The 72,089-nt window shown below is 46.3% G+C and overlaps 1 long non-coding RNA gene across 1 annotated transcript; it reads right to left on the reverse strand.

Annotated features, from left to right (window-relative positions):
* Positions 1 to 28,839: 28,839 nt before the first annotated feature.
* LOC144579180 (uncharacterized) lies at positions 28,840 to 30,951 on the reverse strand. The gene is made up of 4 exons (XR_013526148.1): positions 30,777 to 30,951; positions 29,903 to 29,944; positions 29,385 to 29,461; positions 28,840 to 29,074 (listed from the first exon to the last, which is right to left on the reverse strand). It is a non-coding gene; the product is annotated as an uncharacterized LOC144579180 (long non-coding RNA).
* Positions 30,952 to 72,089: the final 41,138 nt, after the last annotated feature.

Raw genomic sequence — 72,089 nt, forward strand, 5'->3', positions numbered from 1 at the left:
TGTCAAATACCTTTTTAGATTTTTATTGGCCATTTGGATTTCTTTTTCATAAAGTGTTCATCTAAGTCGTTTTTCATTTTTAGGCTCTTTTAAAAATTGATTTATGGGAATTAAAATATATAATTTGGATTCTAGTTCTTAGCTGGATATATGTATTGTAAATATTTTCTGGTGACTTATTTTTTCATCTGTTATGTGCCTTTTAGTGAGCAGAAGTCCAGCTTATCAATTGTTTCTTTTTGAGATGGGGTCTCAATTCTGTTGTCCAGGCTGGAGTGCAGAGGCATGTTCAGTGCAGCAGTACATTGCAGCCTCTACCTCCCCAGGCTCAGGTGATCCTCCCACCTCAGCCTCCTTCACCATAAACTCCAATTTCCCAGGCTGTAGTTTATCAGTTTTTCTCTGTGGTGACTGCTTTTTCTGCTCTGTGTAAGAAATCTTTGCCTACCCTCTAGTCCTAAGTATATTCTCCTATATTTTCTTTTTTTCTTGAGAGTTTTAGCTTTTCATTTAGGTTTATAAAAAAAAAATCTTGAGTTAATTTGTGTGCATGTTATGAGGTGTGGGCCAAAATTCAGTTTCTGATGGACGAATCCTATAGACGAGCATTTGCTGAGTACCTGTTCTGCTGCAAGAAGCAGGCTGATCACTTGCATTTTCATGAGGGCAGTCTGAAGCACAGGTGTCCTTGACAACCTCCGTGTAAATTGAAAAACAATTTATCTGCCTTGTGCGAGTGCTTACCTGGGAAATAATTAAATAAGTAGTTGTTATAATGAGGTCATATATGGCCCAAAAGGTAACTTTTAGTTATTTAAAGGGGAGTGATCATCTCTTTGAGATCAAGGAAGTCTCCTTGGAGAAGGAGGTTCTTGAGATGGGCTTTGAGGAATGGGGAGGGCTTTGGTGCACTAAATGTAGGACATGAACTCAAATAAATCGATGGCTCCATGTCTATGTCCCTCATGAAAGGAAAGGTACTTAGTGGGAGATCACGCACACACACACACACACACACACACACGCAGGTACGTATGTATCTATATATGTAGATCTATACACATATACCTATATCTCCAATCTATGTCTATATCTCATCTGCATCTAACTCTGTCTCTAAGTCTAAATCTAGTTTATGTCTCCAGAAATCTCTAGGCTTAGGAGTAACTGACAGACACAAACTTTCTTTCTTTCTTTTTTTTTTTGAGATGGAGATAGACACAGACTTTCATGGAACTTGACGTCATGAGGTAGACAGGGCTGGGCACAGGACAGTTCTTCCAATGTGCTAGAGACTTGTTGACACTGTTCTGGTCTAAGCTGCAGACTCATAGATTGGCACTGAGCAGGCCCTCGGTAATTATCCAAGTCAAGCTGATCATGACACAGATGTAGAAACCGGGCTCATAGAGGGGAAGGGACTTGTCCCCTTGTTCTGTAGTAGGTCACTGGCAGAGCTGGGGGCACAACTCATGTTCCCTGGTTGTGAGACCTGAGCTCTCACCGTTTACAACCTCTCACTCTCTTAGAGCCAGAGAGCCTTTCATCCCTGTGCATTTCTGAGCTCCCTTGATGCTCTTTGGTGCTGTTACCATTTGTGAGTCCTCTGTGGATTAGAGAGGTTAACAGGCTATCAGCCTTGCTACTAGATTTGAACTTGTTAAGCCATCTGAGCTTCCTTCTCTCCTTCTAATAACTTATGAGCCATTTAAGGACAGGGGCTTTGTTTTAGTGACCATGGCATCCCCACATTTAATGAACTGATGCTTGAACTGTACTCCACATGCTGTTGAAGTTCTGCCTGAATAGGGAAACTCTGAGGCCAATACGTCATTCCCAGGCCAGCCAGTAGCTCTGCCAAACACAGTTCTTAGGTTCAGAAACTCCTGCTTTTCTAGTGGCTTTGATGGGTTCTGTGTTTTTCTTGTTTTCTTTTGAAGAACCCATCCAGCATCCAAAACATCCCGAAGTCTGTGCTTTGTCACTGATATGGATGCTGTACAACCTTGTTGCAGAATAGCCCCTTTGAGGCTCAGTTTGCTTCTGTGCTGATGGGACACTGGGGATTCTTGCCTATAGTGTGGACTCCACCAAAAAAATAGTAAAGGGAAGCCTGCTGTCCATGTGTAGCACAGGCATTTAACAAGCAGGGCAGTTGGTATTCAGGTACCTGTTGACTCTGATGAGATCTATAGAGGGGGTGTCCCAGGTCCAGGAGAGACAAGGGACAGTGTTTGTTGGCTGGAGCCCTTGGGTCATGGCAAGGCTGGAGTCCTCTGGCTTCTCTTTTTGGTTTCCAGTGACACACTCCTTCACTCCTCGTGCTGGAGTGTCCCTAGGGAACCCCAAGCATGATGCTATTGCTCTATCATTGGCAGCAACTGCTCCTAATTCTGCTGGAACCATAGCTGTGAGATTCCCAACAACTAGCATGCCCTGGAGGGGAAGGACCCGTCTGATCGTGCTGTTCTTCTTTTTGGAGCCTGAATGTCCCTTGAAATCGGATTCCCTTTGTTTATTTTCTCATAGCCTTAGTGATGGGTTCCTGCTGACTTAGAGGGAAGCTATGTATCCTGTGGAGGAGGCTGTAAGGAGCTGTTTTTTTAATCCAAATTTGGGGAAGCCTCCACAGCCCCTGAGCTCCCCACAAGGCATGGGCAGAGCTCAGCTCCAGTCTATCACTGAAGGCTGCTTGCCACTGGGGAGGGCTCAGGACAGGAGGGCAAACCCTGAGCTTCACCAGGTAAACTGAGCCTGAAATCTGAGAACAGACCTGGGCCTACACTGTGTTTCCATGACTGGCCCTCTGGAAGCGAGTTTGCACCGTCCACATGTCAACGTCCAATTTCATCTTTCTTTGTGTGCCCTGTCTTCTCAGTTCTTGTTGTTCAAACCTCATGGAGGCCTAGTCCACATCACTTCTGGAAAGTTTTTCCTACGTTTTCAGCAATAATCCTGTGGCCTTACTCGGGGTCAGTCTTTTGATCTCTCCTTGCTTTGGCCTCCAGCAGTATCTTCCATTGGTTTTCCCCAGCTGACCTCTTAATTTTCTGGGATGAGTTAGCATTGTCTCTCTGGTGAGAGTGGAGCCTGGGCACAAGGACCATGCCTTATTCAGCCCTGACTCCCATGAGCATTTAGCATCCAAGGGAGCTTAAAGACAATTTAAGGCCAGGTGCAGTGGCTCACGCCTGTAATCCCAGCACTTTGGGAGGCTGAGGCAGGTGGATCATGAGGTCAGGAGTTCGAGAACAGCCTGACCAACATGGTGAAACCCCATCCCTACTAAAAATACAAAAATTAGCCAGGTGTGGTGGTGTGCACCTGTAATCCCAGCTACTCAGGAGGCTGAGGCAAGAGAATTGCATGAACCTGGGAGATGGAGGTTGCAATGAGCCAAGATTGCTCCATTGCACTCCAGCCTGGGCAACAGAGCAAGACAGTGTGGCGCTTCCTCAAGGACCTAGAAATAGAAATTCCATTTGACCCAGCAATCCCATTACTGAGTATATAGCCAAAGGATTATAAATCATTCTATTATAAAGATACATGTACATGTATGTTCATAGTGGCACTGTTTACAATAGCAAAGATCTGGAACCATCCCAAATGCCCATCAACAATAGACTGGACAGGGAAAATGTGGCAATATACACCATGGAATACTATGCAGCCATAAAAATGATGAATTTGTGTCCTTTGTAGGGACATGGATGAATCTGAAAACCATCATTCTCAGCAAACTGACACAAGAACAGAAAAACAAACACCACATGTTCTCACTCATAGGTGGGTGTTGAACAATGAGAACACATGGACACAGGGAGGGGCGCATCACACACTGGGGTCTGTTGGGGGGCCATGGTAGGGACAGTGGCGGGAGCCTGGGTGGGGAGGTTGGGGAGGGATAACATGGGGAGAAATGTCAGATGTAGGTGACGGGGGAATGGAGTAGCAAACCATATGGCCATGTGTGTACCTGTGAACAATTCTGCATGATCTGCACATGTAACCCAGAACCTAAAATACAATTGAAAAAAAAAAAAACAACAAGTCAAGGGCAAGGGCCACCATAAAAGTTTCTGCTGTCTTCAGGAAGAACTAGTCACCCTCTCCTTTGTATCCCTCAAATTCTCTTCACAAATGTCTCTCTTAGGTGCACATTAGGATTCCTGCTTGTTTGCAGGTTTCTCTCCTAATAACTTATAAGCCATTTGAAGATAGGGGCCATGTTTTAGTCACCTTAGCATCCCCCTTTTTAATGAACCAACAGCTTAGACTGTACTCCACAGGCAAATAAACCACCTTGCTGCCGAAGATCCATTTTACTATAGAATCTTTCAGGCTAACAGATCATTCTTAGCTGAGCCATTAGTGTTACCAAACAAACTCTACTGGCTGGAATAGTAAGTCGACAGAACTTGCTCTCCTGTCTATTAGGGTCTGGCTGAGCTCTGCTCATCTTGGGAAGCATAAGGGAGTTTTGCAGCTGGAGCAGAAACAAATGTACCTAATACAAGCTGCCTCGTGAGCCTGCCAAGGCCATGTTTCACCTCACTATCTGGTTGCCTAGGCAGAACACTGAAGCAGGACATGGATGTGAAGATGCCCAGCCTGGTATGTGACACATAGTAGGTGCTTAAAGAATGCTGGTTCTCTTTGTCTCCATCTTGAGAAGAAATCAAATAAGTGTATGTGGTCATTGCCTACCCATGGGTTATGACTTAGAATTGAGGAAAGAATAAAGCATTGTTCAGTTTAATAAATTAATCCAGGCTGGGCACGGTGGCTCATGCCTGTAATCCCAGCACTTTGGGAGGCCGAGATGGGTGGATCACCTGAGGTCAGGAGCTCAAGATGCCTGGCCAACATGATAAAACCCCATCTCTACTCAACTAAAAATATAAAAATTGGCTGGGTGTAGTGGTATGTGCCTGTAATCCCAGCTACTCAGGAGGCTAAGGCATGAGAATCACTTGAACTTGGGAGGCAGAGGTTATAGTGAGATCATGCCACTGCACTCTAGCCTGGGTGACAAAGCAAAAATAAATAAATGAATAAATAATAAATCCAGTAATAGGGTTGGTAGGGTCTGGAATATGAAAATTTTCTCTCCACTTACAGCACTCCACACTTCCTCTTCTGGTTTCTATGGCTTCTTACCTGAACCCCAGACACCCATGCTTTGAGTGAGTCTTGCCTCTTTATCTAGGCTGTGAGCTCCCGAGGGCGGAGAGGTCAACTTGTTCTGGGGGCATTTCTTGCTGATGACAAATATGGGACCTTACAGAATGGAGATCACTGGAGCTGATCTAACGAGCTATGTGGAATCCCCTAAGCCTCCCTTCCTGAGTTTCCATCACAGCCAGGAGCCCCTGATGCAGCCCAGATGATAGAGTGAGGGGGCGCAGGTGAGGGAAGGCAGGGGTGTGTGGGGGTAGAGGTGGGATTTCTGGACTTCCACGAAGCAGTCAGCATCTTGGGTCAGCCTGAAGAGCATTCTGCTTGGCGTCCACCCACAGCAGAGTAATGGCCTGGAGGACCTCACCCACATGGCTAACGAGGAGTTGCTTAACTTCTAAAGGCCTGTTGACCCCTGGCCAGCTCCAGGCTGCTCCCCAGATCCCTGAGTTTGTTCTGGGCTTCCCAGAATGTGCTTCCCATCAGCCTTCCTGCAGCTCACCCGAGTGTTTGAAGTGGAGAGTGAGGTAAGTTGATACCTACTGTAGCTCCAGGCCTAGTCCAGCCTAGTAACCCAGCCCTGATTACACAGGCGGGCAGGATCCCTGCACCGCTATGTGACAAGCCACATGGCTGACATGCAGGGCGACCAGAGCCGCTTATGATTCCCAGGAGGGGAGAGCTCAGGTCTAGGCCATGGGCTCTGATGGACTATTGTTATTGCAGCGTGTGTGTAGTTGAATGACATCATGCTATTGAGTGCATGAATTTTTTTTGTCAGTCTTTTAACACAAGTTTATGTTTTTCAGACCTTAAAACTGCAGGTCATTTTTTACATTTGCTATTGAGAGCAGATGTGACTGATCCCTATCGGGTTCTACTGAAAAACGGTGGGGTTGCAGAAGGTCAAATGCAGAAAGCCTTTCAATCTCCATTATTATTTCCTCCACTCAGTGGTCTCAGCAGGAAGCCCATGCTTGGTAATGGTAGCCTTCTGGAGACTCTCCAGCCTCCTAGCCCCAGCCCCTGACCATTGGTGATACCCATACGGAAAGCCACATATAGCTTCAGCGGGCTGCTAGGGGAAGAGAGCCTAGGCTGAGAAGCAGGAGACTTGGCACTCACTGGTCTCGGCTTCCCTGTCTGTAAAATGGACATATGGATCAGGGGGTCTGTAAGAGACTCATGACACTACTCCTGGATTTGGAGATGATCAGATTGGGAATTGTATCTTTGGCATTGCTAGGTGACCCTCCAGTGATTTGGGGGAAGTTCTAGGAGATGCTTCTAGTGAATGAAAATGTCCACCTTTTCCCTGCCCTGATACTTAGCAGGTTGAGCCAGAGTGAGGAATAGGTTTGGTGTTCCCTTTACGAGCAGTGTCTTCTATGTCAGTATCCATCATTGGGGTCTTGTGGTTACTCTTGAGTGGAGTTTATTTTTACCAGTCACTTTTACAGGAACATTTCCAGCTCAGACTTGGGAAAACATGTGCTACCTCCAAGATCAGATTCCTTTATTCTTGGAAGATTGGGGGAAAGGAAGAGGTTGTAGGGGCAGGCCCGGTTAAGGACCCTGTTTGGTACTCATGGTTGTGGTGAGCACTGACCTGAGTCTGGACCTGTTCTGGGCTGTTTTTACAGAGGTAGCACTAGATGTTCCCCTCCCTAAGATGCTACCATGGCAAAGTTATGGGGTATTTGTGACATTCTGGGGATGGCCTTTTGATTCAGACAGGATATATATCTATGAATAGAATCCAGGGAAATCAACTATCTGGCCATAAAAGCCTAAGTATTATCGTGAGAATTCAGCCATACATTTATTCATCTGCCAATCAATTGCTTCATCCATGCAAACAACCATCCATCCATCCATCCATCATCCATTCATCCATCCATCCATCCATCCATCCATCCATCCATCCATCCATCTTTCCTTCCTTCCATCCTTCCATCCATCCATCCATCCATCCATCCATCCATCCTTCCTTCCTTCCATCCATCGATTTGTTTAGCAAGCCTTTATGGAACATCTTGTTATGTCTTCCTTTCATTAGGATATAAAGGTGGACAAGGCAGTCTCCGCCCTTGAGCTCAGAGCAGGTCCTATAAAGAGTTCAACTGGATATGATGCAGGTAGTAAGGGAGGTGGGATAGAGTGAAGCTCCATGCTTACCTCAAGAGGGAAAATGGAATGCTATAGGAATGCAAGAAGAGAAAGAACAGGGAAAGGAGTGCAGTTGAGAGGATGTACTCAGAAGATGCTGCCAGCAGGGGGCCATGACGTTCAAGGACACTATTGACCTTGGGTGCCCTGGGCTTTCTGCTTCACTTCCAGTGGCATCCACAGTGTAAAGGCTGGGCCATCATGTGTCCCACTGAAGGGGGTAGGGGCTGAGGTGTGTATATGTGTGCATAGCAGGTGGAAAGGCTTGGGGTCCCAAGGCAGCACTTCAGAATTTGGGTGTCTAAAAAATGAGGTTCACATTAAAGGTGCTTCTATGCTATTTAGTCCACTTACTTTTTAAAAAGTATATTTTCTTTTAAATAAAGTTACTCTTTTTGACTTGGGAACATCTGTTTGCTCACAATACGTGTTTTTTGGAATTTGGTGCATAGCATTTATTCAGAAGATTTGCTGACTGGGTGAGGCCAGTTGTATCATCCAAGGCTGTGGGACTCAGCATGGGGAGGGAGTGGAAGTCCGGGACCTCAACAGAGCTTTGCCAGCAGCAGTAGGAATGGCAGTGTTCAGCTGTACTCTGACTCTTTGGTTTCCATCTCTAAAAATGGGATGGTTAGAGCTATCTTCCAGCTGAAGCCAGAGATGTGTGGCCTCTCTCAAGCTCCTGCCAAAGGATATTACTCTTCTTGATGTTTCCATAAACATCTCCACGGCAGTGATTCTGTGACTCAGATGCTTCAGCTGTAAAATAATCTCTGTCATATCTTTTCTTCCCTCTGCCCCATGGGGATGGTGTGGGGCAGGATGAACTCATGGGCAGGAAGCTCTCTGGGAAGTTCTGAGGCCCGGCCCATTGTGCTTAGCCTGGTGAGCGGCATGGAAGTAACAAAGAGTTACATGGCTTGGCTGAAGGTAGCCTTTTCATTTTCCAAGGGGGGCCTTCTTTAGACACCTCAGGTTGGCCTTACTTGAAAGAGGAGCGAGCAATTTTTAGCACGAAGCTCTGAGAAGAGGAAGGCCGAAGTGAGTCCTTCCTCAGGCCTCACGGGAAATTGGACCAGCAGCATTAATAAAGGCATCTTTTTCTTTCTTTAATGTAAAATGCCAGGTTACGGTTGGCTGAAGTGCTGTAGCACTGGAGCCAGTTAATCTTCTGAGTCCATATTTTTTACTGGCACTGCTGGAGCTGTCTTGGGTTTTTGTTTCCAGCAGTGGGATATCAGGGTTTGTATCCTATGGTAGAGCCGAAGAATAATTCTCCTTTTCTTTGATGTTCCTCGGACATCTTGAGACACTTAGGGGTGCACTCTCAGGGAACGTCAGAGGGCCGGGTTGCACGGCCCTCATTATGCTGTTAATATAGACCCAGTGAAGGAAGACCATGCATGTCTTGAGCAGCAAGCTGCATTGCTAAGTGGAAGGCTGCTTCAGAAGTCACTCCTTGCCCTGACTTCTTGAACGAAGAACTATATATTTTATTGCAGTTTGGGCAAGAGGAAGATGCTCTGCTGCTTCTATCATTGTTTCACCATTGGAGGTTAACGTGGATTGTTTTTCCTGACATTTGGAAAACCGTAATTTAAAAAAATGTCGTTTAGATTAAAAAACAAACAAAAAGCATTGAAAACACTGTCAGTTCATAACCTTGCAAACAGTTTAAAAAAATCTGCTGTTACTTTGGGATGATGGTAACAGTCTCTTTGAAGTGGCATTTCTTCCCCTAGCCTTTGCTCATGAACCCGACAAAGCCCAGCCAAGGTGGTTTTCCTAAGGGGCTATTTCCATCACATTGTTCTTCTGGTCACAAGACTTCAGTGGCTCCATACTGCATCCAGAAGAAAGTACTGTACAATTAGCCAAGTTGGTCAGACTCTCCCGATCAGGCCCCCCTGAGCCCTTTCAACCCTATCTACTAGGTGGGAAGCCTCCTTCCACCTCAGCGGACTTCACGTGGCCGCTGTTAAATGCCCAATGTTTCTCAGTCCCTTCTCTCTGTTTCTGTCCTTCCCATGTCCTGCCACTTCTCCTCTGTCACCCCTGGTCTCCACCCATCATCCTTCGGCTCACCTCCTCCATCTAGAACAAGTCTCAGCTCCTTTAAAAAGCTTTCTCTGTTCATTGCAGCCCTGGATGTTTCTCCTTTCTCCTTCCCAGTTTCAAATGGACATTATGGAGAGGCAACGAGTTTATTAGGAAGAGTCACACAGACCTGGGTTTAAAGCTCAGCTCTTGTATGCTGTGTGACTTCAGACAACCTACTTAAATCCTCTGATTTTCAGTTTCCTCATTCAGACAAAAGGGACATGTGAATACATACTTACCTCACAAGTTTGCTGTGCAGGGTCATGAGATAAATTAGGTGAGAACTCTTAGTCCAACACCTGGCACTTGGCAAGTGCACTGAGAATGTTAGTTTCTTTCCCACCTTATGATACTTCCTACATTCAAATAGTTATACTTACTGGAGGACTTGCCACAGCTCTGTCTACAGGATTCAAGTTCTTGGAGAGTGAGGACTCATCTCATATTACTCATAGTGCCTTGCATAGGATGAAATCAAGAGACACTGAGATGAATAAGGGTGAAGGGAGGTTGTTGGGCTTCAAAAGAAGTGCCCAGGAACCTGTCACATCAGAGCCATGCCTATGAAGGCTAAGCTGGTGGCACTTAGGCAGTTCATCAATAGAGCTCATTGAATTATTGCACCTCTCTTTTCTGGATGGCAGTAAGGGACCTCAGCATCTTCATAGGACTGAGAGTAGAGAAGAGGTTTACTCCAAAGCATGCTCTATCCCTGGGGGCTTGAGAAACATGTTAATGGTGAGCTTAACTGGCAACCCCTTAGCCAGCTGATCTAACAGCTTCTCCTCTATGACCTGATAAAATCATCAATGGATACTGAGGGATTTCAAGAGGGATTGTAGTTATTCTGCAAACAAAGGACCTAGGAGAAACATTCTGAGAGATGAGGGGGGATGAAAGTGGCGAGGAGGGCAGGGGGCCATGGCAGCACCTGGGGATGTGGCTGGGCTGAGGCACTAGGGGCAGACAGTTGGGAGAAAGGCTGGTGGGTGGGGTGGCTCTGAGGACAAGCTGCAGAAGTGGCAGGCCCATGCTGGTGACATTCCCCTTGTTTGTCACACCTTGACAATCTGGGTGGCCCCTCACCAGGGTGACACAACCTGCTATAAGGTTCCATTCTAATCCTACCCACCCCCTGAAGCCTTCCCAGAACTTCCACACAGAGGAACCTGCCCTTTGTTGTCCTCTGAACCTCTGAGCAACAACTGAATTCAATGCCTTCCCTCATCTAACACCCTCACCAGAATGCAAGTTTTCAGAAGCAGATGCCCTGAAGAAGGGATTTTTCTCTTTCTAAGTATTTTACATGGATTTCCTCATTTCACCTTCATGAGAAATGCATGAGGTAGGCAGTATGCTTAGCCCTGCCTAAACCCAAGAAAGCTGAGGCTGAGGGCCTGAGTGATTTGCCTTAGGTCATACAACTTATTTTGTAAAGCAGCCAAGATCTGAGCCCAGTCCAGCTCTGGAGTCTGCATTGCTATGCATCATGCTACTTTGTCTCCCATCAGGCACAGAGGCAGTCCACAAAAGACGGTCATTTCACTGTCATTGTAATGACTTCGATATTGCTGCTGCTGCTATGCTGCGCGCTCTGACTGCAGTAACCACAACTACTGTAATTACTAGAACCACTACACAACCACTACATCATCCACTGCTACCAGGTACCACTGTAACAACTACCGGCACAGCTACAGCTACTGTACAGCACAGGTACAGCAGTGACCACAGCAGTGACTACAGCTGCTGTGATTACTACAGCAACCGCAACTGTAGCAATGGCTCCGCTACGGACACATCTACTACAACTGCTACTACCGCTGCGATCGCCGTAGATACAACAACACAGTAACTACGAATACAAAACCAACACTTCATCCACCAGGGATCAGGGAATGAATTCTCCTTCTTTCTGCCACTACAGCATCGTTGCAAGCATGGGCTCTGGAGCCAGATTGCTTCAATTTGGAGGCTGGCTCCGACAGTTATCAGCTGTGCCACACTGGGCAGGCCACTTAATCATTCTGTACCTCAGTTTACTCACTTGTAAATGATGATGACAATGGTCTGCCCACATAAGAGGATTACAGAAGCAACTATCCATAAAGCACTTAGAACAATGACGAGCACCCAGCAGGAGCTCCATGTGAGAGCCGTTTTCACTTCTCTTCCTTCTCCTGAGTCCTAGCTTCTTGTTCTCAGCTGGCTTTCCTACATTCTTATTCTGGGGAGAAGGCTCAAAGGTGGTTTGCCGATATGCTGGAGGGGCTCATATGGAGACCTGGGAACACAGAAGTGTGAGGACAGGAACTCTTTCAGAAACTACCCCCTAAGAGGCAAGTGTGTGCTTCAGGCAGGCAGCCCTGAGCTTGGCCACACTGAAGGACCGAAAGTCGTTTCTTGGAGACTCTGGGGTGAGAGTGCTAGACAGGTCTTTGGGAACTATCATGGAGGAGCCACTGTTTGAACTGGATGGGGAGGAGGGGCAGCACTGGGAGGAACTGGAAGATGAGGGTGACAGAAGACAGGGAGGGTGAGGTCTGTGTCTGGACAAGGGCTGAATCAGAGGGAAGCACTCAGAACTCTGTCCTTTCACATGTGGATGGGAGGGCAGGCCAATCTGGGCAAAAGGCCCCATATGTAGGCTGTGTGGTGAGGGTGTGCAAGGATCATATTCTTGCCGGTGCCCTGGAGAGATGGGCTCACCCTCTCTGAACTCTTACCTCACTCTTACTTCACAGTAGTTTGCTTCTCCTGTGGGCATGGCAGGATCAAGGCCTTTGCCATCAGATGATCTGGGTTTAAGATCACAGCTCCTTCACCCCAGTAGTGTGATCACGGGGTCTTAGGCAAGTACTGGCTTCGCTTTGATCCTCAGTTTCATTGTTAAAATGAGGACAACACCACTTGTGCTATAGGGTTTTCCTGAGGATGAAATCACATGATATTTGTAAAGGGTGTTGAACATAGCAGACAGTAAATAGAGGTCTTCTTATCCTCCCACACTGGTTCTCCAGGTGCCGCCCCCATGCTGGCAGGATTGACATCACGTGGGAACTTGTTAGACATGAAATACTTGGGCTCCATCTACTGAATCTACTGATTTAGATTTTACTGAATCTCAAATCTGGGGTGAGGCCCAGCAATCTGTTCCCGCCCCAGATTTCTAGGTGCTTTTGCTACAGGCCTAGGCTGAGAATCCCTGACCTAGTGCAGACCAGGATTAAATGCAAGAACACTTTGAGGCTGCTGAGCACAGAGTCTGGTACATAGTAGGTGCTGAATACCTGATGGCTCCCTTCTTCCCTCCTACCCAGACAAGGCCAGGCCGGATGGCTTACCCCAAGAGGTTAATGCTACCGCAGACCTCCCGGAGGTGAAAGGGCCTTGTTCTCCCTGAGGATAGACACATTATGACGGCTTCATTTGATTAAAAGGGGATGTTGATCATTAGTTATGACCCAAATTTCTTCTCTCCCCAGCAATCACTCAAAGTGTTCCCAGATGCGCAGGGGGCTGTTGGGTACCTGCGAATACAACATCCCTTTATAACGAGGACGCCCATGCTAATGGAGACTTTCAGAGAAGGGTAGCGGGCCTCCCCACCCCCTCAGGCCTGCCGTGGGTTTGGTGGAGTGAATGATTGAAAGGAAACATATGCATTCCAGATTGGACCCGAAAAGCTGAGCTTTGAGCGGCGTCCTGTTTCCAGTGGCTGCCAAGGGGCTGTGGGGGAGCTTGGCAAGAATTTGTTGTTCCCGTGGGGCTAATTATTGACTTTTAGAGGCAAGTAGCCGCCCCAATTTTGGTTAGCACAGTTGTTCGTTACTGCATAATTAATAGGAAGGGGGAGCCCTGAGGGGGAGCAAGGCAGAGGCAAGGCCAAATGCAAATAGCTTGAATATTTTTGTTTGAAGAACATGGGGCGACAGTGGCCGAGGTCAAGCATTCACCTCTTTAAGACAGAGTGGGCAGCCACTCAGGCCGGCAGGGGCTGGCTGGGAGGGGGAGGGCGGGCATGGAGGTGAAGGAATCAGAGTTCTGGCCTTAGGCAAATTTGAGTGGTTTAAAGGATCACTGACCCAGTGGCCCCAAGGTGGGTTTAGTTTTAGAAAGAATTAGCTTTGCTCCCAAGCTCAGGTGGCAGATGAGGAATCTTCCATCTGCAGCTGATGGAATGGGCATCCTGATGATGTGATGATGTTTTAAGGAAATTTGCTGATGCTGGGATATGGACAGAGCTCTGCTCTACTGGCCCCGGAAATGAGGCAGGGCTCGCTCAGCATTGAACGGAGACATAAAGGTGTTCAGGGCATGGGCGTGGCTAAGGATTGAGGGCTTGGGTCTGGTTAACCTTGTGAGCTGGGACACAGGAGGCAGGAGGCTGGGAACCTGAGCTGTCTCCCGTGTTGTGGTTACAGCAACTTTTTCTCGCTAGGAGCTAATGTGCCCTAAGCCTTTTGTGCTGCCTGAGGTCTAAGCTAAAACAGCTTCAGGTCCCTGAACTATAGGGTGAGGGCCTGAGTGCCTGACAAACCTCACCGGAGGGAGCCCTGGGGAAGGTTGGGCAGGTGCAGGAGGAGGGGAGGAGGCAAGGGGCAGGGCAAGGGAAACCTCCTGAGTGGCTTTAACCTGAATTTCTCTATGCTGTGGGGCTGGGAAAGTTCCAGAATGGGAATTTGAATATGAAGCCCTGACTGGAGAGCCAGGAGCTCTGGGTTCTACCCAGTTCTGTCACTCACTGGCTGTGCGCACTGAAGAAGTCCTGCCTTTCTGGACCCTACAGCTTCATCTGCAGAACCGTGACAGGAATGAGTGTGCTTAAGGACCATTTTGAAGAATCTGTCTCTTGGCCTATGACATTGAGTAGAGAAAAATAGATAGAATCGGTATGGTTTTTCTCTTTGATTGTCAGGCTTTCCTCTCCCTTGGTGTCACAGGTGGGAGATAAATGCGGAATGAAGGACACAGGAGAATGCTGTAGGTGTAAAGCAGGGCTGTGACCCCGTGGACCGTGGCTGCTGGGTTATGGCTTCCTGGGAACAAGACTCCAAGGTGAGGGGGAAAGCGTCTTAAAAATAGATGCATTCAACTTTGGGGCAAACCTCTAAACAGGCTTTACTTCATTCATGCAGAGACTTGTCCTCATCTTTCATAATCTGTCCAAATTACAGCTAAATTAAGTTCACCATGGAGGAAGGTGGGCATTGGAGACAGTGGAAGAAGGAAGGTGCTGTCGTAACAAATGACCACGGTAGTTGAAAACAACACACATTTATTATCTTACAGTTCTGGAGGTCAGAAGTCCAAAATGGGGCTCATGGAGCTAAAATAAAGGTGTCACCAGGGCTGCATTCCTTATGGAGGCTCTAGGAGAGGATCCGTTTCCTTGCCCTTTCCAGCACCTAGAGGCTGGGCAGATTCCTTGACTTGTGACCCTTTCCTGCATCTTCAAAGTCAGCCATGGCTGGACAAGTCTTTCTCATGTCACATCACTCTTGCGCTGACAGTTCTGCCTCTCTCTTCTACATTTAAAGGCCCTTGTGATTACAATTAGGCAAACCAAGACAATCCAGGATGCTTTCTTTATTTTAAGATTGGTTAGAAACTTTAATCCCATCTTCAACCTGAATTTCACTTTGCCATATAATGTCGCATAGGCACAGGTTCCACGCATGATAACATGGACGCCTTTGGGAAGCCCTTATTCTGCCTACTACAGGTGTTAGTTTACAAAGAGCAGTACCAACCCCAGGTGCCACAAGCCCCAGTGACAGTGGCCTCACTCCCAAAGACTGGCTCCTGGGCAGCCTTTTGAGATACCTGGCCTCAGAGTTGGGGGCACTCTTCTCTCCCTGTCTCGGTCCTGGTGCCTTTTCTCAGGATGTCCCTTCCCCACAGGAAGGGCCATCCCTACACTATTGAACACCTGGGGCTTTTGTGGGCATTCAGGGATACTGGCTCTGGGAAAACAAACTTCCCCAGGCTGAAGGAAATCTTTCATTCAGCCATCACTTTTTGGAGGAGTGTGGAATGAAGCCATCAAAATTGAAAGTGAATCAAGTTCATTCATTCCACAAAGAGAGACTCTTATAATAGACTAATTGAATTTGTTAACTCTTTCGTTACTGGATGAAGGTTTAACTCCCTTTAAAATCTTAACAACTGTTAGACAAGGAGCTATGAGATGCTTATCAGATGACTTTTCTCAGAAAAATTTATCGTCCGAGAGATGCCATAAAAGATTTTTCAGACTTTGGATCCCTCTTGCCTCCCAAGCCTCTTTTCTAGCTCTTTCAATAAGAATTTGGCTTTAAGGTTTTGTTTACTTTTTCTTTTGTGTGGCTTTTTTTTTTTTTTTAAGCTTCATTGTATAACAGGAACTTCACACAAATTGGATTACCAAAAGATGATACAGTGATTTGTCTTTCTCTTGCCTAATAATAGTATCTGACATTGCTAAGAGGTCGCTAGTTGCTTTCTGTGGATCAACCCAGAGGCCCTGAGCTGCCTGAGTACGGGAGGAAGGTTGCCCATCAGGTAATGTGTAGGAGGAGCTTGTTACCCAGCTTTCTTACCAAGGGCTTGGGCTCTAGCTCCCGGCCAGGGGCCAGAGGGACAAGGACGTGGATTGTGGAGTCTCTGGCAACAACAAAAGGCTGAGACCCTTTTACACTGCATTCAGATGGTGCTTTTGGGGTGTGAACAAAAGTTCTCTGAAAAAGCAATTTGGAGGAAAGGGGCTTAATTTCAATGAAGTTTGCAAACTAGGAGACGCAACCTACCATCATAATGAAGGTGTGTTCCAGAGAACAAGGCAAGGCTCAGGTTTTGTAGCAGAAGTTCTCACCAGCTTCTCAGTCAGGCTCATTTGTGCAAATGAAGAATTAACACTCAGTTCTGCTTGGTTGGTGTAGTTGAATTCTGATTGATCAATTGAGCTGAGACCTTATTGGCCAAGGCAGGTGAGCTCTGATTGGTTGGTTCAGGTGGGGTTTTTTTTTTTTTTTCTTTTTAATTTTTATTTTCAGTTGTGAAGCTTGCAAGGTGATTTTTGAAAGTCCCAAAGTGAAACAGGTATGAGTTTTCTGGGGACTTGGAGTACGTGTGTGACCCCTAGTCAGCAAATGACCACTTGGCTCTATTTTAAATTTAGGCCCTGTGGGATCCACCAGGAGGGATTGACTCTTTCAGGTTCACATTTGTTCTGGGGAAACTGTCTAGTTTCCCTATAGGCCCTCCGTTTGTGAGAGGAAGCCCATTGGTATACAGCTAGATTAATTTCAAATTGTCTTGTAACATAAATAAAAAATAGAGCATATAATATTGTAGTGTGGGAGAATATTTCTTTTTAGGAGAAAAAGAGTCATGTTTTGAGAGATGGCAGGGTTCTTGCCCTAATCCTGAGGAACTTTGAATTTTAATCTTCAGGTCAGTTCGCTGAGCTGTGTTGTGTTTATGATGTAGTTTTTGGACCAAACTTGTCTCGTTGCCCTCAGAATCCCTAGCTTTCTCCTGAGTATTCCAGAAACAAACTGATACAGAGGGAAACTTCTCTCTTACAATTCAGTTTTGCTCCCTCTAAAACTCAAATTGGGCCAGGCGCGGTGGCTCAAGCCTGTAATCCTAGCATTTTGGGAGGCTGAGACGGGTGGATCACGAGGTCAAGAGATCAAGACCATCCTGGTCAACATGGTGAAACCCCGTCTCTACTAAAAATACAAAAAATTAGCTGGGCATGGTGGCGCGTGCCTGTAATCCCAGCTACTCAGGAGGCTGAGGCAGGAGAATTGCCTGAACCTAGGAGGCGGAGGTTGTGGTGAGCCGAGATCACGCCATTGCACTCCAGCATGGGTAACAAGAGAGAAACTCCGTCTCAAAAACAAAAATAAACAAACAAAAAACTCAAATTGGGCCAATTTTTAAGTCAGAAGTTCAGTTATATTGGCCAGAAGCCCTAATAGAAATATAATGTGAGCCACATGTCATTTAAAAGTTTTCTAGTAGCCACATTAAAAAGTAAAAAGAAACAGGTTAAATTAATTTTAGTAATTTTTTAAACCCAATATGGCCAAAATATTATCATGTTGACATGCAATCCATACAAAAATATTAAAGAGATATTTTATATATTTTTTTGTATTCAGTCTTCAAAATCCGGTGTGTATTTTAGACTTTGAGCACATTTCTATTCAGATGTGAAATTTTCCTTGGCAATACTCAATCTGTATTTAGAGTTCATAAAATTGAGTGTTGAAAAAGCAGATTCACATACCCAAAGTGTTCCAACCATACTTAAAAGCTTTCCAATGACTGACTCAACTATTAGTTTTTAATTTTAAATTCATTACAATGAAATAAAATTCAAAGTTCCTCTTCTCAGTTGTGGACGCCAGGGTGTGAGGGCTCCCTGGCCACATGTGGCCGGTGACCTCTGGGTGGAACAAGGTGGATGGAGGGCATCATTCCACAGGCCCCATGAAGGAAACACGTGACATGGGTTAGGCGGTCAGGCTGTGGGTCATGGTACCCAGGCCTTCCCTGCCTTTGGGTCTTGCTGTGATTCTGAGTTCATGCTTTGCTGCCCACTACTCCATGAGTGTCTAGGATGCCAGCCCTCTGCTCTTGAGGCTTTCATTCTACTTCTTTCAATCATTAATTTACACATTCAATAAAATCAGCTGAGGGCTTATCAGATGGATATTATGGTGAGTTTAGCAGAAGAATCTAGGCCCCTGCCCTTCGAGGAACTTAGTTTATTTGAAACATTGGAGAGAGCTAGACAATAGGTAAACAAATAAGCAGGATCATTTCAGATCATGATGACTGCAATGAAAAGGACAGAGAGAATACCTAGAGACAATCCAGTGGGTGGAACTTTTACAGTAGGGCCAGAGAGGCCTCTCTCAGGATGGGCCAGTGGAGCTGAGACTGGGAGACTGTGGCCAAGTAGAGATCTGGGAGAATAAGCATGCCAGTCAGCGAGGGCTCAGTGCACAGGCCCCAGGAGCTTGGCAGATGTCTGTGCAGGAAGCGACATCTTTCGTGATTGGTGAGCCCTCCAACCATGGGAAGCAGATTGGAGTGGTGTTTGCACCCTCAGGCTCCAGATGTGGAGTGCCTTTGCTCAAACCCCAGTCACACCCACTAGCAGCGTGCCTTGGGCTATTATCCTCTCTGGGCCTCTGTTTCCACATCTGTAAAATAAGGGTAACGACCCTGTCCATAGGATTGCTGTGGAGGTTAAACATGTTCTTACATGTAAAACACCTGGCAAATTCGAGGTGCGTGGAAATGTTAGCTGCTGTTATGGTTCGCTCATCAACTATGCCCATCTCAGCTTTGGGCACTCCTAATTCTGGGCTGGAGATGGATACATGAAAGAGAATGAGTGGCGGAGTTTTTGGTTCCTGTGGTGACCACACTTGTTTGCAGCAACCTCCCCCATGACAGCTGCCCCATAGTAAGTACTGCAAGGGAGGCACTGAGGGATCGCAAGACATGCGGGCAGGACACTGCCACCTGAGTTCTCCTTAGTTCCTGACTCAGCTTGGCCCATGCACCAGGTGCCCGGGATAATGGAGAGCCCAGTTGGACAGGTAGATGAACTCTCCTCAGCCCCAGCTCATCTAGTCCCTCTTGGTCACTTGTTTGTTGACAGGTTATCGTGGCAACAGAGGAGGCAAAGAAAAAGTTAGTTATCGGCACCAAATGAAACAGAACAATTGGACTTTGCTTTAACATTGGCTATAATTCTGTTCTCTGTGTCTTGTGTCTCTCCCAGATCCTGACTCTTTTCTTCAGCCTTGGGGTATCTTTTTGTCTCTTGCCTCAGAGATTCAGATGATTTAAAAATAAACTCACCCCTAAACTTCAGAAAAACAGTGATTTATTTTTCCCACATAGAATGCATGTTGAGGGAAGACCTCTCTCCTGGGAATTGGGGAATTAGAGGGCCTTGCAAATCAACAGCTACTCCTGCAGGGCTGATGGTGGCAGGCTGTGAAGATCACATATTGTCATCATCACTTTGTTTTTAAAACCCCCATCCAGGCTCTGCAGTGTTCAACATTTCCAGTCAAGCATTCAAAATGTCTCAGAGATGAGGAAGGAAGTCTAGTGAAGAGTTTTTTCCAAGACTTTAATTACCAGTGTGTGTAACATGCAGAACTTTTATTGGGCACCCAGCCAAGCATGGGGCTGGAGAGGGGTAGGCTCACTTCCAGCCTGGAGCTCTCCTGCCCCCATGGCTCAGGTGGGTGTTGGCCTGCACAGACTTGAAAACTGAGGCTGGCAGTGGAGCAGAAGCAAAGAGACCCCACCTCGTGCCAAGATCTAACTGATTCACCTGCTCACCTATTCATTTGTTGAACACATGTTTATGGGATGCTGCCGTGGTCTGAATGACGTCTTCCCCAAATTCATATAAGGAAATCCTCACCCCAGCATGGTTATTAGGAGGTAGGGTAGAGCCTTTGGGAGGTGATTAGGCCATGGGGGTGGAACCCTCATGAATGGAATTAGTGCCCTTATAAAACTAGGCTCCAGAGAGTCCCCTCACCCCTTCCACCATGCGAGAACACAGTGCAAAGAGGGCTGTCTATGAGGAAGCCGACCCTCACAAGACCTGGAATCTGCCAATAACTTGCTCTTGGGCTTCCCAGACTTCTGAAAGGTGAGAAATAAATGCCTGTCGTTAATAAGTCACCTCCTCTGTGGTATTTGGTGATAGCAGCCTGAATGGACATGGCTAACTACTTGCTGGGCATTGGTTAAACCCTGAAGAGAGAGTAAGAGACAGAGTTTCCTATTCTCCATGGGTTCTGCATTTAAGTTGGGAAAATAAATAGTATAATAAGCAATGTGTACAGGATATTAAATATTGATATGGGGTATGGTGAAAAATAAAACCAGGTGGTAATGGGGAGTGTTGGGTTGACATGTATGAGGTTTTATTTTATTTTCTTATTTATTTTTTGAGACAGGGTCTTCCTCTGTCATTCCAGGTTGCAGTGCAGTGGCAAGATCATGGCTCACTGCATCCTTGACCTGCTGGGCTCAAGCAATCCTCCTACCTCAGCCTCCCGAGTAGCGGGGACTATAGGCATGCACCACCACATCTGGCTGGCAGTGGTAGTGGTGCAAAGGCATGATATTTTGGATGTGATTTGAAGGTTGAACTGGTACCATTTGTGCTGGATTTGATGGAGGGAATAGGAGAGAGAGGAGTCAAGGATGATTCCAGAACTTTTGGCTTGGATATTAGCCAGGGTTCTCCAGAGAAACAGAACCAATAATGTGTGCGTGTGTGTATTATTTTAAGGAGTTAGCTCACTTGATTGTTGAGGCTGCTGACAAGTCCAAAATCTACAGGGTGGGCCATCAGGCTAAAGACCCAGGGAAGAGCCAGTGTGTAGTCCAACATCTGTTGGAGAATTCCCTCTTGCTTGGGGCAAGTCAGTCTTTTGTTCTGCTCAGGCCTTCAACTGATTGGATGAGATGCACACTTATAGAGGGCAATCTGCTTTACTCGAAGTCTGCTGATTTAAATATTCATCTCATCCAATAAAAAGAAAAATGAAAAACTTCCTCATAGGAACATCCAGAATAATGTTTGATTAAATATCTAGGAACTGTAGCCCAGCCAAGTTGACACATCAAATTCACTATCATAGCTTGGCAACTAGAAGAATGGATTTGCTGTTGACTGAGAAGGGGAGGGCTTTAGTGACTCAGGTTGAGCTGGGTGGTCAGGAGCTTAGTTTGGGGCATATTGACTTTGAGACGCTGTCAGACACCTGGATGGAGATGCCACGTAGGCAGCTCTGTAATGGATCTGATCTCAGTGAAGAGGACCAGGCAGGGGATAGATGTTTGGAAGTCATCAGCTCTCAGAGATGGCATTTAAAGCTGTGAGAAGAGGGAATGAAATCACAGAGGAAGGAAGCACAGAGGGGTCCATTCTTCTGGGCTCTTTTCTTCTCAGGAAATCTGTGCCCATGGTGGCTGCCCATCTGCCTGGTTAGAGGACCACTGTGCTGCTTTGGCCTCTGGGCCTCTTGCATTGAGCTCTGCCAGACAAAACAAAACACAAATCCCCCCAAAACAAACAAAAAAACCCCAAACCAGCTGAAGGGACCAAGTTAGTTCTGGAATCACTTGTGGGGGTGGGTGGGTGGACCTCTAAGAACATGCACTTCGGTCTGATGTGTTTCAGACCTCAGCTTTGGTGTTCTGGTGGTTCTCAGTGTCATGTATTCATTCACTCAATACCCTCTTACTGAGCACCAGCTCTGCTTCATGTTTGGTATCTCCCAGAAATACACACCAGGCACTGTCTGATGGGGCAGACACAGACATGAGAGTGAAGCCATGTGGCAAGTACCTCGGGAGTGGGAAACCCGGGGGGCGGGGCATCAAGAGGAAGGACAGCTCTCTCCTGGTCTTCTGGCTCAGAACCCAGCCCCTTCTTTGCAGCTGGTATCTCTTGCAAGCTGTCGTCATCTTCCAACAACCCAGTGTCATTGCCTCTCTTCCCGAGTGTTTGTCTACCTTCTGGCCGGGCGCTTGGACCCTCCTTCACACCTCCCTCTTGGCCCTTAGCTCACCTGCTCTTATTTGGCCTGCTTGGATTGTCATGCCCCAGGCCCAGGGCCATTCTCATGGGCCCATGCCAGATTTCTTTCTGTGCATTTAGGGAGTTGCCATTTTTCCCTCCCTTTGCATAGGGACTCAACTCCTGCAATCAACTTCAGAGTCGTTAGCTTAGCTTGGACACAGCCCTGGTCTGGAATAATGTCCTTGGAGGCAATTTGGAAGTTTCCATCATGTTTCAAAAACCTCATGAGCTGTTTTATGGGCAGAGCTTTTGTGGGGATGGGGAGGCTAAGGCCTGGATGGCAGAGACTTTGAGATGTTCTGGCCCTTATCTCAGGTTCACCCCTCCTTACTTATCTGTGCCTCTGCCTGTCCAGCCCAAAGCCGCAAGCTAACTCTCCAAACCTGGCAAAGCTGGAAGCTTTGTCACCACTTCCAAATGCTCTTTCTCATGGCTGGGTGCCAGCACCACACAACCCAGGCATTTTCACCCCTGAATGCCCATGTCCTCCCTCCTGGCCCGGATTGTAATCTTGCCTACATTTCAAGGGTAATTTCATCCATCTGGCCCTGATTCGGGCATCCCAAGTGTGTCTGATGAAGACTCAGGTGCCAAGAATTCTCGAATTAGTTCCAAGCAGACCCCAAGCAGGCCACAAGCCAGGGGCTCCTCTGTATTTTCTGGGTAAGATGCTCTCTGCCCATTAGAGCATGCAGTGGTCTCTTACGGAGAAGTCAAGGGAGACCTAATTGCTGGAAACACTGCCTCTGGGAAGAGGTTCCTAGTCAGAGAGAGCCAGACTCACAGGCCAGGTATGAGAACTTGAATCACAGGAGCTTGGCTGGGAGGGGGCACATGATACAGAAGGGGTTGGGGGGAGCATGCTGGGCTGGCTGGTGCCTGCCCTCCACTTTACTGAGCCTTGTTCTTGGTGTGGTGTCCCTTCATCTGGCCTCGCTGCTCTTCAGCACATGGTCCCTTGTGCTGGTCCTTTAAGGCAGGGGATCTGCATTAAGATAGAAACTGGAGAGGAGGAACCCGGAGGGGCAAGATACGAGAGCCCTACACGGTGGAGGGCCCAACCCAGACTCCAGGAGTTGGCCTGTTGCCAGAGGAGCTACTGCAGGCCTTTGCTGTGCCCAGCTCCCAGGTACTTCTGGACAAGCCTTTCTCCCTGCCACCCTTTGCACTGGAATTCAGTGATCAGCTCCAGGGCAGGGCTCACTGGTGACCTTGAGCTCAAGTGGAGCTTTCCCTAGGTAAACCCTGGGGACTCTGGATAGAGTCCTTGTTATGCTGGGCTCACAATAACTCCCTCCTTGAGTAACCTGCGCCCCCAGGGAATCCAAGTTCTAGGTGGTTCTGAGTTTTCAGATGGCATGCTATTCTAATGATGCCAAGCCAAGTGGCAGAGACACGAGGCCCAGCTGGGCATATTTAGATGGCGTATCTAGATAGGATGGGACTCACAGGTACTGAACGAGTGCAATGCACTGGGATTGGCGGGAAGCAAAATTCTGATGGCAGAATCATTGATGAGCTAGCATTTTAAAAGCTGCAGTATGGATATAAATTTGATGTGGATCTGCGAATTGCTTCCTAAATATGGAAAAAGAGTGATGGAGAAGGAAGCATTGTTTTCATGAAGTGGAAAAATTTAAATTATTATACTTTGTACAGATCTTAAAAGTATTTGAAAATGTTAGTTTTCTCCTGTTGGTGAATATTATTTGTTGACTTGTTTGTACATTTAGAAAAAGAGCACATTAAGTAATTTCAGTGTTCACTATCCAGTTTGAATTCTGACCTAACTTTGGAGTAATAACATATCTTTTGGAAGAATCTGTCTATACACACAGACAATGTCTATGCTCATTGGCATGATTCAATATGTCCGGTACAGACCCTCCTGTTTCAATTCTGACCCCCACCACTCCACATTACCCACCCATATTGATAAAGCTTTATCCCCTCAACTTGCCCAAGTTATGGTTAGTTTTGAAATAGAAAATGGCTGTTGTTTTTAACATGGCAAATTTAGACTTAGACTAAACTTTAGACATGTTAGTAGTCTTGAAGGGTTTTCTGCCAGCTGGCCTGTTCCATTTCTTATGGACTGGGATAGAAATCCATAGGAAGAGTCAAGAACATGGGCTCCACAGGTAGGCACCACATCTGTCCCATTCTCCACTGTACCCGAACGCCCACCATGCACTGGGATTCAAATCCTGTCCAGCCAACATCTGGAGCAGAGCCACTTCCCTCCCAGGGTACAGTGTCAACTGACCCCAAGACTTGGCCTGAGAAGTGCCCCTTCCCTTTGGGGCTCTGGGGCTCAGTGTGCCGCCCAGCTTCTTGGGGGAAGGCTTTGGACTTCTTATGTTTGAGATGCCTGTTAGGTATTCACAAGGGGATGCCAAGTAAACCATTGGATCTACAGGTCTGGGAGAGGTAGATTTTAAATTGGCACATACGTGGCTTCTAAAGCCCCATGGGACTATTTGAAATCACCCAGGGATGGAATGTTGGGAAAGAAAAGAGGAGGTGTGAGTTGCCTGGCTCAGGAGACTCCTGTATAAACTATAGAGAAATGAGAGCAGCCAGCTGAGGAGTGCTTTTGAGGCAGGAGGAGAACCAGGAGTGTTGAGGATTCCAGAGAAAGCGCTGAGAATTAGCTTCTTAGGGCTGCCACAACCAGGTAAGACAACTGAGTGGTTTAAATAACAGAAATTTATTTCTTATGGTTCTGGGGCCAGAAGTCCAAGGTCAGGATATCAGCAGGGTTGCTCTTTCTGGGGACTGGGAGGGCCTCTCCCCCTGTGTCCGGGAGTTTGCAGGAGGTCTTTAGCATCCTTGGCTTCATCTTCTGCATTCCATTGCTCTCTGCCTTTATCCTCACATGGTGTTCTTCCTGGGTGCATGGCTCTGCAGCCAGATGTCTCATTTTTATAAGAACACCCACCATATTGAGTGAAGGGCCCACCCTATGCCGGCATTACTACATCCCTACTAATTATGCCTGCAGAAGAGCAGAATCAGTGGAAGAGAAAAGACCAGAAGGCATGAGCCCCACTGTAGCATAGTGGGGCAAGAGTCTAATTCTCCTCTCTGTGCTTTTCCCTGCAGACACTGCCTCTCTGAAGCAGTAATAGAAGGTTATGAGTCACTTTGAAACCAAAAACAAATTGCTAAAGAAATGCAGCACAGGGACTGGGCATGGTGGCTCACACCTGTAATACCAGCATTTTGGGAGGCCAAGGCAGGAGGATAGCTTGAACACAGGAGTTTGATACCAGCCTGGGTAACATGGTGAAACCTGTCTCTACAAAAAATACAAAAATTAGCCAGGTGTGGTGGTGCATGCCTGTAGTCCCAGCTACTCAGGAGGCTAAAGTGGGAGGATCACTTCAGCTGGGGAGATTGAGGTTGCAGTGAGCCATGATCACACCACTGTGCCCCATCCTGGGTGACAGAGCCAGACCCTGTCTCAAAAACAAAAACCCAAAACAAAAATGCGGGGACACAATATTTAACAGTGTAATGGTATCATTGGTGGTTTTTATCTTAATGCCAAGGTTCTGAGGGCTGGAAATCTGGAAATAACGTCACTGAGTGCCAACTTGGGGTAGTGTTACTTTGGGTCCAGGCTTATTACTTCTCAAAGAACTGTGCTCCCAATATTGCATTTTGTGTAGAAGTAAGGGCCAATTGAAAGGGACATTAGGGTCTCTGAAAAACCCTTAAACTTCTCCCATTCTGTCTTCTCTCAGTTAGAGCCAGCCTTTCTCGGGCTTCTGTTCATTGCCCCTGAAACACCAGAGATTGTTTCTGGGACATTGGGCTCCAGAGGCCCCCTCTGCCCTAACTCTTTCTTAGCTATCCCAGACCCCATGCCCATGCTACCTTACCCAGCTGGTCACTCTGGGCAGGCCGCCTATTGGCCAAACATGACACTTATTCTTGGCTCTCCTAATGGAGGCTCCAGATAAGTGAGCCAGGGCAGCATTCTGAGGCCAACAAAACGTTTACCCTTCCTCTGATATGTCAGGGCCCAGTGGTCCTTTTATAAGCCTGTGGGTAATCTACAAGCCATGGAAATGCCTACCTGTGGAAATGGGTGATTATTGGTTTTCAGATGAGTACTTTCTCTATGTAAGGGTGTTTGTTTTGAACATTGAGGCTGGAGAGCTTGGAGAACAATTGGATCCATTATCCCCTTAGGTCCCGGCTTTTGAGGGGAGGGGGAAATCATTACTCCATCTCCAGTAGCTGGAGAAACTGGAAAGGGATTAGGGCAGGATCAGAAGAGCAGAAGAACATTCCTTAGACCCCAGGTACAGGACAGTCTGAGAGTCCTTAGGAAAGGTCTAGTTCTTGAGGACGGGCAGCTGTGGGTAGCTTTGGGGAAGAAATGAAACCTGGGGAGCTCCTTTAACCCAGAGATGACCAAACTCTTCTTCTCCTTCAACAGAGTTCCCCTCTAATAAGGTATGCTTGCATTTCTTTGAGCCAAAGAAGCTGAGTGGAACAAGAGGCTTGCTCCGTGCTATTTTCATGGGAAGCTGAACTCTGAGACCAGATTGGAGGGTGGGTTTCCGTCAAATGAGAGGACCCGGTACCCACCCCAGATTGGCTGCTCCCAGGCTGGCTGCAATCATTAACTGCACCCCCAGTGCCTGGCTTAGGGGGGTTGCTAAGAAAGCCTTTAAGAGTGGGGTGAGAAGTTGGCAGAGTCTGGCAATAGGGAGTTTGGTCCCCTACAAGTAGTCAAGAGTTCTTGCAGACTCCTACTTGCTCTGCCATCTCAGTAGACGATTGTCCTGTGTATAGGCCCATCTGCTTTAAACTCTTACAGGAGCTGAAAGGTCAAATGCAGTTTTAAAAGGTTTTAGAAACCAGTGGAATTTCAGGGAGAAGTTCTTCCAAATGTGGTGAGAGGCTGTCTGTTTTGCTGAATGAATGTTTATATGTTGTGGTGTGAATGAGAAATGTGATCACCAATGCCCAAACCACTTCCTTGGCTAGTGGGTATCTATGTTTTCTGCCAACTAGGGCACTGGGTATAATCCTTTGACCCGATTTTGTGTTTGATCTCCCCCTTCCCCTTTGAGCTCTCCCTGAACTTTCTCACAGTTTCCTCCTGGGAAGTTCTACCCTGTCCACTGGTTTTCTGGGACCCAGATGGGACACGGGCATGGACTGGCCATGGTCTAGGAGTGAGGGTGGGGTCTGCTTCCCTTGATCCTTGGCTCCAGCCCTGGCACACAGTGGGCTCATTCAAGAGTACTCATTCAAGTTGGTGGGATGAACTGCAGAAGGCAAGGTAGGAGGTACAAAGTCTCCCCCTGACCTCAATTTGATCTCCTAAGGGGGCTCTGCGGTAAATGTGGTAATGGTCACTTGCCACAGAGATATCTCTTGGACATTTGGCAGGGCAGGAGCTAAAGGAAACAGGGGTGGAGCAATGACTACAGTCCAGGACCATTAGAAGGATTCAGTACGGGAATATCAGAACAATGTCTGGCACTCGTAAGTGCCGCAAGAGGGCTTGTTAAAGAACTGCAGTCTAGGGTAAGAACTGGGTTTAAGTTTGGGCTCCGTTTCTCACCAGCTGCGGACTTGGTACGTTGCTTAACCTTTCTGCGCCTCAGATTTGCCATCTACACAATGAGATTAATCATCACTGACCTTCCTACCTCAAAACTCAGGTGCAGTGCTTGACAGGAGCTAATGAACGTTTGCGAGAATGCTTTGTGAACCCTTAAATGCTGTGTACATGGAGGGATAATAGAAATAGTCTAGATTATTGTTGATACAAATATCTGGCTGGCCCACTAAGCTGTGGCCCCGCTCTTGAGTTTTTCTGGGTGTCAATTTCCTGTTCTCCCATCACTGCTTCCCTTCTCATTTTTTTCGTCTGTGTTTCTCCCACAGCTAAAATTAATTATTTGCGAAGGCTTCTCTAAGCTTCTCCAGAGTGTCAGTGGTGGGAAGACGTAAGGGGTCAGGACACATTGCTTTCATCATGGAGCAAGGCAGGAGGGAGAAGATGGTGGCTGGATCAAATATCGTTCCCTCACATGCTGCCGGTGGGCAGTGATGCTGGTGTTTTGACACATGTCAGGTGGTTTTGATTCTAACAATTGCTTGCCAGAGCAGTGGGACTTGTTTGGATAAATCAGAACCAGCCTGAATCTGAACTCTTTCTTTCACCCAACAATGGAGTTTGCTTTTCTTTTGTCTCTTCCTAAGTTTCAGGTTGCCTGTTCATGGGGCAGTGCACCTGAGCTCCAGGGAAGCAACCCTGATTCTCTTTCTCTCTGAATGATTAACAGGCCTTCCTCCTTCTCAGAGGACAGGTCGGGGCAGAACAGGTTTTGTATAGGTGCAAGGTAAAGATGCTGTTTCCGCCTGTGGCCTCTGTGTGCCAGCACACTGCTGCATCAGAGCAGAAGCCATTTGGGAAGTAATGAATTTTCCATATCTCCTTCCCTCCCTCCTCCTTCCAGGAACAGTTTTGTAAATGGATCCCAGAAGCTATCATTACCAGAGACTTTTAAGGAGGGCGTTGAAGATATCAGTGGGCTTAAACACTAGCAACAGAGGAGTTTGGGTCAGATATAGACCTTGTAGGGCCCATAGGTTCCAAGCAGAGTGATTGCCTGCTGACAGTGAGGCTCCAGAGATGACCTACTTCTGAATTTTGTGACTCCAAAGTTATTTCTAGAAACCAGTTCTCAGGAGATATGGCCACCAGGGTACCCACAGAGCAGCTCTAATCACATTTGCCCATTCAATGAACAATCAACAATTGAGTTTCTACTTTTTATCAAGCCCTGGGGAAACAGAGATGAATCGGTCTTCGTTCCAAGATGCAGGAAAGTTCATCCTCTAGCAAAAGAGATTAAGAGGTAAATAGGTGTTCTGGATAGAAGGTGATTTGTTGGGATGGAGGCAGGCCCAAGAATGTGGCAGGACAGAGGAAATACACTTCTGTGGTGCAGGGTAGTCTTGGAAGGCTTGCTGGAGAAGGCACACACACACACACAGAGAGAGAGAGAGAGAGAGAGAGAGAGAGAGGGCGAGCTTGTGCATGAAAGACGAAAAGGCCGCAGCAGGGGTTGCTGAGGGGTAGCCAACTGATATGGTTTGAATGTGTGTCCCCACCAAAGCTCATGAGGAATTATGATCCCTAATGTTGGAGATGGGACCTGGTGGGAAGTGTTTGGGTTGTGGGGGTGGATATCTCATGGCTTGGGGCTAAAGGACAAAGGGGCTGTCTTCTCAATAGTGAGTGAATTCTTACCATGTAATATGCAAGCACCTGCTTTACCTTTTGCCATTCAGTAAAAGCTCCTTGAGGCCTCCCCAGAAGCCAAGCAGATGCCAACACCATGCTTTCTGTACGGCCTGCAGAATGATGAGCCAATGAAACCTCTTTTTTTTGTAAATTATCCAATCTCTAGCAAAGACCTGGAACCAACCCAAATGCCCATCAATGATAGACTGGACAGGGAAAATGTGGCACATATACACCATGGAATATTATGCAGCCATCAAAAATGATGAGTTTGTGTCCTTCGTAGGGACATGGATGAACCTGGAGAACATCATTCTCAGCAAACTGACACAAGAACAGAAAATGAAATACTGTATGTTCTCACTCATAGGTGGGTGTTGAACAATGAGAACACATGGACACAGGGAGGGGAGCACTACCCACTGGGGTCTGTTGGGGGGAATAGGGGAGGGACAGTGGGGGGTGGGGAGTAGGGGAGAGATAGCATGGGGAGAAATGCCAGATATAGGTGAAGGGGAGGAAGGCATCAAATCACACTGCCACGTGTATACCTATGTAACGATCTTGCATGTTCTTCACATGTACCCCAAAACCTAAAATGCAATTAAAAAAATGAAAAAAAATTATCCAATCTCAGGTATTTCTTTATAGCAATACAATAACAGCCTAACAAACCAACTGTCCAGGTTTGCTGGGGTTTAGAGGCCTCCTAGGATATGGGACTCTCAGTGCTAAAACTGAGAGTTTTGGGCAAATTAGGATGGTAGGTCACCCTAGGTAGTAGAAGGGTCACAACTTTTAGAGTTGGAAAGACCTGAATTCACATCTCTGCTCTGCTACTTGAAAGCTGTGTGACATTCCCCCCAGCCATCCCACACCACTGCCCTAGGTAAATTGTTGAAACACTTTGGACCTTAAGTTCCTTACCTAGAGGATTTTTAGACCTCTGCCTAGGTCAATGTTATCAGTAAGAGGAAGTTATTATTTTAGATGGAAAAAGCAGTGTTTTCAAATGCTAGGCAGAATTTAGTTGGAGCAGAGCACAAAGAAGAAGTTGGCTGGAAATAGAGGCAGGGGCCAGAGCATAAGGAATTTAGAATGTTTTCCCTTAGGACAGTGGTTCATCACTGACTTAATTTTACAATATGAGTAAGGCAGTCAGATTCTTGTCTTAAAGAGATTGTCCTGGAAGTAGAAGGGAGCACAGATTTGAGTCTGGAGGGAGGAGAATGAGTAAGGATGATGCAGTAAAGTGATTACAAACAGGGAGTTATATTCTGAGTGAAAACGGGGGGCCACCAGCCAGCCCAGGATCAGATCAGGAGCCCCAGAGGTTAAAGGGACAGGAACCTCATCTTCTGAGGTCAGAGACTGCTTGTGTGTTGCAGCCATATGCTGAGCTGGGTTGGAAGGTTATGTGCTTACCAAACAGATCTGACACCTGGGAAACTGTGTGCATGAGGATGACTTCATGGGCTCCTTGAGATATGTTTTGGGTCCTCTGGCTAATGGGCCTGTCCTTCGTCTCTTCTCCATCTTATTCCTTGGCTTCGTCCTGCATGGGAGGCCTTTTGCCTGGGCTTTGCCGCTCATCATCTCCATGGCGATGGAACAATGGTAGGGTAAACACATGACCTCACTGTGTAATTATGCAAAAGATTGAGCAGGGAAAGGAAGCCTGGGGTTAGATGCATTAGTTGGGGAGGGAAACCTTCTAAATCAGATGCCTGTGAAGCCCTGGCCTTGGAAGAAGAGGATGGACTAGCCCCCCAGTTTAAATAACTTGGATCAGACTGCTCTTTGGAATCGGGAAGGACTTTCTGTAGATATGATAATCAGAGGAAGTTATAAAAGACAATTGACTGAATTGGCTAACCTAATACAAATAAGATTTTTTTTACATGTAAATAATTCAAATAAATGAAAAGACAATGAATGAGATTCTTTGCAATATATCTAATGTACAGAGAACTATCTTTAACATGTAAGAAGATTTTTACCAAAGCAAATTATAGTAATTAAAGAAAAAAACCCTAGTAGAAAATGTGACAAAGGACATAATCAGAAAATTTATAATGGAGAAAAGTTTTATTCCATCGTTCATTTTTTTCAATAATGTATTGAACCCTTCCTAGGCAGCAAGTATTATTCTATGTGCTGGAGATACATAAACACAGCAATAAACAAAATAGACAGAAGTCCCTGCCCTCATGAAATTTTGATGCTTTCTGCTATTTTTTTCTATATGTTTTCTGATTCGTTTTTTAAATAATTCTGGAAACATTCTTTATTCATCTGGAATTATGCTCACCTAAAATTGAGTTCAGAATTTATTCTCCTCCTCAAAAGTAAACCATTACTTTAGTTAATGCGTTAACCATTCATTCTTCCTCTCCTCCCTAATGTGTGATGCTACTTTCATAGAATAATAAATCTCTCTATTCGTATGTTTGGAGCTGTATAGTCTGTTGAGTGATTTACTTCACAGCTTTGATTGCAGCTCCCTACTGTTTATTATTGTGGCTTTGTACCATGTTAGATGCCATAGGTTTACGTGATTGGGAAGAATCGTGACAAAGGTGACTTGGACACCTTATTGGTGGCTTTCTCCATGAGAGGGCACTCACAGTCTTGTTTGTTTAATTTCCTAACTTTATGAATAATTAGTGATTTTTGAACAGTCCAGAACAAAGAAAACTTAAGTTTCCCAATTTCCAAGGCTGAGGTCAGGTATTCTCATGTCTCATATTCTGTCGTGTTTCTAAAGCTTGCATATTTTCCTCTCTCTGGGACATTAGATCTTTGCATGTGGACATGGCTGGGTGGGGCTATGCTACTCTGTGTTCTTGAATGCTTACAGCATGAAGGTGCACGGTACCTGTTAGGGCAGTCCTGCAGGACTTGCTCTTCCCCTCCTGTCATATATAATTCTTCTTTTAAAAAAAATTTGGGAAAGAATTAGAAAAAAACTTAATGTTTCCACCAGGAACATGATATTTCTTTAAGTCTGCTTTCATGTCTCATAATAAATTTTAAATAATGTTTTTAATAGAACTTGTGTGTTTTTTCATGAAGATTTTTTTAGGGTTATTATTATTAATATTGTTATTTTACTTTATAATATTTTTCCCCTCACTGTGTTTTTAAACTAGCTACTCTGGTATATAATAATCTATAGATTTGTGTATCTTTAAGTTATTGCTCACCTTACTAAAATTCTTTACTTCTGGTAGTTTTCTCTTCAGTTGTTTTTTTCAGACTAGGATATCATCTACAAATAATGATATTTTGATTTCCTGGCTTTTAAAAAATGTTACATTTCTGTTTCAGGTTATTGATTAGAAACAGAAAATATACAATCATGATAGTGCTAGAAGTCTTACTTGCCTTGCTTCTAATTTTAGTAGACATGTACCTATTGTTTCACCATGAACACGATGTTGATTACAAGTGTAAAACCCTGTCTTCCAGTCTGCGAATTTCTTTTTCCTAATCCACAAAAGGTATTACATTAAAAAAAAATCTATGTTTTTAGAATCTATTAGGATGATCTTATAGTTTTTTCTTTTGTGACAGATTGATGTTGACTGTTGCATACTTCCATATCTAAAGTCGTCATTGAATTCCATGGATAAATACAATATTAGTCATATTAAATTATCCTTTGAATATCTCCTGAATTTATTAGTTTTTCATTTGGGATTTTGCTATATACTTGAGCATATATTTTTGCTATACTATATACTTGAGTATATTGTATTATATACTATAGTATAAAATATAAAGCATACATATAGTATTACTATATTAATACTCAAGTATTAGTATAGTTTTGCATTTGAGATTTTTGCTATACCGTATACTTGAGTATGCAGTATACGTTACATACTTGAGGAATACATTTTTGCTATATTATATATTTGAGTATAGTATATAGTATACTCAGCAAAAATCTCAATTGAAAAACTAATGCTCTATACTCATAATTAACATTGGTCTCTACATGTATACATTATATAATGTTGTATATGCATTTATTTGTATATTATTTTTGCCAGGTTTTATCATGAAATTATGCCTTCTAAAAGATATTGAAGAGCTTTTCACCTTTGTTCTCTGCTCTGTAACAATCTGAAAGCACTCATTCATAAAACTGTCTGAGCTCAGAGCCTTTTGTACAGATAATTTGTTCATAGTTTTTCTCAGCATGGTTAATGGTTCTTGAGTCAATCTTTTATCTTCCTAGAAAATCGTCTATTTTTTCAAGATGTTCATAGTAATAAATATAGCTGTTCCTACAAAGCACTCTGGCCATGGACCTTAATTAAGTTTATCCCGATTTTCTTTGGAGCAGCTGAGACAGGGTAGAAATTCTGAAAGACAGTAATGGATTACTAAAAGAGAACAGGGAAAAATACGTAGAGAAATCAAGAGGCCACGGCTCCCGCAGCACATTCTCTCAGTTCATAGCCTCTGATCTGTAACATCTACCTTCTAGTTCTAAAGGGCTAGCAGTTTTTCAGACACCTTGCCAGAAGTATTTAGTTTCTATTTCTGGGCAAACTCCAACTGGAAGATTCCCTTTGTGTATTGAAATTCCCTGCTAGACATCTCAAAGTTCTTGTGGCCAAGGCCACACATGTCAAAGGGACTCTGAGCCCACCCTTGGCGCTCTTTCCTTCTTTCCTGGTGTTCTGTGTAAGGGTGCCCCTTTCTCCATAGGCGAGAACAGGCCCTCACACCTGGGGTGGCATTGTCCCAGTCTAGACTCAATCCTATTACTTTTCATTTAGCCACATAATAAACACAGTAATGGGAATACTGCTTACGTTACAACAAAAGAGAATGAAAATATAAAATCAACTGTTGCCCACCCCTAAAAAAATACATCTTGATTGAGAACCCCAAAAATATTTCAATCTAGTTTATGCACAAAGGAGACAAGTGTTTCAGATTATCAGGATGAACCCACAGAATTTGGAAGACAAACAATTCTAGTTTATTGTCAACTTTCAACCCCTCCACTCTCCAGAAAAGATCTTTATCATTCAGGTACCAGTTCATGCCTCCTCAACTTGGACAGATAGATAATGCTGCCCCTAAATGTTCAGAAATCCTGGAAGGTGGTGAAGAATTTAAAATAGTCCAGCGACTGTTTTCAGATCCCCAAGGCACTGCAGAAAAGAGCTGGCTATGGCCCATAAGCTTGACTTCAAAAAGGAAGCTTGGGCCAGACACAGTGGCTCACGCCTGTGATCCCAACACTTTGGGAGGCCGAGGAGTGCAGATCACTTGAGGCCAGGAGTTCAAGACAACCCTGGCCAACATAATGAAACCCTCGTCTCTGATAAAAATACAAAAAATCAGCTAGGTGTGGTGGTACATGCCTGTAATCCCAGCTCTTCAGGAGGCTGAGGCATACGAATCACTTAAACCCAGGAGGCAGAGTGCATAGTGAGCCGAGATGGTGACTTTGCACTCCAGCCTAAGCCACAGAGTCAGACTCTCAAAAATAAAAAAAGGGAAGCTTGATCTTCTCATTCTGATTGCACACTCCTTGTAGCAAGGCCTGTGCCTTCTCTTTCCACCCCGCTCCTTTAAACTACATTTGTCAATGTTCATTACTGTGGATAAAGTTCCAAACCAGCCTAGATTTGTTTGGGGAAACAAATTCAGTGAAGCAGTAGAAACCTGAAATGAAACCTGACCCTGGGGCTGCTGCCTCTCTGGAATGACTATTTTTCTCCATGCTCCGTCTGTCCTTCAATGGCTGGGTCAAGTTTTAGCCTCCCCAGAAAGTTGCATCTGATTACCTGGTCTCAAGGGATCTCCTCTTTTCTTAACCTTCCAGAGCACTAACTTCATGCCGGATCTCTGAATCTCCCTCACTCAACAAATACTGCAATACAACAATACAATACTAGGAAATGTTGAGATAGTGATGAAAAATGGAATTAAGACTTGCCACTTATGAAGGCAGCCTGGCTTTCAGCAGGAGGTTTTGGGGTTCAGGGGCAGGTCTGGACCTTCAGGAGTAGCTCTCCTCCTTCCCCGTTCATTTTTCTTTTATACTCTGTCAAATGTCACTAAATTATATTAAGCTGATTTCTAGTGCCAGTCAAGGAAGACCCATTCTGTACTCTCAGGTCACTGTGGGCTTATGCAGGGTTTGCTGAGATGGGCATCTCTGCAGAGAGCTATGAAGTCAGGGCCTGTGTCAGCCACTTAATTCAGCCTTGACATGTGTAGTGCAGAGATCCATGTGAATTATCTGTATGTTTGCTCAGCTCAGGCAGTTGAATGCATCTCAACCTATTTCCCCAGGGCTCTTTGTTTTATGACCAAACCAGCCCTGGGTGGCGGCTCAGCTACCACCTCTATGTGACCTTGATCAGTCTCTTCCTTTCATTGGGCCTCCCTTTTCCCATCTGAGTAACAGGATGTTGGACTCAACAATCAGAGGCTCTTTCCACTCTGATGTTCTGTGACTATTTGGGCTGGCTGGGTGGGAGGACAAGACACTAGGTTCATTAGCTTGCTAGAGCCACCATAACAAAGTACCACGGGCTGGATGACTTCAAGAGTAGAAATGTATTTTTTCATGATTCTGGAGTTTAGAATTCTAAGATCGAGGTGTCACAGGTTTAATTTCATGCTGAGCCTTCTCTCACTGGCTTGCAGGTAGCTGTCTTCTTCCTATGTCTTTACATGGTCTTTTCCTTGTACATGTGCATGTCTGTGTCCAGATTTTCTCTTCTTATAAGGACGCCAGTCATACTTGACTATGTCTCACTTTAAAGACCTCATTTTAACATAATTGCCTCTTTGAAGACCTTATCTCCTAAATTCTGTCACATTCTGAGGTGCTGGGTGTTAGGACTTCAACATATGAATTGAGGGTGGGGGGCGTGAAACACAATTCAGCCCACAGTGCTAGGGCAGGGACTGCCAGCAGTAAGTAGTGAAATCTTGGGTTTGAAGAAATATGTATTTATTCATTTCAAGAATTATTTACAAGTAGCAGATTGAGCTAGGCTTTGAACTGCCTAGATGGAAGTCTGTAGGGACCTTCTTTAGTGAATGGGTAGATTGATCTGTAGTTGGCATTACTGACATTCTCTCTTAAAGATTAGATGGGAAGTTAAGTTCAGGAAAGAGTGAGTCCTCCCTGTGTCTGGGGCTGAAGGTGCATCCAGGGCAAGATGAGCTATAAAGTTGGAAGCGTAGATTGAGGCCATTTTGAGGCCAGATTCTGGAAGACTTTAAATTGTAGATGTAGGAGTTTAGGCTTGTACAGTAAGAGACAGAGATGGGTGAATAAAAGTCACCCAGGTATTTCCCTTTCTGATGGAGGTACTGTTCGAAGGCAGGGTCTGGGTAAGGAGGAAGCACCCTGCTCTGGGACTCGAGTCTCTTACAGTGGAATATTTCTAGGGCTCTGGTGGGGAGCCAGAGCAATGACAAAGGCTAGGACCTTCTGTGGCACTCCTACAGTTCCCCTGCTTTTGTCATGTTCTCTCTATGCCTATAAAATTTGGCCCTTGGAGTAAATTTATATAGGGAAGTGTCTGGTAGAGAACCGGGACTCTAAACCACAACACTAGAGCAGGGAGGGCCAGCAGTAAATAGTGGTCATCTCATGTTAGAGAGAGGAAAACTAATGTTCAGGCAAGTAAAAAAACTTTCCAAAGGTTGTGCAGATGTGAAAGAACTAAGGCAAGAATCTGGGCTTCCTGAGCACAAGCCCAGGGCTTCTGTACGGTAGTAAGAAGATGTAAGTGACATGGAGCAGGAGGGGTCTGGCCAAGGCAGGATGCTGTGAGATGCAGCAGGACACTTGAATTTATGATGCTTTGCTCATTTCAGACTATGAATATTCTCACACTGTTGAATGGGAACCCTTAGCAGCAAACTCACAGAGTGTGATCTGCAGAGGCCCCTGTGTCCCATCATCCCCTGTACCTCCTCAGGTGATTGTGGGTGGAATGATGTGGTCCCAGAATTTTGGAGGAGCTGGTAGAGAGCACACCTCTGAGGACAGGCAGAGCTGTCTCCTAGATCTTTTGACTTTTTAAGGACCCCTTCCTGTCCCCAGGCCTTGCTCCTTCCACTCAAGGATTGAGTGAGACCCACCACAACACCATTGGGGTTGCATGGCTGTCAACGGCAGGAGAGGAGGGGAAAATGTCGGGTATGTTTGGAGGTGGGGTGGGCTTGATGCAGCATTTTACTTTTTACAGAAGACCATAACCAACTCAAGCTGGATGTGAAAATGAGAGGCTCAACCCTGTTACTTGAAAACAGACATGCTCTTCCTTTGCTGGGCTGCAAAGCCATGCTGGACCAAAGAGGTGGTAGGGCCTGGAGGCTGCTTTCAGCGGAACTTGGTTCAATCCTATGCATGGGCTAATTTACGACCGAGACTTTAAGCCTATCTGGTCCCATTTAGGCAACTGAAAGAAGAGCAATTAATCACACCCAGCCCAGGGGATCAGCTCCATGAACTGTGGCCAAGAACTCCTGGTGGTGATTGTTGCTCACTCATGCGCTCTCTCTCTCTCTCTCTCTCTCTCTCTCTCTCTGTGTGTGTGTGTGTGTGTGTGTGTCTGTGTTTGTGAGAGAGAGAGAGAGAGTGAGATTGATTGATTGACTGGTTCACACACAGATGGCAGACGTTGGGGGAGGTTTCTTGGGTATCAGCTTCCCAGGATATCTCAGGTTTGACTTTAAACTGAGGCTATTGATGGGAAGGACTGAAGCAGGTCAGAGCTTAGACTTTCTATGGAGCTTAGCATTTATCTTTGGTGAGAGTGATGAAGTCAGGGTGAGCACAGACTCAAGTGTTGATTTATCTGTTTTGCTTCAGTAGTACAACCTCTTCATCATGGCGTGGGCTACAGGATGTGGGCAGACTGAGGATGCGTGCCCTTTCAAGGCAACTGACAGCTGTAGCCATATGCCTGGTGGAGGCAGACACAGGGCAGGGGCTCTCAGCTGGTCAGGGAGAGGGCACATTGTTACTGGCCAGCTCAGCTGGAGCCTTTGTTGGCAGTAAAAACGTTTTAATGTGGCCAAAGTATGTGTGTAGCTGGGCTGAGAACTGATTCAAAGGAATTAAAGGTCCAAAATATCACTTGACAGTTATTCTTTTGTGTGTGTGTGTGTGTGTGTGTGTGTGTATGTGAGTGTGCATGTCTGTTCATCTAATTAATGCTATAGTAACTGTTTCAAGTTTAATTAACTACAAATAGTTTTATGTTTTATTTATATGAGAAGTACAGACTAGCTGAAGGTCTAATTGAATCCCTGCATCTTAAAATGTCAGAGCTGGGAGGTCTATTAGAGATTGTTTGTCCCATTTCCCCATTTGGTGCATCTGACATTGGGGCCTAGAAAGGAGGGGTGACTAACCGGGGATCACTCAGTAAGATCCAAGTCTCTCATCTTGGCTTACATGAGAGTGTGCAAGAACTGTGCATGCTGCTGGTGTGGACCTGAGGCTGTTCCATTGGCAAGCCATGTTTCCTGATTTGGGAGTGCAGCCTTATTGGTAGCAACCAGGGGCAATGGATTCTCTGTGTAAAGACCTCCCCAACAGTGATGATCAGCCAATGTCCCATCACATGTACATGGAGCCTTGCAGTTTGTAACACATTGCTATGCATGCATCATCCTCTCTGATCTCCTCCATGACACTGTGCCCTAAGGGTCAGCCCCATTCTATGAATATAGAAACCCACCTCATGGAGGTTAATCCCTAAGGGCTCCTGAACTTCCGTATTTCCTGTAGACTGATCATTTTTCCACTGATTTTTCTCTCTCTCCCCATCATCCCCCTTCTACCAGGTTCTTCCAAAGGTCCTCCCTCTCATTTCCTGAGCTTCCCCCACCCCAACCCTTGCCAGTGTCAGCTGTGTCCGCTAACCCTTGGTCAATTCCTAGAGTGATATGGAACAAGGAAAGGCAAACATGCAGGGCAGGAGATCTAGTTTCTTTCTTCTCTTGCTTCCCAACTGGATAGAACAATCGTGAGCTTGGGCAAATCAGATCACCATTGATATTGTCCCCTTTTTCTTCACTGGCCTATCTTAGAAATAAAAGCTGAATCTTCCCCCCGCCCCCTCTGGCCCTCATATTGCCCCCCTTCTGTTCTGACATTCCCCAAGGTATTTAAAAGAGACATCTTCATTTTCTGTCTTCAGGACTCCATTCCTTAATGCCTTGTAGTCTGACTCTTGCTTCTAACCTCCAAGTTTGAAGGTCACTGAGATCCACTTATCTGCCAAACTCAACAACTTTTCCCAATCCTCATTCTCCCTATGGGTCACTTTCTTCCTTCTAGAAACCGGCCATTGGTTAATGAGTCAGGAAAGGCTAGGCTGTGCTGCAGATACAGTTACCCCAATGTCTTGATGCAACAGAGGTTGATTTCTCACGCTTCGGTGGCCTGGACCCACAGTGCAGCCACTGCTGGAACATTCATGGTCATTGTAGTGGAGTGAAAGAAGGAAACTCTCAAATGTGTCACACAGAAGTGACATATCACTTTCTCTCATGACTCATTAGCCAGAACAAGTCATCTTATTTCTGCTAACCATTGCAGGGAGTCTGGAATTGCAGTTCTGCTGTGGTCTTGGTGGGGGAGGCAGGACTGTTTGATCGACAGCACTCATGACTTGACTTCCATGCTACCCCGATGCTTCCTACCTCTCTCCATACTCTTTATCTGCCTCCCTTTCTGGCTACCCTGCCTTCTCTCAACTCCTAAATGCAAACATTCCCAGGATGCTCCAGTATGCCTTCTCAATTTTTTTCTCTGTCATCTACTCCAATCCTTTTTATACATCTTTCTTTGCAAACATATCCCAAATATGTGTCTCCCCTCTGCCCAACCTTTTTCCTGATTTCTGGTCTAAACTCAGACATGGACAAAACCAGACTCTGCATCCATGTCATCAAAGGTCAGTCTCTTCCAGCATTTTCCTTTCAGTCAACAGAGAAGCCGGAGGCACAGACTCTAGTTTCTCTGCTCAGCTGCCTTCCTGTTGACCCTCTTCCACCTGGATGGACTCCTTGGTTTGACACTTTCACTGGCAACTGCACTGTCGGTGCTCCTGATGATCTGCTGAAATAGACCCCAGGCATGGGGGTTCCAGATCTGCAGAAGGAAGAGATGCACCCCTGGAGCTCCACTGTCTTGGCCTCTCGCCCCATCTGTTACTTCATTGTTTGGCATGGAAGTCCCTGTGTCTGTGTTTCTAGCTCCAGTCTCAGATTTGTGTTTTAGTCCAATATTCTGCATCTACTGGAAGTCCACACCAGAGGGCAATCCTGGGGAGGTGCCCGATCTTTCTCAGCCCCTCTCATTTCTTGCAGTAATGTCTGCACAGCAATTCAGATCTAGGTCTCTGAATTTCACCAGTTCTTCCTTGTAATTCAGAGTCCTTCCTTGCCCTCAAGACAGAGTACTCACTTGTCTCTAAGAGTTGTATGATTGTTGCTTTTCAGGTCTGTCATTGTATAAGAAGGGGAACTGAGGTCCAGAGAATACGAGTGACTTTGCCAGCATCCCAATGATTAATTTAAGTACTGTCCACCAGGCCTTTTGCCTCTGGGAGTTGTTCGGGGCTCTGGTCCACCCACAGCTCTGCAAACATTTGTGTGTGAGAAAGGGGAAAGTGAGGGGGGCAGCAAGGTTGGTGTCTGCCGACTGAGCGAGGCCGCTTGTCACTGCTGGCTGAGGTCAGCCACACTGGGCCCCATCAAACAAAAACTTGGATGGCAAAAGAGCCATTTAGCTCTAACATGCTGAGCCCAGGAGAGGGTGAGGCATGGGAAGCGAAGAGGATCCAAGGAGTTCTTGGCACGTCAGGCTTGGTAATGCACTCTTTCTCCTCCTTGCAAAGGCCTGATTTGGTTATGTCTGAACAGCTGGGGAGCTTTGCCTCAGATGCCTCCTGTGGCCCCAGTGCCCTGGCAGTCCTGGTATCGGCTGCCTGCTGTCTGATTGGCCATGGAGAGCCCAGCCAGATGGCTGCTGGGCCCTGGCAGTGCAGGATGTGAGACTGCCACGTCCTGGCTCTGGCTTGCCCCTGCCTAATACATGCCAGCTTTTGATTGGGAGATCTCAGGAGCTTGGATCTATAATCTGAGGTTTCTGGGCCCTGGATAAGAAAAGGAGAGGACCTCTGATTATTGGGCATTCTCTAATTTGGTTCTTCCTGGTTGTCGGCTTTCTTGCCAGTGGGGCACAGGCAGGTGCGAGGGTGAGGCAAGATGGCTCCCTCGGTGGACCAAGAGGAGTAAATAGGCTCTGGGGGCTGTCCTTCTGCTGGGTGGTGGCCTGGTAGTGGGGACTGAAGGGCTACTGGGAACAAGAAGGCCTGTCTGCCTTGAATCTGCAGGGAAGCACCTGGGCTCAAAGTGAGAGGCCTGTGTCTGATCTGATTCACGTGAGTGTCCTGCACCTCCAGCCTTAGGTGGCAAGTCCTCCCACTGGTTGGCTCTGTCTGTTCCTCTGCAGCATCCATTGGCCTCCCTGCTGCTCACTCTGTTGCTATCACTGTGGCCCCCTTCCTGCTCCTCATGGCTGCCAGCCATGATCTGCAGGATCTGTGCTCTGGCAGTCCCCTGGGCCTGGAATACTGTCCCCTTGTGCCCCTTGGCTCAGTTGTCTACTTTCCTCTAGTGTTTGCACAAATCTTCGTGTTTTCAGTGAGGCAGACCCTGACCAGCTGTTTAATCTTGGAAACTTCCCGATATACTGTGCACATTATCTCCCTTTTACCTTACCCCGTTCTCTCAATTTTTTCTGTGGCACTTATTACCTTCTTATGTAAGTAATACTACATATTTATTATGCTTTTGTTTTAATGTCTATATCCCTCCATTAGAATTTAAGCTCCCTGAGGACAAAGGCCTTTGTTCTATTCACTATTAGAACCATGACTGGTACATAACAAGTCCTCAACAAATAAATGAATCTGCCCAAGGGGATCATGACGATGGCCAACCCCACCTCACAGCAGTGTCAAGGGAGTCCACTGGGCACTGTCTGAAGACAGGCTTTTAAATGTATAGGGGTCCAATGTTAACTTAAGGCTGGAGATGTACCAGAGTGGAATGATGTTAAGAGGGCTTAAGGCTGGGTGCGGTGGCTCACCCCTGTAATCCCAGCACTTTGGGAGGCCAAGGCGGATGAATCACTTGAGGTCAGGGGTTCGAGACTGGCCTGGCCAACATTGTGAAACCTTGTCTCTACCAAAGATGCAAAAAATTAGCTGGGTGTGGTGGCAGGTCCCTGTAATCCCAACTACTTGGGAGGCTGAGGCAGGAGAATCACTTGAACCTGGGAGGCGGAGGTTGCAGTGAGCAGAGATCACGCCATTACACTTCAGCCTGGGCAGCAGAGACTCTGTCTCAAAAAAAAAAAAAAAAAAAAATGAGCTTAAAGGCCACACCAGAAGGGAAGTCTTGCTGGAATAAATGTGTGACAGGCCTTGAGTCTGATAGTGGACTGTCTGTCAGCTGGTTGAGTTCACAGGTCATGTGGTGATGCCTTCCATGCTCAGCATCTGGAGCTGTCAGGGGCTGAGCCACAGGTGGGTTGTTACTAATGGTGGTTAGTGAAGTGAAGTATACAGTAGCTTTCCTCGGTGGAATGGAAAGGGATGGAGTTACATCCCAGGCTGGAAGGAGGTGTGGCCACAATGAATCCCAGCTATGCTGCAGTTTATGGCCCAGGGGAGTGTCCATGCAAATAAGTGACATACTTAGGGGCTGGAAGAAGGTTGAAAATTATTATCCTCACCTGGGTCATGGCTCATAGGTACCTTGCTGTGGGCTCAAGGTGTAGAATGGGAGCGCTGTGGAGCTTGGTGGATATCAGACGGCAGGTCTCAGCCTTTTCTGATGCATCTTGCATCTTTGACCTTCCTTTTCTCCCCACGCTCTTGTACTCTAAATCTTCCCTCCTCAAGACCCCTGCATCTGAGGCTCCTGGCTCTATACAGCGCTAGCATGTATGAAATCTGGCCAAGCTGGGAATGTGGGCTGGTGCTCACTATTGCTAACTGCTCCCTAGTGCACTCTCAGTTATTAACATCTCGGAAGAGGGAGCCCTACAGACCACAGTTGATCCAGTCTTTACAATCAGCGGGGACTTTACAGTGATCAAAGAGCCATTTCCTGCTCAACATATTGATACCAGAAGGTTCTAAGTCATATCAGAGAAAAGTTGACAGGTAGGGCCCTGGGAGAGGGGTAAGTTCTGGCCAGGGCAGTGTTCAGGGTGGTCTGCACTGAGTGTGAAGCTCTCTGTGAGACCATCCTGGCACTTCCCTCTGCACTTGTTATGGTCAACTGGGAGTGGGAGTGAAGGGAGACAGGGACAGGTTTGAATCTGCGTGGAGGCAGTTGTGGGTGAGCTGTTGTTACTTTCCAATTGTCTCCAGTGTTTGGAAGGACCGGAGGACCCAGGAAGAAGAGAACACAGCCTTCCTGCTCCACATGGGAATGCCCCAGGACAAGAAGATGAACTTAAGCGCTCCAGGGGGTCCTTCTTCCTGAAGAAGGGTGGGGAGGGTCTATAGGAGGCTAGACTTTAGGTCATGGCAAAGAGCTTAGGGAGAAAAATGGGAGTGTATTAGGATACACTCCAATGCAAGTAACAAAAACCCAACCTAACCTATCTTAAGCAAAGTAGGGGGATTTATTATTTAATTAGAATCTTGGCTCAAATGACATCATTAGGCTCTGCTCACTGGAGTCCTTGGCTCTGCTCCCCTCCCTGCTGCTGGCTCTGTTCTGCAGATAGCTCTGTCCTCGGGCTGGAGAAAAATGGCTGCTGACAGCCTCAGGTTTATGTGCTTCCCACTTAATACTAACACTGAACCAAGAGATGTCTATGTCCCGGCTTATGTAGAGGAAAACACAAGACTGGCTCTGTGGGTCATTCGCCATTGAAAAACCAATCCCAGCCAATAGTAGCCTAGGCCAGGGAGGGTGTGGTGGTGACAACACCCCAACTGACAGAGCTCCATGACTGTGTGGAGCAGATCGCCCACTACGGGAGCCCCAGCAATGCTCATTTTCCCCCTCGCCATGGGCTTATACTTCTCTCCATTTACCATTCCCTAGGGCCAGGGGTTACCAACTCTGAGTTAGAATGAGGTGAAATTTTATGAGATTAAATGCAACCATTTGCCTTTCAGATCAATTGCAAGTGCAGGAAGGAAACTGCTGAGAGATTGCTGTGATCCCATTACTGCTGAGGGGCCTTGTTTTCTCTCTTTTTAAACAGGAGTGTATATAGCAGTCATGTGCATCCCACCATTGAATGTTGGGTGTGTAGGGGGAGATGAGATAACTTGTCACTCACAGTCATAGGTCTTTATATTGAGGCCCCATGGAAGAAGAACCACATCTGTGGGGTCTTCCTGGCATTTGGACCTGATTTCGATGAAAAGATCGTGGATGTCAAGCTGGTGCCGACTGTGTTAGGACCTGGGGATCTCGGGGCCAGCACAGGGGCACGTTGCACGTGGAAAAGATGTTAATGGTTTGAAATGTGGTTGTGGCAGTGATGTTGTAACCTTAGCAGACTGTATTTTCAACAGATGCCACAACAATATCTTCTATCCCATGTGCTCTTTTTGCAGTGTGATCTTACCAGTCCACCATTAAGAGGTAGAATCTGTATCCCATCACCTTGAACCTGGGTGGGTGGGCCTTTGCCACTGCTTCAGCTGATAGAATGTGGAGATCAACACTATGGACATCCAGGGTTAGGCCATAAAGGTTGATGCAGTTGTGGACTGGCTTTCCCTCTTTTAGGGACACTTGCTGTGGAGAAGCCTCTACGTGTGGGACACGTAGAGAGGTCGCACATAGATTTGAGCTGCTACATCAATTGCCAGACATCTGAGTGAGAAAGCCTGTGATCTCCAGTTCTGTCTGGCCATAGCTGCATGACAGATCCTGAAAGAGAACCAACTAGCTGAGCCCAGTCGACCCTCAACACTGCAAGAGATATATTAATATGATACCAATAGATTTTTGTATGCCACAAAGTTTGGGATGGTTTTTTGCATAACAATAAATAATGATAACTGTTGAAGTAGAGATCCCAGGGGAGTCTTAACTGTCCTCAATTTTGAGAGGAGCTGAGGCTGCGGCTACTTAAATTCTAAAATACATTTTAAGAACAACAATGTGGGTTAGAAGGAGGCTGCCCTGTGAGTTGGGTTCATCAGAGAAGCCGAAACAGGCATCAAACAGGTAGTTGAATTTTTGAGAGGGGACATTTTGGCTAACAGTGTTATTAAAAATGTGGTCAGAAAGATTAAATATCCCTCAGAAACTTCCCTCTGGAGGGTTTAGATGTAGAAAGAGAATTAAGTGACAATTCTATTTTCAGCACTCGATTTCCCACATCAGCTGACTAAGTTCAGGTTTAGTTCTGGAGGATTGTCACTGGGAACTTTAATGAGGAGTCCATCAGTTCTCATGATGGGAGACATTTTTGCTGATAATCTTTCAAGTCCTCCCAATATACCTCGAAGCCCTCCCTAATTGGCTTGCCCTCAGTGGCCTCTCCCTGGAATGAGCATCTATCCCATATGGCTAAGTGCTTAAGCATTTTCCCTCCATTGCCCTTGGGACAAATGCCTTAGAGGGGCAGGCAGGGCTACTCACCAGCCAGGCTGCCTTCTCATCCACAGCCTTCCAGAGTAGTTGGTGGCCCCAGGAACAACGTGCTGTACCTTCTCTTGCCTCATGGACCTTTGCTGAGGCTGGTTCTTCTTTCATAGATGCTATTCCCTCTGTTCTCTTTTCTCTCCTTCCCTCCCTATTGCTACCACTTCCTATTGGGAAAAACATACATACTTGTATCCTCATCTACCCTTCTTCACCTAGCTAATGGCTACTCACCTCCCAGGAGTCCATTAAGAAGCCACTTCCTCCAGGAAGCCTTCCATAACTGCCAGGGTTGGGCCAGGGCTCCTCCTTCCTTGCACTTTCCCTTACATACATTTCTCTCATTCTTTTGTAATTGTCTGGTTCCTGGATACATCTAGAAGTTGACTTCTGTGAAGGTAGAGACTGCGATCGGTTCATCTTGGTGTCTGTTTTTTCAGTCTTGTGTTCCTCAGCTAGAACCTCCTATAGGCAGGATCCAGCCTTTCTCTTTACACCCCATGGGGAGGAGCATACATTAGGGCTCCATGAAGCTAGGTGACTGACTAATACGTTTTGCAGAGAGCAGTTAGAGACATCATCATTGGCAAATTCGTCAGTTTAGCATAAGGAACAGGAGTATGGGTTCTGAAGTCAGCGAAAGACCTGGTTTGAGCCACAGTTTCTTGGTGTGGCACCTTCCCAGGAGGGGGCTCGGACCTTCAGGCAAAACAGATGTTGTCAAAGAGATTGGAGTGGGGCAGTTGGCTGATTGTCTCCAGCTACAGCATCTTTGGGATCCTCTGCAGTGTTTGAGCCAAGCCTAATCTCACCCTGGGCTGCTCCCAGCCAACAGCTGAGCACAGCAGGGCTCCAGGGGCCTGGCTATATCAGCTCCGGGTGGGACCCTCTGCAGGCAGTCTTTGCACTGGAGCTATCTATTGGGCCATGAGATTTTTTCAGTTATGCATCGAAGTCAGGCCCTTCTGCCCTATCTTCCTTCCTCCTGCCAATCCTTTTGCAGATGTCTGAAAGTCCTCCTGCTTCTCCTGCTCCCTCTTCCTGTTTTCTTTCACAGTTGTTTTCCCAATCAATCTCTTGTACTTCTAACTTTTCTTGACATCTGCTTTCCAGAGCAGCAACTGACACACTCTATCACCTTAGATAGACTCTTCACTGGTCTCTGCCTCAGTTTTCTCATCTATAAAATGGGCATAGAACCAGTAGCAGTTTCATAGTTTCATAGTTCAACAGTGAGGATTAAATGAGACCATACAAGATAGGTGATTCCTGTGGTTTCTGGCACATAATAACTACTCAAAAACCCAGCCAGGCACAGCCACACATAAAACCCAATACCCATAATCCAACAGTCCTGGCGCTTCCCAGCTTCCCAGAGTGTCTTCCTCGTTGTCTTCCCTGAGCCCCCAGCCCCCAGCTCTATTCAGTAGGTGCTCAGTAAAAGCTATGTGGGAGTGGAGGCCAGGGAGGCCAGCCCTGCTTTCACAGCTGGAACAGCAAATGCAGTCCCTGAGCTGCCTCTGTTAATGGACCTGCCTCTGGAGCCACAGCCACCCTGTGAAGACTTACACAAGCTGGGCCAGGATGAAGACGCACCCAGGTGGTCACCAGCAGGGCTCCTTTGCTGGTCAGTCCTGTGGGCAGGTGGCTTTCCTTATCCTAGGGCTACCTCGTCATGTGGCAGAAAAAAGGAGTGAGGGAATCCTTGTTTCTCTCTGTGGAAAGAGGTCCCACATGGCCCCTCTGGAAAAGGCTATGGCCCTGGGGTCCCTCCAGTGGGCCTGACTAAGCCAGCTGCTCAGTCTCAGAGGGTGTGGTCAGGTACACAGGCCTGAAGATGACAGCTGACCCCAACTCAGATCCCCTACGTGACTAGGAAGTAACCATTCTTGGGGCTTAGCTTTTCAGGGGGCTGCTAATAGAAGCAGCAGAGAGAGGTGAGGCCATGAGATACCCTCTTATTTGTGCGGTCACAGGTGGTGCACTGTACAAATGCTTTCACAGCCTGGGATCGCTGACTACAGATGGCCCTGGTGGTGGCCTCTGAGCCCCCAGGAGGTCAATGTGCATCTGCCTGCTCTGGACTTGTGGACAGAAAAAGTGGTAGATCTTAGAGGCTTCAATCAGATGTCCTTGGACAGTTCATTTATGAGGTGACCATTTGGAAAAAGCTGTTGCTCAATATAGATGTTGCAAAAGCTATTTTCGCCTGAAAATCTTTTCTGGAACGAGGGACCCAGAGCTTGCCCAAGCTGACCTGCATGGCTTAGAGAGAGAGAGAAAGAGAGCCATTTTTCTCTCTGGAGAAATTTCCTTGGAAACTGGGGCTGGGTCTCAGGGATCAAACGTTCAGCAATAATGCCACCACCCCTAACTGAGCACTTCTGTGGGTAGTGCTGTGTTAGCCTTCATAGATGTCATTTCCAATGAATACTCACAGCCACTCTATGAGGGAGGCCATCAGGGACCACCACCACTTTCCCGCCCATTTTACAGATGAGGAATCAACTGAGACTCACAGACAAAATGATTTGTAGAGGCCACGTGATAAGAAAATCCAGGGTTTCAATCCCTGGGTCCAGATGTCAGCATCCAGTGTCCTATCTGAGTGCACCGTCTCTCAAAGTACTCGGAGGGTGAGGGAGCTGAGAGCCTCGAGGGTATCTTGCAGAACACCAAAATAAAGTGCTCCTTGGAAAATCTGTGAGTTCTTCCTTTAATCTTTCCTAAAGTACTTTTCCTGAATAAAATTCCGGGGACCCCAGCCACCCACGTCACTGGCTTCAGTCATGAGAAAACTCTCTGTCTAAGCATGTTAAGATCTTTTCCAGTTTACAAAAACTTCTTTAAGTTTCATTGAAAGATGTTCTCTCTTGTGGATATTTATAAATATATATGCCCAAATAAAATGAATTTTAGAGGCTAAGCTTACTGCCTGGCGTCACTGCTGTAGAAGACCAGAATGTGGCCCAGAGTAGGCTGGGTTGACTGAGCTTTGGGAGGGCAATATGCAGACAGATGACAGGGGCCTCTCTGGGGCATGTGAGTGCCAAGCAGGGCTAGCTTCATGAGTGTGGGACCAGTTTAGTCAACCAGGAGCTCTGTGCTTAGATGGGCCCCATGCTTGGGATTTATACGCCACACTCACTGACTTGAAATTTGTAATAATTTTATCTTTGCATTTGTGTTTCGTAAGTTAAGTCTGATGGGACATTGTGGCATGTGCTTGGATCCCTGGCTTATGTGATCTTTTCACTTACCCTGATCCTGGTTTGTTCTAATGCAGGGGTTGCTATACTCCTGGGTTGCCAGTTTGCTGTGGGTTGGGGCAGTGGGCTCATGGGAAGGGAAGATGCCTGGCTTGACTTCCTTGGTCCTCACTGGTGCATGGTGTAAGGTTACAGTGGTGGCTATTAGAAGGAAGCCCTAGCAGTTGGTGAGCTGAATGCTTAACAAATCAGGGGCTGGAACTTCTGGGCACTTGTGAAGGTCTGCATTTACCTTGTAAGTATCCCTGTGCTTGAGGAAGCATGGCATTAAATAGCATAGAAAACCCACCATCACCATCATAGGGATGCAGAGTAGCTCTGATACTGTTATACATGTATCCTGGAATTGAACAATTGAGTAAACGGATGGCAGATGGCAGGAGCCTGGTTCTTATTGTTAGAGAAGGAGGTTACAGTCAAGCCGGGAGAGGAGGCCAGAATGATTCATATTGTAACAGATTAGAGTTGGAGACATTGGCATAAACTCATGTTTAGCTTAATATAGACACAGATAGATATGTATTGAAATTTACAGATGAGTGTAGATATACACGTTAGTATACTAATATGTGCTTCCTTTCTTTGACAGCGGAGAGAGCCTAGGAGCAAGAACACCTCAGTTGCAATGGGCACATATAGCACCCAGATATTGGTTTCTAATACCATTCTCTATTAAGAGGAACCATGGGATGATTCTGGGACTGGGGTAAGAGATATGTAAAGTGAGCCTGGAGGATCTTATAGTGCCATAAAATTAGAAAGTTCTCAGAACCACCCAACCACCCTCAGCAAAAGGGTTATTATAGGAGTGCAGAAGTAACTAAAAGAGTTCCCAATGGCCAAAGTTAAACAATTTTAGCAAGAAAATAGAGTAGTACTTTATATAAACAAATGATTGAATACAAAAATAGAGGAAGAATAGACAAATCTCCTGTGTGGAAGAATTCCAAATCATTTACATAGGTACTCTGTCCTCAGAGAGGTGGAACGTAACTCCATATCTCTCAAGAGTGGGCTGGACACAGTGACTACTTCAAAAAAATCATGGGGGAAAAATAGAGTAACTTTGCAGTGGAGAAACCTGGCAGGTATGACCTCAGCCAGGTGGTCAAGGTCAGCATCAGCAGTAATAAGTCACATTGATAGTACATCTTCATGCCTTTTCCTGCCACCCACTCTTTTTGCCCAACTTCTCCATTTGCAGGTTTCCAACCCCACGTGGTATCCTTCCCACAAATCCTTCCCATTGACCAAGGTCCACACCCAGGCCCTTCTTCTAGGAGCATCCCCTGAGCCCCAGGTTGCAGGGCTCTGTATGTGTCTATCTCATCATGTGCCCCTTGCAGAGTTCAGGCTTTTGCAGAGTTGAGATTGGGTGCTCCCAAAGAGAGACACAGGGCAGGACAAACTCCCATCTCTTATTTTCTCATCTCTGGTGCTGTGGGTTCTGACTGGTAGGCTGCAGCAGCTCACAAGTATTTTTTTTTTTTTTTCCTGAGATGGAATCTCTCTCTGAGGTAGAGTGCAGTGGTGTGATCTCAGCTCGCTGCAACCTCCATTTCTCAGGCTCGAGTGATTCTCCTGCCCCAGCCTCCTGCATAGCTGGAATTACATTCACATGCCACCATGCCAGGCTAATTTTTGTCCTTTTAGTAAAGATGCGTTTTCGCCATGTTGGCCAGGCTGGTCTCAAACTCCTGGCTTCAAGTGATCTGCCCATCTCGGCCTACGAATCTGCTGAGCTTACAGGCATGAACCACTGTGCCAGGCCCACAAGTATTCTTGACGAGGATTTGTACAAACAGGAAACTTCATGTGTAGGATAAGTGGGACTTGTAGATGAGGGTTCCTGAAGGATGTGGCTGCTGGAGCGTTTTGGATTTGTAGCTTCTCTCTACCTCCTGGGCTCACCTGACTACTCTCTCTCCCTCTCCCTCTCTCCTTCCCTTGTCTTCCTCTACTTCCCACTGTCTCATGAGGTGCCTCCTAACTGCCAACTTATCCCTGCCAGGCAGGAGATGCCGATGCTGCCCAGTTCTCTCTCTCCTCCCCACAGGCCAGCACATCTTTTGGATCCGTGGTAAATGCCTTCCTGTAATTCTCTTGCATAGGCTCTTCCTGAGCTTCTCCAGAGGCCCCTGGAAGAAGTCCCTCAAAGTGCAACTTAACGAGGATATGATTTTAGCTTTAGCGGCAAGAACTTAGTATCCCTGAAAATGTTTTTCTCTGCCTTCATACATTTAGTTAGTAAATATAGTTTGAGTTCGTATCCCATGCCAGGCATTAGGAATAAGGTGGTGAAGAAGACACAGATTCTACCCTCGAAGTACTTACATTCTAGTAGGGCAGCGTGCCGGTAGACAGACGATTTTAAAACAATGCCGTATGCATTATCTTAGGGGTTTTAGGAGCACAGCAGACTAGCCTCTAACTACCGTTGGCTGGGATCAGAAAATGCTTCCCTGCAGAAGTCACAGCTGAGAGCTCTAGTGAAGGTCCTCTAAGTAAGGGTTGGCACTCAGACCCCAGCCTTTTCTCCCTAGGGAGAGCATTAGAAAGGGGCAGAGAGGACAAATGGGCCCAGACTTGGAAGGGACAGAAATAACCAGGGGGTTTTGGATCAAAGGCTAAGCAGGTACCAGCATAAGAGCTGCGGTTAGAATGGTCAGAATGGGACAAGTAGCCCAGCTGACTGAGGATTTAGCCTGTGTGCAGCTGGCTGGAATTCCACCCTCCCTCCCTCTGTATCCCTACCTCCTTCCTTTCCCTCCCTCCTCCCCTCCTTCCTTCTCCCCCTCCCCTCCCCCTCCCTCCTCTCCTTCCCCCTCTCATCTTTCCCCTCCCCTCTATTCCTTTTTTCCCTCCCCTCCCCTCCCCTTCCCTTCCCTTCCTCTCTCCCTCCCTTCCTTCCTCTTCCCCTCCCCTTCCCTCTTCTCTCTTCTCTTCCTCTCCTCTCCTTTACCCTCACTCCCTCCCTCCCTCTCTCCCTTCCTACCTTCCTTCCTTCTGGGCTGAGCTTATGTGGGGGCCTGAGTGACCCCAGCTGTGATTGGAGTGCTACAGGGCCCTGAGCCATCAGCCTGGCATCATCAACTCATTGGCAGGGACATGATGAGAGAACTGCTTGTCCTGCCTCAGCTGGGACAGATTGAGGGGTGGTGATGACTTGCCAGCCAAGTGAGAATAAACATAGCATACTTCTAGTCCAGCCCTGAGGGACCTTGGTCTTGACCTGCCAAGGCCATTTCTGGGCACTCTCTGCTTCTCTCTCCAGCCAGACCACTGTGTTTGTGCAGAAAGAGGTTGAGCTCATTGAACATCCGGTGTGGATCTCCTGCCCTTGGCTCTGGGGAATGATCTGGAGGCACTGTGCCAGAATGCTGTGTGTACTATTTAGGCTCCATAAATGTTCAAGAGCTGAAGACTTCAGGGCTAGAAGGATCTTTGGAATCAGCCTAACCTAACCCCCTTTCACAAGAATTCTCAACAGGGACACCCCCAAGTATCAGGAACTAGAACCACTCGGGAGGGTACTTTCAAATCAAATGGACCCCCTTAGCAATTCAGATCATTGCCTCCCAGTGGTGTGTGTGGGGGGAGATGGGGTGATGGGTGGAGGAGAAATATTGTGTCCTAACCATGTTGAGTTGGAGCAGATGTGTGATTGCACACCATAACCCACCAAATCCCGTCTTCCAGACCCTGCCCGAATGCCTCTAACTATGGAACCCTCTGCATGCAGAGGGTCCATTTTTTGTTGTTAGACAGCTTAACCATCAGATGAGTCACTTCCCTGGACTGATACCATTGGTTCCGGTTGAAGGGAGAGACACAGCTTAGAGTCAAACAAAGCTGGATTTTAATCTCATTTCTGCCATTTGTTTAAACGTACTCCTTTGTCAAGAGACCTACCACCTCTCAGTCCCATTTTTCTCTTCTGCCAAATGGGAATAATTGTGGCTACTTTTTGGAGTCGTTGTAGGGATTGCAGGAAATGATGAGAGTAGAGAGCTCATCCTAATGCCTGGCACTCACTCAGTAAATTGTACTCCAGGAACCTGTTGGCTTCCTCTTCTGTGAGGTTGTGCTTCAGGTCTGTGAAGATGCCGCTCACACTCCCCTGCTACTACTTATTACAGATGGGAGCATTTATTAAACATAGAGCAAACACAGCAGGAGGGTAACAGTCCACTAGAACTGCCATTATCAAGTACACAGAATGGGTGGCCTAAATTCCAGAGTCTAGAATTCTAAGATCAAGGTGTTGGCAGGGTTAGTTTCTTTGGAGGTCTCTCTTTCTGGCTCATGTGTGGCTGTCTTCTTCCTGTGTCCTCACTGGTCTTCCCTGTGTTTGTTTCTGTGTCCCAATCTTCTCTTCTTACAAGGACACTGGTTATACTGGATTAAGGCTCCCCTAATAATCTCATTTTAGCTTAATTACCTCTGTCTTCAACTACAGTCCCATTCTGAGGTCCTGGGAGTTAGAATTGCTACATATACATTTCAAGGGACACAATTCAGTTTGTAAAAAGGTGTCAGAGGAAAGCACAGATGTTTAAGGTAGTTGAGTTGAGTGATAAGCTGAGCACCATTTGTGTTTGCTCGCCATTGGTTGACCTGCCCGGTGGTCCTGTCTTCAGGCCCAGCTGGATGGAAGTCGTCCTCCTGGACCTGGGCCACTGCTGGCACTCCACAGTGTGGGGGAACTCTGCCCTCTCTACTGAGTGGCTGTGGAGTGCCTTTCCATCGCTGACACCTTGAAATGTTTTATAGGGCAATTCCTGCTTGTCAGCAGTCACATTTCTTAATCAGCTCCTCGTTCATTTCTCTACAGGCGCCTGACACTTTTGACTAGCTCCAGAGGGTTTGGTGTGGGCACGGACATCCAGGCACTCTCGGATCCAGTGTGCTCATACCCTGGGCCCATGCCAGAATTCCCAACTCCTTCCATTATTCTTAGCCTTGAAATGGTGAAAGCAGGCATTTCAAAACCAGACTTGGGTTTTTGTAAACATAGTTTGGCCTTCCTGCCTACCTATTTTTATTTCCTTCATATTTGGAAAGAGAAAATTCCCAGACATGGGCCTGGGAATCAGGCTGTTCTCAGGTCAGCTTGTAGCTCTGGTTTCTTACTTCTTGCCTCTGCCTTTGCAGAGAAAACGTCGCTTCAGCTAACTGCATTGTGGACTCCCATGAATGGATCAGACTGTCACCTCTACCCAGTGAAGGGCCTTGGAATGGTAGTTCTGACTCCCCCAGCTGTTTGTGTGTTCTTGCAACTGTGACCCTTTCAGGTGTGTAGAGGAGCAGAGCTGTTGATATAGCTGCCCAGGAGGAGTAAATGTTGTGTCCATTGTTTTGGTTGGAATTACGCTCCCCAGGTACCTGTCTAACCTAGTAGGCCCTGCAGACTGGCAATCTAGCAGCCACCAACTTCATCTAAGATTGCTTCAGGAAAGTGATTAATGTTCAGACCCATCCCCAGCTCCTGCCCTTCCATTTGCCACATTGTGTATCTTGTGGCCTGGGCCACCGGAACACAGATACGGCTTCTTCCTTCTCTGCCACATACCACAGGGAACATAAACCCAGAGGATGAGTCCTTGCTGTGGTCTGTCTTTCCTGGATGTAAAGCTGTGTCCCCTGCCTGCCTTTGGTGGTACCTAGGTGATGTCTTCTGTGGGTAGGAACAGAGAGTCATTTATCTTTTTCACTGTAAGGAGATAGCTTTGGTGGCAGTGGCTGTTTGAAAGAAGATTGGCCCCAGCCAGGGGAGTTCCCGCAGCCCTCATCCATCAGCAACACTGCTTGGGTGTGAGTGAGAATGACACAGCCGAAAACACTTGTTTGGCTTTTACACACATTTGTTTGAACATTATTATTTCTTTTGTCCTCTCCTGCTGTGCCTCCTCTAGGAACAGGCAGGGAAGCTAGATTTTTACATCTCTTCTAGCACTTTGCAGTGGTGGTGTGCTCGAGAGTAAGTGTGCATTTATTTAATGAGCCCTAAGTATTAATATTCTTTTCAGGAAAAAGTTCACAAAAATATACCCCCTGCCAACCAAATTCAGTGGACCATGCACTTTGTCTATTCTGATGGGAGGAGTAAAGGCTGAGAGCAAGCTTTGTGCCTGGCAGAGGATGAGGACTGGCGGGAGGGACTGACCATGTAGGAATCTCCAGATACGGTCAGTAGGATTGTGAATTCCCCTGAAACCACGGCAGACAAGGACCAGGTGAAAGATTTTAGGGGTGGATAGCATGGAGAAACTTAGGGTGACAGAAAAAGTGTCATCAGTATCCAGTGGGCCCTCTTGTGACCTTCTGTGTATGGCTCTTTAGTGGACAGAGCTAGGACCGATGTGGCCGCCTTTAGCTTACCATAAGGACCTCCTTCCTCACGGAGAGCTGTCCAGTGTGGGTGGGGAGCAGAACAGTCAGAGACCAGCTGACTACTGAGCTGGGATATGTGCAGGTGTCCTGAGTGCTGGTCACCCTCTAGCCCCTGAGCTTCCTCCTGAGCCTTTGCATTCAGCCTGGAGCTCAGCATCTGTGTACACTTACTTTACTTCTTAGCTTCATCCTAGGTCTCTTTCCCTCCTTGTTGTCCCCACTGGGGAAGAGACCCTTTGTGATAGAGCTGCAGCAGGGCACAGTTTCAAGGCTGTACTACCTTGTGTTCAGTATTCTGTACTGCCTTCAGCCTCCAACCCCATGTCCACCTCCCTCCCTCCCTCCCTCCCCTCCCAGCTCCCTTCATGTCTGGCTGTCACCCCCACCTGCAGCCTGGATATCTGTTCTCCCAGCAGCAGTGCCCTGGGCTGTGCCCTTCTCAGGCCCTCACTTTTTAGAGCACGCAGTGCAGCAATGTTGTTGGAGCCAGGAGAAGTTATGGGCTAAGAAAGAGAGCAGCATGTGGGGACCATGGTGCACCAGAAGGAAATCCAGGACTCTGTTTGATGAGAAAGAGCCTGGATTAATGGGATCTGCCCTTTCTCCCAAGTTCCGGCTACAGGATCCTACACCCTGCAGGTCAGAAGAACACAGTCAACCTTCGGAAAGCCAGCAGGCCCAAGCTCCAGGCAGGATCAGCTCAGCCATGTATGGTTGTAACTGAGACAATTCAGTGTCCAGGAAGAGTCCACGCCTTGACTCTTGGGCGTCCTTGTTTCCGTGAAAGCATTGGTCTGGTCAGTCACTGCACTAGGAAGAAGGCTCTGGGAGAGCTTAGATAACCTGGAAAAGAAGTGGGGGTGGCACAGGAGCCAGAGTTTGCCTAGGGATGGCAGGATCCAAGTTTACTAGGTCCCCTCACACCTTGCGGAGCTCTTTCCTTGAGATGAATGTCTCAGGCTAGTGGGGTCGAGGATGTGATTGGGGAAAAAGTACAAACATAGAAGGATTGAAATATTTGTGTGGTCCTAATTACATGTGCATGGTGATCATGTCATTCAATATTAGTGGCCTGAATAAAGTAGCATTTCCATTTTTGATTTTAATGAAAATTGTGTGATTTTTACACTGTCACCAACAAAACATAAAGCCTCAGGCTATACTTCACAATTTATGTAGCTGACCTTGTGTGCTTTTGATACTTCTATTCCTAACACTTACATCTATTTTTAGGGGGACATGTAGGGGACATATGATCTTTTGTTCTGATGCAACATTCATAGTCGGAAGGCAAATCACTGAGGTGCCATTTAGCTGATAAGCGAACAGTGACTTTCTCTGATGAACTTAGGGCTGACCTAGAGTTCAGACCTTGACTATGGCACCCATTGGGCTGGAAAACCTGTGAAATGGAATTGACATGATCAGAAAATAGGTAATGAGATAAGGAAGAGAGGAGTACTGAGCTGTAGGCAGCCACGGCCTGCAAACCAAGTTTCTGAGATGGGGAAGAGACCCACAGTTATGGCCACTGGGAATCCTGTTGATGGGCATTTTTGGGAAATTTTGGGCAATGTGTACTGGTTTACAGACATGGCTAAATGCAGAGAGAGGGCTGGGAGGGTGGCATATACCTGCATTCCCAGCACTTTGGGATGCTGAGTTGGGTGGATTGCTTGAGTTCAAACCCTGTTTCTACAGAAAATACAAAAATTAGCTGCATGTGGCAATGCACACCTTTAGTTCCAGCTACTTGGCAGGCTGAAGTGGGAGAATCGCTTAAGCCTAGGAGGTGGAGGTTGCAGTGACTTGAGATTGTGCCAGTGCACTCCAGCCTGAGTAAGGGTGAGACCCTGTCTCAAAAAAAAGTAATAATAATAAATAAAGACAGAGAGAGGCAGAGCAGGACATGTTAAAAGCCATCTTTTGCAGAGTTCCTGTCTGTGCCAGGAGCTTTACAAAACTGTCCTTGCCCTGTGGGGGACATACCCTAATTCCCAATTCCTGATCAAGGAAATGCAGTGGTACTCTCTAGAAAGTAAACAGAGCTTGGATTTGAAGTCAGGAGGATTTGATTCTGAAGTGTCTGATTATTTTATGCAGCCTATTTTTGTAGATGCAGAATGCACAATTTTAATAGAGGGTTCCTCAGAAGCTAATGAACTCAAGCTTGTCATTTTATAGATAAGGAATCTGAGGCCAGAAAAAGGAGGGGGAATTATTTAAGACCATCAGGCCAGAGAGTGAAAGAGAAGAAACTAGCCTCATTCTTCTGACTTTTTGTCTAGTGGAATGTCAGGGTCTCAGCCTTAAAATAGAATCTTCCAAATCACCACACCTGTTGTATACTATTTTTGATAGCTATTATCTTTGGCAGTGCTACATTGACATGAATGAATTCTACATGAATTTTGAAGTTGTTTTAGAATATATTTGATACATTATTCATAATATACTTATGTAGCTTATTTTAAAGCCAAGAGAAACCTAGAGCAATAGCTTATGCTTTTTTGGTTGTGACCCTACATTTTATGTTATATCTCATTATACACACACATATGTACATTATATGAATAACTAAAACATATGTTTTATGAAATAGTACTTCTCCTTACTCTGTGTGATACATATTGGTATTTTCTATTCTCATTTACTGTGTTCTATTTTGTTAAAAATATGCTGGTTGCAAACCATGTAAATTGATTTCATGACAAATTAATGAATGGTTCATGATCTGGAGTTTGAGACATTATGACCTAAAACAATGTCTTTATCAGACGTGATTTAAGAAAAAAGTCATTACAGAGGAGATGTAAAGTTGGCAATTATCTTTGGTCATAAATATAAAAAAACAGTAAGCTTTGAGTTTCATAACATCAAAAAAAGTTGTATATGTATAAAAAATAAAGTGGCACAGGCTTGGATTCTCTGCAGACCATGGCAGATTTGTGATGTACCTGGTATTGTGTCATGCTGAGTTTTATTTTCTGCCTGGATTTCTGAACTGACTGGATACGGCTACAGATGTAGATGAGAGTGGTTGCTAGAACTGCAATGCAGTAGGCCCAGTGCCTGTCTCTCCCCGACCCAGGCAGACGCCTCTAGTCTCAGGCTGTAGGAAGTACTCAAGGTGTGTGCAGTGTATGTGTAATTAAGGTCTGATGCTTTATTTGCTAGCATGATGGTAGGCAACTGACCCTCCAGATCCCCTTCAGAAGTTTGTGCTAATTTCACCTGATGTTGCCAGCTCTCTTAGGTTTGCACTATTTTTTTCTGCAGTCTTTCTTCTTTAGCCTCCTATCTCTAAAGGGGTATGGAACAGCTATTCCCACTCCTGGCTCCTCCTCCTTATGGCTCCTTCCATTGGTACATTGGCCTACTTACACAGCAACCAAGTTTTCTCTTACTTCTTTTAGGATCTACATTTTATCCATTTATCTAACCACCTACATTCATCAGTGCCTTGTGCTAGGGAAGTTTTGTCTTAAGGTCAATATTTAGTCCAAGACCTGACTCATGAGAATGACACACAAGTGAAGACCTGGCAGAACAACCTCATAAGGAAAAGGAAGGGCAAGTGCAGAGCCCTAAGGCAGAAACAAGTCTGGCGTGTTTAAAGAGTGAAAGAGCCAAACTGGTAGAGCCAGGGGACTATGGGGAGTGTGGTACCTGATGAGATTGGAGAGTAAGTAATAATAAAAATACTAAACAAACAGCACAGATAAATAAGTGTTGACCAGTCAGAGCAGTCATGATCAGGGAGAGACCAAGTCAGGAAGAGCCTTGTGGATCACAGCAATATATTTGAAATTTATGTTTGTTATGATGGGAAATCATTGAAAAGCTTTAAAAAGAGGAGCAATACAATTGGTTTTAAGACCTAAAAAGACTGCTTTATAAAACTACAATGAGATACCACTATACATAAGCCAGAGTGGTCAAAATCCAAAACATCGACAGCATCAAATGCTGCTGAGGGTGTGGAGCAGCAGGAACTCTGTCATTGCTGGTTGTCATGCAAAATGGTACAGCCACATTGAAAGACAGTTTGGCAGTTTCTTACAAAACTAAACATATTCTTATGACATGGTCTAGCAGTCGTGCTCCTTGGTATTTACTCTAATGAGTTGAAAACTTATATCCACACAAAAACCTCCACAGAGTTTTAGGCTTAATTACCAAAAATTAGAAGCAAACACAATGTCCATCGGTAGGTGAATAGGTAAATAAACTGTGGTAGATCCAGACAAGGGAATATTATTTAGCGCTAAATAAAAAATGAGGTGTCAAGTCATGTAAAGATATGGAAGAAAGGAAACTTAAATACATATTATTAAGTGAAATGAATCAATATGAAAAGGCTTCATACTGTGTGTGTACGTATATATATACACGTCTGTGCAGGGTTTTGTGTGGACCTAAGTTTTCAACTCATTAGAGTAAATCCGAAGGAGCATGATTGCTAGATCATGTGGTAAAAATGTGTATGTGTGTGTGTGTGTGTGTATACATATATATATATACACATATATATACACACACACACACACACACACACATACATACACACACAGTATGTAGCCTTTTCATATTGGTTCTGTTCACTTAGTAATAAGTATTTAAGTTTCCTTTCCTCCATATCTTTGCACGACTTGACACCTCATTTTTTTTTAGTGCTGAATAATATATATACATGCACACACATTATATATAGACCACTCTAGCTGGTGTGTGAAGAGTAGATTGTGTAGGGTCAAGACTTAAGAAAGGAGGCAGGGATTCCAGTTAGAAGGACCTTATAGTAGACCAGTTGAGAGATGTCGGGGACTTAGACTAAGATTCTGATGACTAATAGTGTGAGAAGTAGTCAAATGTGGGATATATTTGGAAACATTGTCACCAGGACCTACTAGTGAATTAAACATGTAGTATGAGGGAAAGAGAGCAATCAAGGATGACTTTAAGATTGCTGGCTTCCACAATTGTGCAAGTGATCGTGTCATTGACAAAGATGAGAGCTTGAGGAAGAGCAGAGTTGAGAGAGAGAGAGAGAGAGTGTGTGTGTTTGTGTGTGTGTGTGTGTGTATGTGTAAGACAGGGTAATGGAGTAGAAAAAGAGAGAGAAGGAGGGAGAAGGCTGTCAGTAGATCTTTTGTGACCATGTAGGACTTGAAATGCCAATAACCATGTAGAGATAGTTTGAATCGGGGGAGATGTATTAACTAGTGATATAGGTTTGAGACTATCAAAATAATGATGCTGGTTATAATAATGAGGCAGAAATCATCCAGATTCTGTTATTATAGTGAGACTGAAATCACCCAGAGGGAGAAAGTAGTTGGGAAGAGTTGAAAGCCGCATGCAGAGCCCCAGGTTGAGCACAATAGGAGGTTGCAGCAAAGAAGAAACAGTCATTAAGGTAGATGAAAGACCAGACAAAAATAACATCTTAAGAACGTAGAAAAGAATGCATTTTAATCTCCTCCTGATGGGGTAGATATGATGAGGACAGAAAACTTATCAGTGGTCTTAGCAAAACGTAAGTCTTTGGCAACCATGACAAGAACCGTTTTTGATGGGTAATAATGATGTAAGCCCAGCTGGGGTGAGTTGCAGAGTCAATGGGAGATAAGGGGGTAATTGCAGGAACAAGGTCCTGAGAAGCTGAGAGGAGATGAATTCTGGAGCAAAGAGAATGGTTTGTTTTGCTTGAAGGAGAAACAACATATTTTCACCATATCCCTAAGGCAAGAGAGTGAGGGGTGGCAGGAGTCATTTGCTGAGAGAGAGGTTTTAGATGTTTAAAGGAGTAGAGAAGGTCTATTCTAGAAGAGAAACAATATAGGGAAGACAACATAGTTGTCTTGGAGCATTGGTAAGTGAATCCAGTAGGCAAGAAAGTAGGATTACTGGAAGTGTAATCGTCCATGCTTACAAGCGTAGAGCAAATCCAGTCAGCATGATCATGATGTGATTTCCCCAGCAGTGTTGGTTGATTGGGTACAGACTCAGAGTAAGCAGATGGCTGGCATCATTCACATTCAGATCTTTCCAGGCTAGTGTAATATACAGAGAAAAAGGCAAAGAAGGTAAACATGTGTTGGGGGTAGATATGGTGCTGATGGAGGCACCTGAGCTGGATGGGGAAGAGGATGAGATCATGTGTGTGTGGGGAGTGGGCGGTGAGTAGGTGATGGTGGTGAGAAAGGGAAAGGGACCATGGATTGAGCATCTCAGCGGGGTCAGCACTGCTGACGTGGGCACTCTTGAGTAAGAGAAGAGTGGAGCTGCTTGACATTGCAGAGGGGATGCAGTTATTGGTTGGAGTAACTGGTCGAGAATATATAAAGTAACTATTGGAGTTGATGGCGTGGTGGAATGGAGGAAAAGATCATTGAATTGGATGGAATCAAGAAATGGAGACACTGGTATGCTGGGCATGGGTTACCTATCCATGTGGATGTTAACATTTCTAACAACAGGAGCCACGTGCTAAAGTCATCAGTGAATGAGGAGGAAGAATGGGGAGAACTGTTAATGACAGCAAGGTGAACAGTGGGTGGTGAAGTCGGATGACTTGCACTTCAAAGAAGCAAGTCTTTGAAGGAGGAGAAGGCAATGGGAAGCAAAGAGGACACCTACCTCCGTTCAGACCCTTTGGGTGTAGAAGGGAAAATATAGCATCTAGTTGAGATGATTCCAGGGCAAGCAATGTCTTTGGGGATGGTTAGAACAAGCTGGAGAAGGGGATGTCCCCAAAGGAGGTGATGGCTGAGCAGGCTCTGGAAAGAGGGGACATGCTAGTTAACTAGATGAACAAGGCAGGGAAGGGCTTTCTATGCAGAAGGAAACTTACGTGCAAATTGTTCCAGAACAAGAAAAGCACACCATAATTGAGAGGCATAAGCCATTAAAGACGGCTTTGGGGTGGCTATAAAGAGTGTGAAGGGCAAGCTAAGACAGGGAGAGCCTGGGGTGCCATGTGAAAGAACTGGGACTTCAGGAGCCATCAGAGAGTTTTAAAGAGGGGAACAACATTAGGTTTCAGAAAGATCATTGTGGCATCAACGTGGAGGATGAAGAGGCTGGGACTACATTCAAGGCATGGCGACTGTCTGGAGGCTGTTGCCATTGTCCCTAAAGACAGCTGGGAGGGTGCATCTCTGTGGATGGCGATATTTTGACTCCCTGTGACTGTCTCTTAGAATCTGAGTAAATTCCAAGGCTGATTATTCTCATCCACATTTAAGGGATGGATTAACTCTAATTGCCTGCTAAGAAATGGGCTAACTGGTTGTATTCTGGAAAGGAGCTGGGTGTCCATTTTCAGAGAAAAAAATAGGGGAGGCTGGAAGTGCATTTTTCTTCTCATTCTGCTTCCTGGATGGGACTTAGGACCACCAGGAGATAAACAAGCACGAAAGACAACGGATCTGGGGTGGGAGAGAGGAGGAGAGGTCCATAGGGGGTGGCACCCTTCTGGGCACAGATGTGAGCAGGCCTCAGCTCTGTCATTAATGACTTTTCCTGTGTGTATTGACACCACTCCATGCATAACTATGACCTGCCATTTGCCCCCTTACTGGCTGCCACCTCTCTTTCAGCCCCTATAGTCCCTGGCCTGTGGCTGTGGTAAGTGTCCTGGGTAATTTACCCTTGGCAGTAATTTTTCAGAGGCCTTTTCCTCCATGTTATTCCCATCTGGAGCCATCTTGGTTGGTAAGCTGTTTGAAGCAATTTGTCACGCTGGAGTTTTTAATGAGAAAAGGAAGGCACAGGGATGCCTCCTTCCTCAAAGCCAAGGTCAAACAGCTTTTCCAAGCATTTAAAAATATTAGATCTGGAGTTCAAATTGAGTGTCACTGTCAGCAGTCATTTAGGATGCTCTGAATCCTGTGCATCTGAGTTTGGTTTCAGCTGCAGCCTCTGGGCTTAGTTTCCAGAGGCCCCCTCAGGCTGCACCTCGGGTGAGGACTGTCTGAACTGTATCTTAAGCACTGAATATTGAAGTTACTCTCTGGCCTTAGGTTGGCTGGAGTGGGGGAACAGGGAGGGAACACAGGTCAGCTGGGGGAGTGGGACAAGGTGCATGAGGGCTGTGGAGGCTGGGCATGATGTTTGAATCTTACAGACCATGGGAGTGACTAAAAGAGTCAACTGTGTGTGAAGGAACTGAAATGATTGAAGCTGGCCCTGCCTGCCTGTCACCTCCTCTGGGACACCCCTTGTCAGAAACCCTGACCTTGGCATGGACTCCTGGGCAGCCTGCCACTGAGCATTCATCTTGGGACAGCAGCAAGGACTGTCGGTTGGTTGGGAAAGTGGACTGTGTTGCTCTGGGGCTGAGGTCATTGTGAGAGATGATGTGACCCTAGACATGGAGCTGCACATGATCTGGCCACAAGCTTCACTTGGACCAAGGGCTCCAGTGTCTTACCCAGGCCCTTGGTCCAGAATTGTTGCTGCTAAAAGTACCAAGAACATTCTGTCCCATTGTTTTGCTTCAGTCTTGTTAGGCACAGGCATCTGACAATAGGCACTGAGCTTCCTTAATCACAGGGCATGGTTCTGTAGACTTGAGACTGGGCCTGAGGCTGTTCCACCAATGCCAGGGGTCCTGGCCTTTCCCAGAGCAAGCAGCTCTCTTCCTCTTGGAGATGGCCTCAGAGACAAGGCCTGGTCGCCCTGGAGCTGCGTTCTGATGTACACCTTCCCTTCCCTGTGCCCTCCTTATTCGCCCCCACACCCCCACCACAGCAAGCCTCAGTCACTCGCTACACCATTCATACACAAACACATCTGGCCTGATGCACACACATGGTCACACACATACACCACAGCACACACCACACACTTCACCACACACCCTCCATAGCATGTGTCCTCCCACACACCACACCCGTGCTCCCACTTACACTGGGTTACTGCCTCTCAACTTCCAGCCAGCACATACCTCACAGGTAGGCTCCTCCTGTGCCATACTCTACACGACTGCATGCACCACACCTTTGGGGTGCCAGGCAGTGACACACCTGTCATTAAGCTTCTGATGGGGGTCTCCACCCAAAGTCACCAGAGGCCCCCGCAGGCTGCACCTCGGGTGAGGACTGTCTGCTGCAACCAGGGCAGCTAGGGATGGCCCTGCCAAAATTGTCAGGAGGTTGATTATGTGTCTACATGAGGGGTGGGGGGAGGAGAAGGGCATGATTTGGAAAATATTTCCAGGATTTGAAAGCAAATTTATGATATTTTATCAGTTTGGGATCCATTTGTGGCACTCACATTGCTAACTACTGCTAGATAGAGTAAACATTTGGTAAGACCTGCAGGTTTTATTTGGAAGATTGGAGAGAGAAAAGCTACTCAACAAGGAGTAAGCCGGTGTGTCCAGGAGTGATAAAAGGTATTGTGCATGGAAGATTTTAGTGGAAACAGGGAACCAGGGCCCTGAGCAGACCAGTCAGCCAACACTTAAAAGGAAGGACTGTGGCTCTGTGTCCCGGTGCTTCCCCAAACTCACCTGCAGGTGGCGTCTCCCGGCTGACTGTCCAGGGGCCAGGCAACCATTAGAGCATCCTCATCAGAGAGGCACTGGGGAGTGAGCCACAGAGTACCTGAAGCTCTCCTCCGCCCCTCCAAGTGTGGCAGGTTTTAAAAGACACACTGCAGGCTACCTCCCAAGATGGCTTCCTTGACCTCTGTTCTCACTCCTCAGAGCGCCATTAGCACCAACAGCCTGGAGCCTGGAACTTGACAGTTCATCTGCAGTGTTCCCTAAACACCGCGATGAACCCAGAGCTGTGCCAGAGACAGAGGAGAGAGTAGTAATCCCGGAAGCCTTGCTTCCTGCTACTGCGGGGGACAGAGAGTGTAAATAATAATAATACACATTATGGTTGAGAAACACCACAGAGAGAGATTTGTGTCATAACTTTCAGAGAACAGGAACTGTTTTAGGAAAGACAAGTATTGTTTTCTAGAAAAAAGGGGAAAGGGGAGGAGTAGAAAAACTTGAATTGTTTATCTGGGAAAGAAGCACCATTTTTTCCAGAGACAGTTAGTTCAGCATATATTCAAACTTGCAGTTGTCGGCTCCCAGTGGAAGTGCTGTCCTTACTCTGAATTTGTGGCAGCTTCTGGAGCAGATGCCCATGCCTGGGTCTTCTTTGGGGCAAGGGCAGTCATAAAGTGGCAGAAACACTAGCTGGCTGGTGCTAGGCACCAGGGTGCTGTGCCAATGCTAACCTGCCAGCATGCTCACCTGCAGTAAGGTAGAAAGACTAACTGCATCTTCTTGACCCTGTAAAATGTGCTGCTCATAATGGGAACTGGAACTTCGCCACTAAGGGTAGAGATGACCAGATAGAAGGGTTCCAGGTGCCTTCTCCCAAGAACAGATGCTCTTAGAGAATGATCTTTGCGTGGGCTGAGAAGTGGTGAGGAGCCCTAGGCTGTTCTGCACAGATGGTGGATCTTCCATTCCATGCCAAGGAAGGCTTACAGTGAGGAAGAATGACTCATGATGATGCTGAATGCAGTGAGGATAAAAGCAGGGTCACTTGGTCAGGGACTGTGTCTTGGATCCTCTAAGTCATCCACTATCTGATGGTCATCCCTTATCACTGACTTCTGGGTCCCATTGATTTTGGAGTGTGTGTTTTAATTAGGGTAAATGTCTGCTATGTTTTAGAATCTTGGAATCATAGACTTTTGGGGCTGGAAGTATCCTTAAGAGATTGTGAATCCCACACTTTTATTTATAGATGGTGAATGGAAGCCCAGAGAAGAGAAGGAACTTACCTTGGTTCACACAACAGGCTAGTGGCAGAAATGGGTCCCAGGCCTCTTGCCTCTTGGGACAGGGCTCGCTGACTCTGCCTAATTACCCAAATCTGTCCCAATCTGAAATCAGAGTCTCTGGCTAGGGCTCTAACAGCGTTCCGGAACCCAGTTGTAAATCCCCGAGCCCTGAAGCTACTCTGCTCTGACATTTGTTGTGTTTTACTGCCAAATGCTGCTGCTCAGAGATGCCATCTCCGGAGGGAGAAATTCTTGAAAGAGACACTCCTTTTTCCCCCTTCCCAAATTAGGAGTTAATTAGTACCAAAATGTGTGGTGCATTGACCAGCCTTCCACTGGGTTCCCAAAGCAAAGAACAGTCTCATTTTGAAAGCGCCTAATTGTGCCTGCATCTCTGTTTGGAGAAGGGAGTCTCTAGGTCTGGGCCAGGCACCCTCAGGGACAGATCTGTTAACTCGCTGTCACCTTCTTTTGAGATACCATCATCTTGTAACTCTGAGCAATAAAACGAGTAATTGTGGGCCTTTTGAAGCCAGGCTGTGTGCCCTGGCCAGTTTGTTTGCCCTGCAAGGCCTCCAGTCTGGATAGCTGGCCCCATTGCCTGGTTATCTATCTGCTAAAGACTTCTTCCAAACTCCCGTCCTCTCACTCCTCACTTCAAGCTCCCCTCCTTTTTCTCCACATTTTTTTTGTTGTTGTTGTTCCCAGAGCTCCACATTTCAGAATTTTTTTTTTATCCAAATGTTGAGCTGTTGGCCTGGGGAGGCTCTCCTTCCTCGTAGTTGGAAGAAGGCTGGCTCTGTCTCTTGGAATGTAAGCTTCCCAGAAAAGCTGTGGGTGCCCCAGTTCCACGTTTGGTGCCGCCCCCCCACCCTGCACCCTTTGGCAATCCTCTGTGCCAGCTCCTCTGTCCGGGAACCCTTGAGCATCGTGGGGCTTGGCGGGTGAGCCCAGGTGGGTAGGAGGGCCGCTCGGTTCAGGAACAACATTTGTCTGACTTTGAATTTAAATGAAGGTCTCAAAAGACAAAACTAATTAAGAATTACTCAGGCTGCCATTGTCTGATAGTGCAATACCATCTCATTATTGGAAGCACATTTATGGAGGTTTAATCACTATGAGGCAGACTGCTCTGGCATAGCTGTCAAACCACACAAAATGTGTTTTTAATAATTAATCAGTACAGTATCTTGTCAGTGTAGCATTCATCTCAGGCTTGGGTGTGTTTTTAAAGGGACGCTGTCAATGTACTTTTGAAATTCTGTCATCTTGTTTTTAATAACTCTTCAGATCCTTTAAGCAAGGGGAAAGGAAAAAACATTCCTCCATAAATTCCATCCCTGAACCCCTCATGATGAACAAGCTTTGGAATGTGATTGAGGCGTTCCTGGGATCCGATGCTAAGCTGCTGACATTTTGTTTTTCAAAGGAAGAAAAAAAGTTGTGTGTTCAATATTTGTTATCCTTTCGTGGAATCTGCAGGCATTGAAGGATGGTGAGTCAAGCTTGGGGTAGAGGCTTTCTGCAGAGGCTGTTAGCCTGGGATCCCACGTATAGGCACTCAGGCAAAGACACGTTGAGCAAGCTGTGGTTCTTAGATAAAACTGTGGCTTTGGAAGAGACCTATTGAGTGAAACTTGGATTATGACTATTTTCCCTACTTGGGCTGGGGAAGGCCAAGAAGAGCTGTGCTTTCTCTCCCCCTGAGTCCTCCCTCTCACCTTACTACCATACAGAAGGGTTGTGAGTCACTTTTCATTCTGTCCAATGTCTCCCCTAAGCCCGCAGCTGGGAGACTGTCACCGTCTTTAACACTGAGGTTGTCACTGGGTTGATGTAAACAGTGCAGGTCCAGGCTGAGTTGGTTTGTGTTCAAATCTTGGCTCAGTGCCAGCCAGCTGTTGGCTCTTAAGTAAGTCATTTGTCCTGTATTCAGTTGCAGCTTCCCTACCTGTAAGCTAAGAATGACATTTATGCCTGCCTCATTGGTTCTTGTGGAGTCAATGAAATGATTCATGTAAGAAGCTCAGCACGCTGCTGGGAGCATGGGATCCTTAAGGAGCATTAGTGTAGATCGTTGTCAACACAGAACCCCTGTGGCCTTTGCCATCCTTCCCCTTGGCCCTAGAGCTCACTGGTGTGAGCACCTGCCTGAGCAATCTTGCATCGGTCAGAGGGGCCCTGAGGCCAGCAGCCCCCTTTTGCTCTGTCATCTCAGTTTCTATCTGTATTTGTCTAAGGCAGTGGCTCTATCCATGGGCTGTTTTCTCTGGAGACACTTTTAGTTGTCAAAATGTTGTGGGTGGTTGCGGGTGGGGGATGGGGACGTGTTGTGGGCATCTAGTTGGCAGAGGCCAGAGATGCTGCTAAACATTCTACAGTGCACAGGATAGCCTCCACAACAAGGATTATCTGGCCCCAGATGTAGCGCTAAAGTTGGAAAACCCTGTTCCAAAGCTACCTCTCCTTACCATAGCTTCTAAATAAAAAGGCCTGTACCTACATTCAGATGGTGATATTCTTAGGAGGGTCACAGGAGGTTAAATAATTCACAGACAAGAGGCCCTGGTGTAGGAGAACAAGACAAAAAGCACCGTTCTGTGTCTGCTAATTCCACGGCCATGTATTACCTCTGAGAGATTCATCAAAAGGAGTGAAGGGCCCCTCCCTTCCACTCTCAGCCCTATATTCAATGCCCCAGGATGGAGTTGCTGGCCAGATGTCAGGACCCTACCGTGCTTTGCTGTTGCTCACTTTCCTCCTGAGACTGTCTAGACAGTCAGAAACTGCCCTTGGCTCTGTAGTATGCTCAAAAAACTTCCTGAAATTCCTGACCTCTCTCACCTCTCCATGCCTATTGTAGGTATCCACCATCTTTTGGATGGGTTCTGTCCTTGATAAATGGCTTTGTGACCATTGAGTGCCCTCAATGGTCCATTGAGAACCATGTTTGTGACGTGAGTGTGTAGTTAGCCATTCTTGGTACTTCCACTCCAGTGTGGGCTGACGGGCTTCAGACCTGTACGGCAGGGTTTATTTCTCCCCCTGGGACCACTGTCTGTTCTTGAGTCAGATTATTTGGGGAGATTGTCTCCTGTAGCAGAGAATTCACTTGGCGTGACAATCAACGTTTAAGAAAGGATGGCCAGTCTTGCTGCCTTAGAGAGGTTTGCAGATGGATCGATTCAACCTGAGTGCCTCTCTGCTTCCAAAGTGTGTGTAGTCAGTGCTCAGCTGGAAAATTCAAAGTGCAGGCTCTGGAGTCTTGTACTCACTGCCCTGCAGCTTGTATGGAGGCCAGCCCAGAGGCAGAGGGAAGCTCTGCTGGGGGTTAGGTTGATGCGCTGATGTGTACTAGGAAAATAAGCAGAGGAGACTCAGAATGTTTCTCTGTGACCTTTTCAGCCATGGCTCTAGTTGTAACTCAATACCAAGATTGTTTTTTCCCTCCTCATCCCACTGTGGCCTGGGTGTAGGTGAGAAAGGGACAATTGTGTGGTTCATTCTCAATCTATCATGAGAACCTACCTTCTTTCAACTAGGGCAGGGAGTATCACATGGCTCATCCTGTTTATAAGGCCTTTTATGAACCACCACATCCTTCCATTCCTGTAAGCCTCATGAGATCCACCATGATGGGTGGTTAAGTACTCTCTGCATATAAGGAGGTAGGCTTAGAGAGGTTAAATGCCTTCCCCAGGGCTACAAGCTAGTGAGAAACAGAGCTAAGACTCAAAGCCAGGACGTCTAATCTCCCCTGCAGAGGGGACCTGGGAAAAGCCCTGGGTGATCTAAAGCAAGGCAGCTCCAGCCAGTACCACCCTGTCCCGGACAATGCATTTTAGAGGACTCCACTTGGGCCCTTGTGTGACCGTTCACTCCTAAGACAAAGTGTCTTTTAGGTTGATGGAATGTGTTCATCCTAAACCTGGTCCCACTCCACCCTCTCATGCTTTGGGTTCCTAAGACATTGGAATTCTCTGCCCCAGTCACCTTGAGCCTACCTCTAGAGCCTGCATGGTCCTCTCCTTGGGAGGGCAGACCTGGCTGCTGAGATGTGAGACCCTAGGCCCCAGGCAGGCTCCAGGGTTGGCTGTTTGTGGGGATGCACATGGTGTTTGAACATGTGGCCTGCTGACTATGATGGTAAATGGGCCTGCTGACTGTGATGGTAAATGGGCCTCCGTATATATCACGAAGTCTTGGTTCAGGCTTGGAGGCTCTGTGGTCCTGGAGCTGTACACAACCTAAGTCTGCATCATCAAGCAGCTTCCCACCCTCCTCTAGCCTCACCTTCCACCATCTGGGCTGGCCTTGCAGAAGCAGCCTGTGACCACAGTCTCCCTCCCACTCATTACATGCTGCCATATTGTTGGAGTCAAACGAATAGGAAAGCACTTGGAACCTAACTGAAACCGTATGTCGCCATATATTATTTCTCCCAGAAAATAATTCTAATTAGGTCAATTCTATATCGTTCCTATGGTCTTGGACGCACAGTAAAGCAGGCCTTCACAGTATACAAATGGCCTCCATCTCTGAGGATGGAGGGAAGGGGAGAGACTGCCTCGAAAAACACCCCACATGCTAATACAGAGTGGATTTGACACAATCACTGAGACCTGATGAGCCACTCACTGTGGACGAACTTATTGTAAGCCCTCAACAAACACAAAAGCCTTAATCTAGCAGTGACTTGCCAGAGACCATATCTAAAAGGACATGTGTTTTTTTTTCTTTGCATTTAATGTGTTCTGAGGTTCAGGGGGCTATTTTCCCAACTGTTACACATCTCTTTCTTTAGCTTTGATCTGAGCTCCTTACACACATCCCAGCACCAGGACTTTCAGCAGCAGGCGTCCTGGAAGCCTAGTTTGGTTACAGGACCTAGGTGAGCAGTGCTGTTCTGCAAAGGGAACAATTATGTTCCCCCAAACACACAGAAGCATCAGAATTCACAGCATGTACTTTACAAGGGCAATAAAGTTTTATATGCAGCTCAGTGAAATACCGAATACAGCCAATTATCCACCAAAATAAGCTGATGAGAGAGAGAATGGCTATATTTGGCTCGGACTTAATTATTTTGCATTTGAACTTCTCAATTCCATGTAATAAAATTCCATTCTGCCCTTATTTCCTGGTTAGGTTACTTAATCTCAACTCTGGTAACTGAGCCCTTGAGTGGAGTAGACTGTCCAATGTCAGTGGTAAGAAAATGTGAAAGGTTTGACATCAATTACAACATTACACACAACATAAAATTTAACAACTTGAATCAGGCTTTCATTGCTCTTTAAAGAGACCGTATGGCTTTTTAAGATCTAAAAATTAATCAGTTTTTAAGAGTCATACCTTTTTGAAAGTCCCAGATTTTACTCTTAGCTTGAGAGGTAAGAAGGAACCTATCTCTATCTCTGCCATCTCTCTTTCATTTAAAAAAATCACCTCCCTTTCATTTAAAAAAGTTCCCCTTTTCACTTAAAAATGCAATCTAAGTCCTTCTGTTTTTGTTTTTCTAGGGAAGTGATTTTCCTTTAATGAAAGAAAAAAATGAAGGATATAGAAATTGAATTGT

Source organism: Callithrix jacchus, chromosome 14 (genome assembly GCF_049354715.1).
Source record: "Callithrix jacchus isolate 240 chromosome 14, calJac240_pri, whole genome shotgun sequence".
In the NCBI taxonomy this organism is placed as follows: Eukaryota; Metazoa; Chordata; class Mammalia; order Primates; family Cebidae; genus Callithrix; species Callithrix jacchus.